Source organism: Nicotiana tabacum, chromosome 10 (genome assembly GCF_000715075.1).
Source record: "Nicotiana tabacum cultivar K326 chromosome 10, ASM71507v2, whole genome shotgun sequence".
Lineage (NCBI taxonomy): Eukaryota > Viridiplantae > Streptophyta > Magnoliopsida > Solanales > Solanaceae > Nicotiana > Nicotiana tabacum.
Genome location: NC_134089.1, coordinates 144213292 through 144285380, shown reverse-complemented (window position 1 = coordinate 144285380; position 72089 = coordinate 144213292). Strand labels below are relative to the sequence as shown.

The window sequence follows — 72089 nt, the reverse complement described above, 5'->3', positions numbered from 1 at the left end:
GTTGGAGAGCGGGTATTGCTCCGAGTGTCGCCTATGAAGGGCGTGATGAGATTGGGAAGAAGGGCAAGCTTATCCCTAGGTTCATCGGTCCGTTTGAGATTCTTGATCGAGTGGGAGAGGTGGCATATAGACTTGAATTGCCGCCGAGCTTATCAGCCATGCATCCAGCATTTCATGTGTCCATGCTCCAGAAATATCACGGCGATCCATCCCACATGTTAGATTTCCACACTGTCCAGTTGGACAAGGACTTGTCTTATGAGGAGGAGCTGGTAGCTATTCTAGATTGGCAGGTTCGTCAGTTGCGGTCGAAGAGTTTTCCTTCTGTTCATGTTTAGTGGAGAGGTCAGCCTCTTGAAGCATCGACCTGGGAGTCCGAGTTCGATATGCGGAGCCGTTATCCCCATCTTTTCCCCGACTCAGGTACTTCATTCTTCTGTTCGTTCGAAAACGAACGATTGTTTTAGAGGTGGAGAATGTGTTGTTTTAAAACAAAACTTTCGTGTTCTAAGGCCTTGAAAACCTCATTTAGAGTCATCTCGATTTGCGTGCATAGTCCGAGCGCGTAGCTGGAAAGCTTAAATATGATAATTTGTGAAAAATGATAAGTTTTGATTATAAAATGAGCTAATTTGACTTTGATCAACATTTTGGGTAAACAGATCCGGACCCGTGATTTGACGGTCCCGGAGGGTCCGTAGGAAAATATGGGACTTGGACGTATGCCCGGAATCGAATTCCGAGGTGCCAAGCCCGACAAATAAATTTTAAAAGGAAATTGTTTTTTGGAATTTGTTTAAAAAGATTTGAAATGAAATTTGATTAGAACGTAATGGTATCGGGCCCGTATTTTGGTTCCGGTGCCCGGTACAGGTCTTATATATGATTTAAGACATTTTTGTAGAATTTGGTGATAAACGGATGTCATATGACGTGATTCGGACTTAAATTGCAAAATTTATGTTTAAAGAAGTTTTGAGGAAATTTCATTGATCTCGAGATTTAATTTGATGTTCATGATGTTATTTTGATGATTTGATTACACGAATAAGTCCGTGGGATGTGTATGTGTTAGTATGCACACTTGGTTTAGAGTTCCGAGGGCTCGGGTGAGTTTCGGGTAGGTTCGGGATGTTTTAGACTTAAAACCAGAAGTTGCAGGTCTCTGAAGCTAGGTTTTGCGGTAAGCGGTGGATGGTTCACGGCTGCGGTGGGGGCTCCGCGAACGCAAAGGGATTTTTGCGGCCCGTAGTGAGCAAGGCCAAGCCTTCGCGGGCACGCTCGATTTCTTGCGGTCCGCGGTGGGCTCCTGTGCGCCCGCAGTTCATTTCGTGCAGTCCGCACTAGGAATTGGACCGCAGTACCTCAGGAAGACCTGTGCTGCCGTAGTCCATTTTGTGCGGTCCGCACAGGGGGTCTGAGAGGGGTATAAATAGATTAGATTTTCAGTTATTTTGCACTTTTCAGAAACCCCAAAAAACATAAGAGACGATTTTTCAAGCAACCTTTCGTCAAATCAATTGTTAGTCATTTTTAACTAGTTTTCTTCAATCATTGACACCTTTTAACATGATTTCAACTTCAAATCAATTATTTTCATGGGGGAAATTGGGTGTTTTGGGTAGAACCTAGGTTTTTAAAAAATTGGTGAGTTGGACCTCGATTTGAGGTCCGATTTTAAAACAAATTACATATTTGAGCCCGTGGGGGAATGGGTAATCCGGTTTTGCTTCGAACCTCGGGTTTTGAGCACGTGGACCCGGGGGAGATTTTGACTTTTTGGGTAAAACTTTGGAAAACTAATTTTCATGCATTCAAAATTGGTTCATTTAACATTTATTGATGTAATTAAGTAAATTGTGACTAGATATGAGCGAATTGGCGGTGGAATCAAAGGGTAAAGCTATAATTGAACCTTGAGTTGTGTTCGTGGCATCGAGGTAAGTGTTTGGTATAACATTAGCTTGAGGGATTAGGAGTTCTGTCCTATTTCCTATTTGCTTCTTGTCGAGTACGACGTATAGGCATGGTGACGAGTATCTATACGTTGGTATGAAGCATGACCGTGAGTCTTATATTGTGATTTTCATGATTTTGTTGTATTATTCATGCCTTGGTAAAGATTTCTAATTATTGTATAAAGTTTGTGGAAAGAATTGTGACCTATGAACATTGAGGAGCATTGGCTCAAGTTGTGGAGAAATTGTGAAAGTATAAGTGGCAATTGAACTTTTAGAGCATTGGCTCGAGTTGTGAAATGAATTGTGAAAGTATAAGTGATAACAGAACCTTTAGAGCATTGGCTCGAGTTATGAAGTGAATTGTGAAGTAAAATTAAGAAAGGGAAGAGATTATTATGTTGTCACCCTTGCCGAGCTATTGTTGATTTATTTGTTGTTCCCTTGCCGAGATTTAATTGTTTAATTGTTGTTCCCTTGACGGGATTTAATTGTTTAATTGTTGTTCCCTTGTCGGGATCTCTATTACTATTTTGTTTATTCCCTTGTCCCTTTACTTGTGATTGGTTTTTGGGTGAGGAAGAGTGTTAAAGCACGAAGGGTGATGTCGTGCCGCACGACGTACCATTCCATGCCGAATCTATTGATTTTATGGTGACGAAAGAGAGTCAAAGCACGAAGGGTGATGCCGCGCACATTTTGATTATATGATTGTTTTGGTGAATGGCGAGAGTAAAAGCATGAAGGGTGATGCCGTATACATTTTTATTATATAACTGTTTTGGTGAGGCTGAGAGTAAGAGCACGAAGGGTTATGCCGTGCAATTATTGATTTCTGCTTCCTTGTTGATATTCTAGTTATGTTGTTTCTTTCCTTACTTGATGTCTTGCTATTCGGAACTATTATCTACCCCACAACATGTTTCCCCCTCCCACATTGACTGGTTCTTTCTGTATTTCTCTTCTGCTGTATATATATACGAACTGCACAGGTTTATTTGGTAGTATGGTCCTAGCCTTATCACTACTTCATCAAGGTTAGACTAGACACTTACCAGCACATGGGGTCGGTTATGCTGATACTACACTTGCACTGTGAGTAGATCCAGGAGCAGCTTTCAGACAGTAGTTGGAGTGCTTCCTTCAGTTCACCCGGAGACCCAAGGTAGACCTGCAGGCGTCCGCAAGCCTTGACGTCTCTCTCTATCTCTATTTCCTGTTTCAGTTTCCTTACATCAGAAACAATATACTGTTATTTCTTCAGACCATGTATGTAGTAATCTTAGATAGTCTGTGACACTGTGACACCAGATTTTGGGTATTTGAGGTTTTAAAAGTTGTAATAGACGTAGACTTAAGATATTTAATTGTTGACTTCCGCTAATTATTTAAAGTTCTGTTGTTATCATGTTACCGCCATGTGTTTGTTAAACAGAAGCAATATGGAAGCATAACAAGTAGTTGAGGTTTGGCTTGCCTATCTCTCATTAGTAGGCGCCATCACGACCCCCGAGGTTGGAATATCCGGGTCGTGACAAAAAGAGTCAAATCGTATCCAACGAATCCTTCATAGTCTCAAACTTTGACTTTTTTGTTATAAAAATGAGTTATTATTTTGCTTCCCGGCTAATTTTTAGATCCAATGATACCCGTGAGAATGATATCAAAAAATAAAAATAGAATTATATCTAGGAAATTTGAGAAATGGTTAATCATTTTGATGTAGTGTTTCTTAATTAATATCCAATGATTATCTATATTTAATAGAGAAAGTTTAAGTTTTAAGATTATTTACATATAATCCAAATAACTCAAATATATTACATGGTTAGTGTCCGCGCATTCGCACGGGTGATAATACTTAGTTTGGTAAAATGACCAAAATGCCCCTCGGTCCCACGTCTCGGAATCTGGTAAAATTTAGATTTCCAGAATTCTCACACTATCATGAGTTCAGTCATACCAAAAGTACCAAAATCGGACCTCAATTGGCCCCTCAAATCATCACTCAAAGGCTTCTACTTAGTCAAGCCCTAACCCACAAATTACCACTGATTTTCCTTAATTTTTTTCATGTTTAAACTGATAAAAATTATTCCAACAGCGAGTTTAGGGACCAGAGACCTTACCCCAATGAACTCCTTTGCAAATCCCTCTTGAAAAGTGCTTCCCAAACTTCTTCCCATTTGAACTATGGTGAAAAATAGCTAAATTTCTTGAAGGCAAGCATTTTTATGTTTCTGCCCCGCGATTTCCGCATCTGCGGCTGCGGTCCCGCTTTTGTGGACCAATGGTCGCATCTGCGACAATCACTTAAAGCCAACTTCCGCACCTGCGGTTACCCTTCCGCAGATGCGGGGCCGCTTTTGCGGTGAAGCTCCCTCTTCTACGGTCCCTGCTAGCTTCTCCCTTTTCCACTTCGGTGACCCTTTCGCCGCTTCTGCGGCTCTGCACCTGCGGTCCCACTCTCGCAGGTGCGGTTATGATAGAAAACCAGCTGAAGCTGCAACTCCAAAACTCCAAAATCCTTCCGTCAACCATCCGAAATCATCCTGAGGCCTCCAGGACCTCAACCAAAGGCACCAACAAGTCTAATACCACTGTCCAAACTTATACCAATCCTTAAAAAACCTAAAACAACATCGAAACGACGAATTAACCACGGATTCAAGCCTTAAAAATTCCAAAACTCTAAAAATACGCTTTCGATCAAAAGTCTATCAAACCTCGTCCGAATGACCTGAAATTTTGCACACTCATCACATTCAACACTACAGAGCTACTCCAACTTTTGGAAATCCATTCCCAGCTTCAGATCAAAATCTCACTATCGATCCGGAAACTTCAAAAATTCAACTTTCGGCATTTTAAGCCTAAATTAGCTACGGACCTCTAAAATATAATCCGAACACGCTCCTAACCCCGAAATCACCCTACGGAGCCAACGAAACCAACAGAATTCCATTCTAAGGCCGTCTTTACACTGTTCCGACTACAGTAAACTTTCCAACACTTAAGCTCTCAATTAGTGACTAAGTGTCCCAAAACTCTCCGAAACTCAAAATCGAACATCCCAACAAATCAAAATAGCAGAACTAACCACGGGGGAAATAGTTAATAGGGTATCGAGGCGTAAATTCTCAAGACGACCGGTCGGGTCATCACATCATCCTACACTTAAACATTTATTCGTCCTCAAACGAGCATAGAGACATACCTGAAGTAGTAAAAGATAAGGGTAATGACTGCGCATATCCTGCTCGGTCTCCCAGGTCGCCTCCTCGACCTGTTGACCTCCCACTAAACCTTTACTTATGCAATGTTGTTTGACCTCAGCTTTCTAACCTACCTGTCCAATATTGCCAATGGATCCTCAACATAGGATAGATCCTTGTCCAACTGGACTGAACTGAAATCTAACACATGCGACGGATTGCCGTGATTCCTCCGGAGCATCGAAACATGAAATACCGGATGAACTCCTACCAAGCTGGGTGGTAAGGCCAGATCGTAAGCAACCTCCCCAACACAATATCTCATGATGTCTCGGACTAATAAACCTCGGACTAAACTTCCCCTTCTTCCCAAATCTCATGATGCCCTTCATAGGCGAAACCCGAAACAGAACCCGCTCTCCAACCATATAAGAAACATCACGAACCTTCCGATCCGCGTAGCTCTTCTATCTTGACTGGGATGTACGGAGTCTATCCTGAATTACCCTAACCTTCTCCAAAGCATCCTGAACTAAGTCTGTGCCCAATAATCTGGTCTCACCAAGCTCAAACCAATCCACTAGGGATCTACACCACCTACCATATAAAGCCTCGTACGGTGCCATCTAAATGTTGGACTGATAGCTATTGTTGTAGGAAAACTCTGCCAATGGCAAGAACTGATCCCAAGACCCACCAAACTCAATCACACACACACGGTGCATATCCTCAAAAATTTGAATAGTGCGCTCGGACTATCCCTCCGTCTGAGGGTGAAATGTTATACTCAACTTCACCCGGGTACCTAACTCATGCTGAACGGCCTTCCAGAATTGTGATGTGAACTGAGTACCTCTATCTGAAATGATAGAAACTGGAATACCATGCAGACGAACAATCTCCCAAATATAGATCTCTGCCAACTGCTCCGAAGAATAAGTAGTACACATAGGAATAAAGTGAGCGGACTTGGTTAGCCGATCCAGAATCACCGAAATAGCATCAAACTTCCTCAACGTCCGTGGGAGCCCAACTACAAAGTCCATGGTGATCCGCTCCCACTTCCACTCCGGAATCTCTATCTGCTGAAGCGACCCACCCGGTCTCTGGTGCTCATACTTCATCTGCTGACAGTTAAGGTACCGAGCTACAAATCCAACTATATCTTTCTTCATCCGTCTCCACCAGTAGTGCTGCCTCAAATCCTGATACATCTTCGCGGCACCTAGATGAATGAAATACCGCGATTTATGGTCCTCCTCCAGAATCAACTCCCGAAACCCATCAACATTGGGTACACAAATATGACCCTACATCCTCAATACACCATCATCACCAATAGTCACATCTCTAGCATCACGACGCTGGACCTTGTCCTTGAGGACAAGCAAATGAGGGTCATCATACTGACGCTCACTGATACGATCAAATAAGGAAGACCAAGAAACCACGCAAGCTAGAACCCGACTGGGCTCCGAAAGATCCAATCTCACAAACTGGCTGGCTAAGGCCTGAATATCCATCGCCATATGCCTCTCCAATGCTGGTAAATAAGCCAAACTCCCCAAACTCTCTGCCCGACGACTCAGAGCATCATCCACCACATTGGCCTTGCCCGGGTGATACAAAATAGTGATATCATAGTCCTTCAGCCACTCTAACCACCTCCTATGGCGCAAATTTAGATCATTTTTCTTGAACATGTGCTGCAAGCTCCGATGATCAGTATAAATCTTACAGGTAATACCATACAAATAATGATGCCAGATCTTCAGGGCGTGAACAATGGCATCTAACTCAAGGTCGTGGACCAGATAATTCTTCTCATGTACCTTCAACTGTTTGGACGCGTAGGCAATCACCCTACCGTCCTGCATTTACACCACTCCGAGTCCAATCCTCGAAGCATCACAATAAACCGTATAAGACCCCGAACCTGTAGGCAGTGTCAAAATTGGGGTTGTAGTCAAAGCAGTCTTGAGCTTCTGAAAGTTCACCTCACACTCCTTCGTCCACTGGAACGGAGCACCCTTCTTGTTCAATCTAGTCATAGGGGCTGCAATCGATGAAAACCCCTCCACAAAACGATGGTAGTAACCCACCAAGCCAAGGAAACTACGGATCTCTATAGCTGAGGATGGTCTAGGCTAACTCTGCACTGCCTTAATTTTCTTTGGATCAACCTAAATACCCTCACTCGATATCACATGGCCTAGGAATGCCATGGAATCCAACCAAAACTCACGTTTCGAGAACTTAGCATATTATTTCTTCACTCTCAGTGTCTGAAGCACAGTCCTCAGGTGCTGCTCATGATCTTCCCGACTCCGAGATTACACCAGAATATCATCGATAAAGACGATGTCGAACAAGTCAAGATACGATCGGAACACACTATGCATCAGATGCATAAAGGTTGCTGGGGCATTGGTTAGCCCAAATGACATAATAAGGAACTCGTAATGAATATAGCGAGTCCTGAAAGCAGTCTTCAGGATATCTAGCTCCCGAATCTTCAACTGATGGTAACCTGAGCGCAAGTCAATCTTAGAGAACACCCATGCACCCTGAAGCTGGTTAAACAGATCATCAATACGAGGCAAAGGATAACGGTTCTTCACTGTAACCTTGTTCAACTAGAGATAATCAATACACATATGCATAGAACCATCCTTTTTCTTCACAAACAAGACAGGAGCACCCCAAGGTGATATACTGGGCCGAATAAAACTCTTATCAAGCAATTATTGTAACTGATCCTTCAACTCCTTCAACTAGGAGGAGCCATACGATATGGAGGAATAGAAATGGGCTGAGTGCCTAGCAACAGATCAATGCCAAAATCACTATCTCTATCAGGCAGCATGCCTGGAAGATCAGTTGGAAACACATCGGGAAAATCCCGTACTACTGGAACTGACATCTCTTACATAGGCTAAATACGCGTCACACCCCTTTACAACCATACGCTAAGCTTTAAGAAAAGAAATAACTCTTCTGGGAGTGTGATCTAAAGTAGCCCTCCACTCAACCCACGACACACCTGGCATAGTTAGCGTCACGATTTTGGCGTGACAATCAAGAATATCATAATGGGGCGACAACCAGTCCATGCCCAAGATAATATCAAAATCTACCATGCTGAGCAACAATAAATCAGCTTTGGTCTCAAAACCACTAAGAGTAACCAAACACGACTGATAAATATGGCTATAACAAGAGAATCTCCCACAGAAGTAGAAAATAAATAGGAAAACTCAAAGAATCCCGAGGTACACCCAAATGCAGATCAAAATAAGAAGACACATAAGAGTAAGTGGAGCCTGGATCGAATAGAACCGATGTATCTCTGTGACAAACCAGTATAATACTTGTGATGACAGAATCAAAGGCAAAAACCTCGGTACAAGCAGGAAGGGCATAGTATCTGGCCTGGCCTCCCCCTCTTGGGCAACCTATACCTCCCCGACCTCTACCTGTAGTTGGATGAGTAGGTGGGGTAGTAACTGGAACTATAACCATAGACTGAGAACTTTGCGATGCACACTGTTGCTGAGAAGTCTATGGAGGTGCACCCCTCCCACGTTGGGGAAATCCCTCACTATATGGCATGTGTCACCATACTCAAAACAAGCTCTGGGAGGGCGCGACGGCTGGGACTGGCTTGGGCCAGGTCTGCTGGGCTGACCTCTGAAAGCACCCCGCACAAAGGGTGCGCTAGAAGCCATAGGTGCATAATAAAGCTCCTGAGGCTTAGGAGGAGCTAGAATACCACTGGTTGTTGGAAGAGCTGAATGAATAGGGCGACTCATATAAGCCCTACCATGACGACATGCAGCTGGGGAACGGGCACCAGAATAATAGCCCGACTCTCAAGACCTCTTGGCCTCCTTCTCCTATCTCTCCTTAACATGCATACCCTCAATCCTCCTAGAAATGCTCACCACCTGATGATAAGAAATATCCATCTCACGAGCCATGCTAGACCTGATGTTGGAAATAAGGCCCTCAATAAACCGGCGAACCCTCTCGCGAACTGTAGAAACAAAGGCTGGTGCATGCCTAGCCAAACTAGTGTTACAGACTGCATACTCTGAGACAGTCATAGTACCCTGGTGCAAATGCTCAAATTCTATGTGCCACACGTCCCTAAGGCTCTGAGGAATATACTCTCTCAGGAACAGATCTGAAAACTAAGTCCAGAGGTTCCACGAAAATATATCATAATCTCAAGGAAATTTATTGGTGGAATAACATGAAGAAAGATGTGGCGGACTTTGTGTCAAAATGTCTGAATTGTCAGCAAGTAAAGGCCGAACACCAAAGGCCTAGTGTATTGGCTCAAAGCATAGAAATTCCAATGTGGAAATGGGAGATGATCAACATAGATTTTGTGGTAGGGTTACCACGCACTCCGTGCAAGTTCGAGTCAATTTGGGTGATCATGGATCAACTCAAGAAATCAGTGCACTTCCTTCTTGTCAAATCTACCAACACAGCAGAACGGTATGCTCAATTGTATATCAAAGAAATAGTCAAGTTACATGGCACTCAAGTCTCAATCATTTCAGATCGAGGGGCTCAGTTCACAGCCAACTTTTGGAAGAAGTTTCATCAAGGTTTGGGTACGCAGGTAAATCTTAGCACAACTTTTCATCCACAAACCAATGGTCAAGCATAGCGGACTATTTAGATGCTTGAAGACATGTTGCACGTTGTACTCTTGATTTCAAGGGTAGTTGGGATGACCATTTGCCACTCATAGAATTTGCTTACAACAACAGCTTCCATGCTAGTATCCAGATGGCACCATTCGAAGCCCTGTATGGTAGGAGATGTAGGTCTCCTATTGGGTGGTTCGAGGTTAGAGAAGCGAAATTGATCGGGCCGGACCACGTGCATTAGGCCATGGAGAAAGTCAAGATTATTAAGGAGAGATTGAAAACTTCTCAGAGTCACCAAATATCCTATTCGGATGTGCGTCGCAGAGATTTAGAGTTCAAAGAAGATGATTGGGTGTTTCTAAAGGTTTCCCTATGAAGGGCATCATGTAGTTCGGAAAGAAGGGAAAATTGAGTCTGAGGTATGTCGGACCGTACAGAATTATTCAGAGGATTGGTCAGGTGGCATACAAGCTCGAGCTGCCACCCGAGATGTCAATGGTACACCCGGTCTTTCATGTGTCCATGTTGAGAAAGGTAGTGGGAGATCCGTCCTCTATTGTGCCAGTTGAGACTATTGAGGTTAATGTAGAGCTTTCATATGAAGAAGTTCCAGTTACCATTCTTGATAGGCAATTCGGAAATTGAGGAATAAGGAAATTGCATCCGTGAAAGTATTATGGAAAAACCAGCAAGTTGAGGAAGCCAATTGGGAAGCCGAGGATGAGATGAAAACGAAGTACCCACATTTGTTCGAATAGTCATACAATAGCTTTTATGCACTTAGCTACTATGAACTCTTATCTTCTGATTTGATCTATGTAAAACTGTCGTGTTTTGTTTATATATATACATGTTTCCAATGCGGCCATGGTTAGTATTGTACGAGTTATGTCATGTCTTATGTCCATGGAATGTGTACTCGCTGTTAGGATATGTTTCTGGGGCTCTTTGACAGGTGGATATGCCTAAATACAAAGGAGACTTTGGCGATATATTCGGAAATATAGGGAGTTAGCTAAATTTGGGGATTGGCAACATGTTTCAGGTTATAAAGAACGAAGATTGCACTAAGACTGTTAATAAGTGAACCTTGATCTTCATTCGAGGACGAATGATCTTAAGTGGGGGAGGATGTAAGGCCCCATGAATTTCCTACTTAGAACCCTGAATCTCGTGGTGCCAAGTTAGTAGCATGTGTTAGGATTCATTGAACAGTGCATTAAAAAGTCAAGAAATAATATTTTCCAGAGAAGTGCGATTTTGCGGTTGAGAATGCGATCACATATCAGGTATGCAGACCGCATAGGGAGCATAATCACCGCAAAGTGAGTCAGTGTGTTAGTCAAATTTGAGGTTAAATATGCGGTCCATTATGTGATCGCATAACCAATATGCGGACTGCATAGTCGTCACGTAATTTCCTTGGAATTTTATAAGGAGCAGTTCTGCAGTGCATTATGCGACCGCAGAACGGGTATGCGGACCGCATTTCTGCCGCATACCCAGACAGAATGTTCAGATTTTGGGAGCACTTTTGCGGTCCATTCTGCGGGTCGCATTTCCACTTTGCGATCGCAGACCTGACTCGGGGCTCCAATTTTCTAAATTTTAAACCCGACCCCTTATCGATATATTCGGTGTTATAGCTCATTCTAAGCATATTTCCTGATGCTTTTAGAGAGAGAGAGAGAGGGGGTTTTAGAGAGGGAAGTGCTTCCCATCAAATTACTTCATGAAACCTTGCAAAATCTTTGAAGATAATCAAGTGAGGGCACCTAAATCTTCATCCCAAGAGGTAAGACTTCATTACCCCAGCTCTTATTCCTATGCTTAGCATTAAGGGATCACTAGTAAAGTAATTCATAGGTATAAGAATGAATTTCTTGCATGCATACCACATCGTAGAATATTGGGAGGTAGTGAACTAAAAAGAAAGCAATTGGGGTATAAAATGACAGAAATTTCTCTCAAAAGGGCCTACGATCACAATGCACCTTTAGTGTTTGATAGTATGCTCAAAACAAGCTAGAATCTCAATCTCGTCTCTAATTCTAGGTTTAATTTGTAATTCTTACACAATAGATCGAAGTGCTAAAAGTTCAGGAATTTTGTAAGGAATAAGGAAAGCTTTATTGAGGTATGTATGGCTAAAACCCCATCTTTTAGAAATTGAGCTTCATCGTTGGTTGTGTGAGTACGGTAAGATTAAATTGAATTGTTGTATTGATTGCTATTTCACTTGACTTGGTGTTGCAACCTTATATGCGTGAAAACTGTGTCTCAAAATGATCAACGTGGTATTCTTGATAATTTGAAAAGGTGCAAGGACTATGAATCATGTGTCAAAATGCTTAGACCTTAGATTAAAATTGAAGTGCGTTGTTGTGCCATTTACATGAAGTCTTATCTACGCCTACAACCTTATTTGATCTTGGCCCCAAGTGAAATGCAAAATGGTGGAATGTGAAAATTGTGGCCCCAAGTGCCGGTAAACTAATACATGTGTAACCAAAGATTGGAGTGAGATGAATAATGCAAAATGGTAACGCCTCGGCAAGGCGGCCTAGCCGATCGGGCCATGATCGGACTCCATGACATATACACATGGCGGTTATGCATTGATGAATGAAACTGGAAAGTGTGAATAGAATATTGGTAACGTCTCTGGGAGACGGCCTAGCCGGTCGGGTCGAGATCGGACTCCGCTCAAGATAGCGATGGTAATGTGAACAATGTGGAACAGTATGAAATGCCTAACTAAAGGATATGGAAACATGATGTGAAGGTTGTGTAATTCTTTCATGTTGATAATGTTGTGATCGTTTAAAGTTTTGGAGTGATACCTGTGATTTCCTTATTTGTGTATGAAAGTTCTTTCTAATTTGATGGTGTTTAGTTATACATACTAGTACTATTCCATGGTACTAACGTCCCTTTTGCCAAGGGCGCTACATTTTTTTAAATGAATGTAGGTGGCTCCATAGCGGATAGTGCCGGTCGTGTGTAGCGAAGCATCCCTCTTCTCAAGAACTTGGTGAGCCCTTATCTCCTTCAAGGGGCTATATTGTATATCTTTGTATTGTGGACTTTAACTTTTGAGGTATAGCCGGGGCCTTGTTGCCGGCATTTTCAAACTCATCTTTTGTATCCTAGAGGCTCTGTAGACATATGTGTGGGTTATGTACGGGGGTTGGATGGGTCTACGAACTATGTTGTAATTCTAAACTTAAGTTGCCTATAAATTGTAACTCTAAACTTATGTTGCCTATAAATTGTAACTCTATAGGGAACTTGGAAAATAACTCATCTACGGTTTAATGTGGTGTTTAAAATGAACTATCAATGTAGAATGTGCTGTCTTTCCCCGTCTAAATGGATAAACAAAAGTATAGTTTCTTTATTCATATCGAGGTGGGTAGGAAGTGTATGGTAAGGCTGGCTCAGTCGGGTTCACTCGATTGAGCGCCGGTCGCGCCTCCCGAGGTTGGGGCGTGACATATACCCATGGTACAGAGAATGCGGTAACACTCATCTAGAAATCCCAGAGCATCATCCGATGCTAGACCACTAAATACAGGAGACTTGTACTTCTTGAACCTCTCAAGCCTCAGTTGCTCAACCTCGGAAGCTGCTGCCCTGTCCTCAGGCTGATCTCAGACTGTAGGCTGTACGGGAATAATCTCAAGGATCTGCTCAACATGCACTCGCTGCTCAGGAGTGCGGGCGATGGGAGTCTGTTCTCCTTCGTCGGCCTGAGACGTAGCAACAACAAGGGAAAGCAACCCTACCTTAGCCAAAGTGGTGTACATGCTTATGAACTGTACTAGAGTCTCCTAAAAAGTTGGAGTAGTAGTAGCAGTAGGCATATTAGGTGCCTGGACTCCGGGTAGAGCTGATGGTAGTACCTCGGCGGCAGCTCATAGAAGTGCTCTGGCTGCACCATGTGCGCATCCTCGGCCTCTACCCGGCCCTGGCCTCTAACGACTGTAGTAGGGGGTAAGGGTGCCTGATCATCTCGGGTAGCACGTGTCCTCACTATCTGTGAAAGAATAGAGGGTAGAAGTTCAAAATTGTATTGTCAAAATCTCTCACGACAAGGAAATCAAAGGAAATGGAATTTTCCTAACAGTTACATAGCCTCTCGTAGATAAGTACAGACATTTCCGTACCGATCAGTGAGACTCTAAAAAACCGGCTTGTGATCCATGACTGCTATGAACCTAAAGCTTTGATACTAACTTGTCACGATCCTAATTCACCCTCCGTGAACTGTCGTGATGTCACCTAGTCTCTACAACTAGGTAAGCCTAACAAATGCAGAAAATAACAAAAATTTGCGGAAGAAATAATTAAAGCCAAAATAACCGAATAAAATAGTATTTAAAATGCCTCTCGTCATATACAATACAACTTCTCAAAAACTAATACACTTTCCCAAAACTCGGAATCTCATAAAACCACAAGCCTTTGAATATCTAACAGTGTCTAACTCCAAAATATCTACCAAGGAAAAGAAATACAGAAGGGTTAATACTTAAAAGCGAGAATACAAAGGGACTCCTCGGCCTGCGGACGCGGCAAATATACCTCGAAGTCTCTGGGGCAATCGCCTCGCCTCAAGGGAGATAGGACTGGGTCGAAATACCTGGATCTACAGATGAAATACATGCGCAGAAAGGGCATGAGTACACCACAGCGATACTCAGTAAGTGTCAAGCCTAACCTAGGTCGGGTAGTGACAAGGAAGGTCAGGGCCCTACTGAGATTAAATAATATAGAAATTTCGACAGTGTAGAACAGAGCAGTATAAATAAGTACAACAGTAAAAGTAATACAGGATATAAAGGACAACAACAACTATATAAAGGCAAAGTAAGCACAGAAGGAAATACAGCTCAACACCAAATCATAACTATCAGGGATCTCCCAGGATACCGTCCTATAGCCCCAAATATACATATCCAATAGGTATCCTAGGATACCATCCCGTAGTCTAACTCATAGTGTGCAGGGATCTACCAGAATCCCGTTTCGTAGTCCCAAATATAAATACCTAGTACTGGGGGAATCTACCGGGTGCAATCCTGTAGTTCCATATAACTGTGCAGGGGGATCTACAAGAATCCCACATCCGTAGTCCCAAATGTAAATAGACAAGGGGGAGCTACCAGAATCCCACATCCGTAGTCCTAATGTAAATACACAGCAGCAACAAGAAAATACTCAAAAATGTCAAATTCCATATTAAGGCAAACAAGTAAGTCTAGCCTAGCATGCTGCACAAAATTTAGGTAAGCAGTTTAAGCAAATAAAGCAAATAAATCACTTAGACATGCTTTCCTAAGCTAACAACAGGCTTAATAGTACAAGTAATAAAAACAGGAAAGAAAACATACTAGTAATTACTTAATGAAAAACTAGATTTTCAACAATTAGCACAAGTACGCACTCGTTACCTCACGTACAAGGCATTTCAATTAGCAATAATACCAAATCCTAAGAGGAAGGTCCCCCACACAAGGTTAGACAAGCCACTTACCTCAAAGCAGCTCAAATCAATCCGAAACCACGCTTTTGCCACGAGTACTCGACTCCAAATGGCCCAAATCTATTCAATTCAATTTCATAATATAAATAACACTTCAAGTAACTTATTCTTCAATTAAATTCTAAGCTAATACGCGAAATTAGATAAAATGACCAAAACATCCCTCGGCCCACGTCTCGGAATCCGGTAACATTTACATTTCCAAAATCCGCACACTCTCACGAGTTCATTCATACCAAAAGTACCAAAATCTGACCTCAATTGGCCCCTCAAATCATCACTCAAAGGCCTCTACTTAGTCAAGCCCTAACCCACAAATTACCGCTGATTTTTCAATAACGAGTTTATGGACCAAAGATCTTACCCTAATGAACTGCTCTGCAAATCCCTCTTGAAAAGTGCTTCTCAAGCTTCTTCCCGTTTGAAATACGGTGAAAAATAGCTAAATTTCGTGAAGGCAAGTATTTATATGTTTATGCCCAGTGATTTCCGCATCTTCGGCCATGCGGTCCCGCTTTTGCGGTCTAATGGTCGCATCTGCGACAATCACTTAAAGCCCAGCTTCCGCACCTGCGGTTACCCCTTCGCAGATGCAGGGCTGCTTCTGCGGTGAAGCTCCCGCTTCTGCTGTCCCTGCTGGCTTCTCCCTTTTCTGCTTCAGCGATCCTTCCGCCGCTCCTGCGGAACCCAAACCGCAGGTGCGGTTATGACAGATACCAGCTAAAACTGCAACCTCTTAACTTCAAAAATCCTTTCGTCAACTATCCAAAATCATCCCGAGGCCCCCGGGACCTCAACCAAAGGCACCAACAAGTCTAATACCACTATCCAAACTTATACCAATTTTTAAAACACCTAAAAAAATATCGAAACGATGAATCAACCACGGATTCAAGCCTTAAAAATTCCAAAACTCTAAAAATACGCTTTCGATCAAAGGTCTATCAAACCTCGTCCGAATGACCTGAAATTTTGTACACACATCTTATTCAACACTACGGAGCTACTTCAACTTCCGAAATTCCATTCCGACCCTCGGATAAAAATTTCACTATCGAACCGGAAACTTCAAAAATTCAACTTTCGGCATTTTAAGCCTAAATTAGCTACGGACCTCCCAAACACAATCCGAACACGCTCCTAACACCGAAATCACCCCACGGAGGCAACAGAACGATCAGAATTTCATTCCGAGGCTGTCTTCATACTATTCTGACTACGGTCAATTTTCCAACACTTAAGCTCTCAATTAGGGACTAAGTATCCCAAAACTCTCCGAAACTCAAAACTGAACATTCCAGCAAATCAAAATAGCAGAAATAAACATGGGGGAAGCAGTTAATAGGGGATCAGAGCTTAAATTCTCAAGACGACTGGCCGGGCGTCACAAAGGTTTTGTCCTCTCCTTTTAATAATATATAGATTTAAAATCGACAACTTGAAACTACTCCCACCAAATTTGAATGGGTAGTTATTTTTTATATAGTTATATTTTCGTTTTTATTATAGTTAATTATAAGATATCTATATTTATTCATTCAAATAAAGTAACCAATATATATATATATATGCTGTTTTTTATTTTTTCACTATTTTTGTTTTCTATATATATTTAAATTCAAAAATAATAACCAATAATTAATTATTAACTAACTAACTAATTAGTAACTAATTATGCCATGTGACTTTTTTAGACTGCCACTTGGCTTAAGGAAAAGGTTTTGTCCTCTCCTTTTAATAGTATATAGATTTGTTTATAAATTGTTAACTTCGTTGAGAAATGTTTGATTATTCAAGCATGTGAACTTTTGAGTTCATGGTAATTTAGACTTACACAATGTTCTAATTTATTCTGAACAAGAATTGAATATAGTTGTTTCCTCTTGATCTTAATTGTTATGATCTTATAAATTGGTATAATTATACAGAATATTTTCATTTCTATAAACTATTTGAAACCACATTATACTATGTTTTAAATTTACCCCACCTAAACACGGTATAGCTACAAAATATATTGTAACGACCTGGCCTGTCGTTTCATGAGTTACCGCTCCGTTTTTCCTATTTTTGCTTATTTATGTCTTGTTCAGTCATATTGAATGGCATCGAGTTGGTTGGTTTGAGTTCGGAATGGCTTTGGTGAGGTTTGAGACACTTAGTCTCTTAAGTTGGTCCTTTAGTTAGAAAAGTTAACCGATAGTTGATTTCTGAGAAAACAATCTTGGAATTTGGTTTTTATGATTCTGATAGCTTCGGGAGGTGATTTGGGACTTAGGAGCATGACCAGAATGTGTTTTGGATGTCCGGAGTAGATTTAGGCTAGAATTGGCGAAAATGGATTTTTGGCATTTTCTGGTTGATAGCGGAGATTTTGATATAAGGGTCGGAATGGAATTCCGAAAGTGGGAGTAGGTCCGTTGAGTCATTTGTGACGTGTGTGCAAAATTTAAGGTCATTCAGATGAGGTTTAATAGTCTTTTTGATCGAAAGCGGAATTCGAATATTTATGGAGTTATTAGGCTTAAATCCGTGGTTGATTTGTTGTTTTGATGTTGTTTTTGGTGTTTCCAAGATTGGTATAAGTTTGGATGGTGGTATATGGCTTGTTCGTAGTTTTGGTTGAGGTCCCGGGGGCCTTGGGGTGATTTCGGATGGTTGGCGGGAGTTTTGGAGTTGGAAATTTGCAGCTGAAGTGCTGAAGCTCCTGTCATTACCGCACCTGCTGCTTGGGGACCGCAGGTGCAGGCCCGCAGAAGTGCAATGAGGTTTAGGGATGCAGAAATGGGCAAGAGTAGCTTGAACCGCAGATGCGGGTGTTTGAGTGCACCTGCGGTAGTGTAGGTGCGGGATCTTGATCGCAGTTGCGGTCGTGGGAGATTAAGTGAATCCCACAAATACGCACCTGGGACCGTAAGTGCAGGTTCTTAGGTGCAAAATTTTGGACCGCAGAAGCGGTTTAGCTAGGCAGAACATATAAATTTGACCCTTTGCGATTTTTGAGTGGTTTTTCTCCATTTTCATGCGGGTTTGACCTTGAGAGAGCAATTTGAAGAGAGAACTCAAGAGGGTTTCATGGAGGTAAGATTTTTGGACCCTAAATTTGTTTCTATGATGTTTTTTGACTGATTAAGCTTGAAATCTATGGAAAATTGGTAGCAAAATTGGGGGTTTAGGACTTGGAAATTGGAGACATTAGTCTAGGGATTTGAGGGGTCATTTGTGGTCGGATTTTGGTATTTTTGGTATGTATGAACTCGTGGGAGTATAAGGAGTTTATCGATGTAATTTTTATTAGATTCCGAGATATGGGCCTAGGAGTCGGGTTTGGCCAATTTCAGGATTTCTGTGGAAATTTGATTATTTTCGCATGGGTTTCATTTCCTTAGCATATTTTAACGTCATGATTCTGATTTTGGATAGATTTGACGCTAGTTGAGGCCGAGTCTAGAGGCAAGGGCATCGCGGAGTAGTATTTCATCCGGTTTGAGGTAAGTAACCATTGTAAATCTGGAACTGAGGGTATGAAACCCTAGTATTTCGTATTATTTTGATAAATGAGGTGACGCACATGCTAGGTGACGAGCGTTTGGGCGTGCAACGTTAGGGATTGTGACTTGGTCCGTCCCGTAACGACTATTAAGCCACGTATTTTGATTTAAAATCTTATGATATTCCGTGTTTTAGAGATTAATACTATGTGTTGGGTTGTACGCCGTGTTTGGGCCCTTGTGCCGACCTTCTTAGACCCTTAGGGGTATTTTTACTACTTTCCTCACTCTGTTTGATTTGAAAGCATATCCTCAGTCATGTTTTACCTATTATTTATTTAAAACCGGTTTCATCTCTCTATTTCTTATATATGAAAACTATTTGGGCTAAGTTCCCTGATTTTTACTAATATGCCCGAGTGGCCGTGAGGTTAATGACTAGGAGAGGTTTAGGACCTAATGGTGAGGATTATATATCTATTATGAAACGGGCTGCACGCCGCAACGATATATATATATGGATCATGCTGCACGCCACAACGATATACATATGGATCGAGCTGCACGCCGTAGCAATATGACGCTTAGGCAGTAGGAGTCCCTCCGGAGTTTGCACACCCTCAGTGAGCGTAGTTGACTATAAACTATGGATCGGGCTGCACACCCCAACAATTATTATGATTATTATTGTTATGAGATATTATTGAGCTGGAGTGCTGAGTGTGAGTACTGTTTGACAAGAGCTGAGTCATGAGTGACTGAGAGGCTTGCTTGAGAGGCTATATTTGTGAGTGATACCTTGCTTGAGGTGCTTGTTTATGACTTTTGTTGCTTTCACTCTTATTTTATACTGAGCCTCTATTGAAAAATGTTTTCAAATGATTTGTAATCGAAACTGAAGTTTTACGAGATGACAGTCTTTTAAATTGTAGAATTTGACTTGATATTTCTGTTGAGACTTATTATGTGATTTTAACTGCTCTTCACTGCACCCAGACCTTATTTACTTCAGTTATTTACTGAGTTGGTGTACTCACATTACTCCCTGCACCTTGTGTGCAGATCCAGGTGCCCGAGCATCAGATTTAGAGCTTCCATCCCTCTTAGAGCTTTACTGGAGACTGCAAGGTAGTTGCACGACATTCGCAGCCCTGCTTTCCTCCTTGATATCTTAGTGTTATGTTATTTTAGACTTATGATATATTATTCAGTCAGTTTTAGTTGTATCTAGAGGCTCTTGACTAGTGACACCGGATTTGTTGGGTTGTGTTGGTATTTTGTACTGGCTCTGCGCATATTCTATTTTATTCATCTATTTCACATGACGAATTTGAGACTTATTCGATATTAGAAAATGATTTTTATAAAAGATTTCGTTGTGGTAAATGTTTGGTTGGCTTGCCTATTACTATGGTAGGCGCCATCACGACCAATGTATTTGGGGTCGTGACAAATTGGTATCATAGCCTAGGTTACATAGCTCTCGTGAGTCATGAGCCGATTTAGTAGAGTCTCACGGATTGGTATTGAGACATCTGTACTTATCATCGGGTGGGTGCAGAACCTTTAGGAAAAGCTTCACATTCTTGAAATTCATGTCGTGCAAATCTGTTGATTCTATTACTAAACTTTTGTTATTCTATTCTCTCACTGATGGTGAGGACACGTGCTACCGGTCAGGACGGACCACCACCAGTACCACAAGTTGGGGCCACTAAAGGTTAAGGTCGAGGTCGTGGTAGGGGTGTAGCCCATACAACAGCTAATGCAGCACCTGCAGATCCACCAACCACCCCAGTTCAGGATCAGGTCTCAGTTGTGGATGCTCCAGCAGCACCAACTCAGGCACCAGCTGTGCCCATTGTAATTCCGGGTCTTCAGGAGGCCTTGGCTCAGATTCTATCAGTTTGTACTTTGGTTTGGCTCAGGCAGTCTTAGTTACTATGGTCGTAGCTACTTCTCAGTACGGGGGAGGCACTTAGACTCCCATTGCTCGCACACCTGAGTAGGTTGTTCAGGGACTTTGGATATCGGGGGTACCTCAAACCCAGCCAGTTGCACCAACACAGGATTATGTGGTGCCAGTTATGCCTGACAACAAGCAGCATCGATTGGAGAGGTTTGGTACACTTCAGCCTCCGACTTTTAGTGGTACAGAGGGCAAGGATGCCCAGGGTTTCTTAGACAAGTGATAGAGCATTCTTTGCTTAGCGGGTATTCTGGAGACCGGTGGGTCGCATTTATTACTTTTTAGATTTCTGGAGCTGCCTTTACTTGGTGGGAGGCTTATGAGAGGTGTAGGCCTGTGGATGCAGCGCCCCTTACCTGGCAGTAGTTCTCTATTTTCTTTTTGGAGAAGTATGTGTCACAGTCTCGCAAAGAGGAGCTACGCAGGCAGTTCGAGCAGTTGCGTCAGAGAGATATGACTGTGATGCAGTATGAGATGAGGTTCTCAGAGTTATCTCATCATGTTGTTTGGTTGGTTCCTACGGAAAGAGAGAGGATCAGGAGGTTCGTTGGTGGCCTCACATATCAACTTCGGATTCGTATGACTAGGGAGAGGGTGTCAGGTGCTACCTTTGAGGAGGTTGTTGATATCACTCGCGAGATTGAGTCAGTTCATCGCCAGGAGCGAGAAGAGAGAGAGGCCAAGAGACCTCGGGGATCTAGTAGTTTTGGTGTTGCTCCTTCGAGAGGTCAGTTTTAGCACGGCATAGGCCATCCATTCAGGCATGCTCAGTCAGCTCACCTAGTTCATCATGGGCATCGCTAGGCCATGGTTCTCACAGCTCACATTAGGGCCATTCATCAATCAATGCCCTACCAGCCCAAAGTTCGTCTCGTGCTCCATCGGTTCAGGGGTTCTTCCATGCCAATTCCTTCTACTGGTCATTCCGGTGCCAGGGGTTACCTTCAGTCCCTGTTCCCCGCACCAGCGAGTTTTTATGAGTGTGGAGAGTTTGGGCATAAGAGGAGGCAGTGTCCTCGTCTTCTTGAGGGTCCATCTCAATAAAGGGGTCAGCCCTCGACTTCAGCTCCAATTACTTCACCACCCGCTTAGGAAGCTAGGGGTGGGGGTCAGACAGCGAGGGGTCGCCCTAGTGAGGGAGGTTGATCAGGTGGCAATCAGGCCCATTTCTATGCACTCCTAGCCAGACCAGATGTTGTTGCTTCAGATACTATGATTACAGGTATTGTCTTAGTCTGTCATAGAGATGCCTCTGTATTATTTGATCCTGGTTCCACTATTTCATATGTGTCATCATATTTCACTCGTTATCTGGATATGCCTTGTGAGTCTCTTATTTCATCTATTCGTGTATCTACTTCGGTGGGTGATACTATAGTTGTGGAGCGTATATACCAGTTGTGTGTGGTGACTATTGGGGGTCTAGAGACCCGAGTGGATCTATTGTTGCTTTGTATGGTGGACTTTGATGTGATATTGGGCATGGATTGGTTATCTACGTGTTGGGCTATATTGGACTATCATGCTAAGACAGTGATGTTGGCTATGCTTGGTGTGCCCCGGATTGAGTGGCAAGGTTCGACTGATTTTGTCCCCAGTAGGGTGATTTCATTTCTGAAGGCCCAGCTGATGGTTGGGAAGGGTTGTATTTCATACTTAGCCTTTGTGAGGGATGTCAGTGCAAAGACTCCTAGTATTGATTCTATTCCTATTGTGAGGGATTTTCCCAATGTGTTTCCTGCAGACCTGTCGAGCATGCCATCAGACAGGGATATTTATTTTGATATTGATTTGGTGCTGGGCACTCAGCCCATTTCCATTCCACTGTATCGTATGGCACCAAAGGAGTTGAAAGAATTGAAGGAGCAGCTTCAGGAACTCCTTGATAAGGGGTTTATTCGGCCTAGTGTGTTGCCGTGGGGTGCGGCTTTTCTATTTGTGAAGAAAACGGATGGCACAATAAGGATGTACATTGATTACAGGCAGTTGAACAAGTTTACAATTAAGAACAAGTATTCGTTGCCTCACATTCATGATTTATTCGACCAGCTTCAGGGAGCGAGAGTGTTCTCCAAGATTGATCTCCATTCAAGGTATCACCAGTCGAAGATCAGGTACTCGGATATTCTTAAGACAGCTTTCAGGACTAGTTATGGTCATTATGAGTTCCTTGTGATGTCTATTGGGCTGACCAATGCCCCAGCAGTGTTCATGCATTTGATGAACATCGTGTTCCGACCGTATCTCGATTCGTTTGTCATAGTTTTCATTGATGATATTCTGGTGTCTTCGCGTAGTCAAGAGGAGCACGCGGTGCATCTGAGAGTTGTGTTATAGAGATTGAGGGAGGAGAAGCTTTATGTAAAGTTCTACAAGTGTGAGTTTTACCTCAGTTCAATGGCTTTCTTGGGGAACGTTGTGTCCAGTGAGGGTATTTAGGTTGATCCGAAGAAGATAAAGACGGTTCAGAGTTGGCCTAGACCATCTTCAGCCAGAAAGATTCATAGTTTTCTTGGTTTGGCGGTTTATTACCGTTGATTCATTTAGGGATTTTAATCTATTGCATCGCCATTGACCAAATTGACTCAGAAGGGTGCTTTATTCAGGTGTTCGGATGAGTGTGAGGTGAGCTTTCAGAAGCTCAAGACTGCCTTGACCACAACACCAGTATTGGTTTTGCGATCAGCTTTAGGTTTATATACAATGTATTATGATCGTTCGAGAGTGGGCATTGGGTGTGTGTTAATGTAGGAAGGTAGAGTTATGGCTTATGCTTCTCGTCAGTTGAAGCCCCATGAAAAGAACTAACCCATTAATGATCTAGAGTTGGCTGCCATTGTTCACGCGTCGAAGATTTGGAGGCATTATTTGTATGGTGTGTCTTGTGAGGTGTTTACTGATCATCGTAGACTCCAGTGCTTGTTTAATCATAAACAGAAGGATCTCAATTTGAGGCATCAGAGATGGTTGGAGATGCTAAATGATTATGATATTACTATGTTGTACCATCCGGGGAAGGCCAATGTAGTGGCCAATGCTTTAATTAGGAGGGCAGTGAGTATGGGAAGTTTGGCATATATTTCTGTTGGGGAGAGACCTCTTGCAATTGATGTTCAGGCCTTGGCCAATCGGTTCGTGAGGTTGGATATTTCAGAGCCTAGTCGAGTATTGGCTTGTGTGATTTCTCAATCTTATTTATTTGATCGCATCAGAGAGCATCAGTATGATGATCCTCATTTGCTTGTCCTTAAGGACAGAGTTCAACACGACGATGCCAGAGATGTGACTATTGAAGATGATGGAGTGTTGAAGATGCAGGGCCGGATTTGTGTGCCCAATGTAGATGTGCTTCAGGAGTTTATCTTAGAGGAGGCCCATAGATCACGGTATTCCATTCATCCGGGTGCCATAAAGATGTGTTAGGATATGAGACAACATTATTGGCGGAGAAGGATGAAGAAGGATATTGTAGGATTTGTAGCTCGGTGTCTCAATTTTTAGCAGATGAAATATGAGCATCAGAGGTCGGGTGGCTTACTTTAGTAGATGGTTATTCCAGAGTGGAAGTCGGAGCGGATCACCATGGACTTTGTAGTTGGGCTCCCACGGACTTTGAAGAGGTTCGATGTTAGTTGGGTGATTGTGGATCGGCTGACCAAGTCCACGCACTTCATTCCTATTTATACTACCTATTTCTCATAACGGTTAGCTGAGATTTATATCCGAGAGGTTGTTCGCCTGCATGGGGTTCTAGTTTCTATCATTTTAGATAGAGGTACTTAGTTTACTTCATAGTTTTGGAGGCCGTGCAGCGAGAGTTGGGTACTCAGGTTGAGTTGAGCACACCTTTTTACCCTCAGATGAACGGGCAGTCCGAGCATACCATTCAGTTATTGGAGGACATGTTGCGCGCTTGTGTGATTGACTTCGGTGGTTCGTGGGATCCGTTTCTACCGCCCGCAGAGTTTGCATATAATAATAGTTATCAGTCGAATGTTCAGATGGCTCTATACGAGGCTTTATATGGGAGGCGGTGTAGATCTCCAGTTGGTTTGTTTGAGCACGGCGAGGCTAGACTTTTGGGTACAAACTTAGTATAGGATGCTTTGGACAAGGTGAAGGTGATTCAGGAGAGGCTTCGTACAGCGCAGTCGAGACAAAAGAGTTATGCTGACAGGAAGGTTCGTGATGTATCTTATATGTTTGTGAGAAGGTGCTACTAAAGGTTTCACCCATGAAGGGTGTTATGAGATTCTAAAAGAAGGGGAAGTTGAGTCCTCAGTTCATTGGGCCCTTTGATGTGCTTGGGAGGATTGGGAAGGTGGCTTATGAGCTTGCTTTGCCACCTAGTTTGTCGAGTGTGCATCTGGTATTTCATGTTTCTATTCTCCGAAAGTATATTGGAGATCCGTCTCATGTTCTAGATTTCAGCACGATTGAGTTAGAGGGTGATTTGACCTATGATGTGGAGAACAACCATTTTGGAGTGTCAGGTTAAAAAGTTGAGATCAAAAGATATAGCTTCAGTGAAGGTGCAGTGGAGAGGCCGGCCCGTGGAGGAGGCTACCTAGGAGACCGAGTGGGAGATCCAGAGCAAATATCCTCACCTATTTGAGGCTTCAGTTATGTTTCTTGACTCATTCGAGGACGAACGCTTGTTTAAGAGGGGGAGGATGTAACGACCCAACCGATCGTTTCATGAGTTACCGCTCCATTTTCCCTATTTCTGCTTTTTTATGCCTTGTTCAGTCGTATTGAATGGTATCAAGTTGGTTGGTTCGAGTTAGGAATGGCTTTGGTGAGGTTTGAGACACTTAGTCTCTTAAGTTGGTCCTTTAGTTGGAAAAGTCAACCGGAGTTGACTTGTGAGCAAACGATCTCAGAATTTGGTTTTTATGATCCGGATAGCTTCGGGGGGTGATTTGGGACTTAGGAGCGTGACCAGAATGTATTTAGGAGGTCCGGAGTAGATTTAAGCTTCAATTGGCGAAAATGGATTTTTGGCATTTTTTGGTTGATAGCGGAGATTTTGATATAGGAGTCAGAATGGAATTTTGGAAGAGGGAGTAGGTCCGTTGAGTCATTTGTGACGTGTGTACAAAATATTAGGTCATTCGAGCAAGGTTTGATAGATGTTTTGATCAAAAGCGGAATTCGAGGGCCTTGGGGTGATTTCGGATGGTTGGCGGGAGTTTTGGAGTTAGAAAGCTGCAGCTGAAGTGCTGAAGCTCCTGTCATAACCGCAGCTACGGCTTGAGGACCATAGGTGTGGGCCCGCAGAAGCACATTAAGGGTCGTAAATGTGGATATGGGCAAGAGGAGTTGGAATCGCAGATGCGGGTGTTTGAGCACACCTGCGATAGCGCAGGTGCGGAATCTTGATCGCAGGTGCGGTCGTGGGCGGTTAAGTGAATCCCGCAGATGCGCACTTGGGACCGCAGGTGCGAGAATTTGGACCGCAAAGTTGGGGCGGAACATATAAATTTGACCCTTCACGATTTTTAGTGGTTTTTCACCATTTTCATGAGGGTTTGAGCTTGAGAGAGCAATTTGATGAGAGAATTCAAGACGGTTTCGTGGAGGTAAGATTTTTGGACCCTAAACTTGTTTCTATGATGGTTTTCGACTGATTAAGCTTGAAATCTATGGAAAATTAGTAGCAAAATTAGGGGTTGAGGGCTTGAAAATTGGAGACCTTAATCTAGGGATTTGAGGGGTCATTTGTGGTCGGATTTAGTATGTATGAACTCGTGGGAGGATAAGAAGTTTATTGATGTAATTTTTATTGGATTCCAAGATGTGGGCCCGAGGGTCGGGTTTGTGTGGTAATTTAATTATTTTCGCATGGGCTTCGTTCCCTTAGCATATTTTGACGTCATGACTCTGATTTTGGATAGATTCGACGCGAGTTGAGGCCAAGCCGAGAGGCAAGGGCATCGCAGAGTAGTATTTCATCCAGTTTGAGGTAAGTAACCATTGTAAATCTGGACCTGAGGGTATGAAACCCCGGTATTTCGTATTGTTTTGATAAATGAGGTGACGCACATGCTAGGTGACGAGCGTGTGGACGTGCACCGATAGGGATTATTACTTGATCCGTCCCACAATGTAACGACCCGACCGGTCATTTTGAGAATTTTCACGTAGCTCGCAAAATCTCGGGCATGACTAGCCCCGTGTGATGTATTATGATTGATGTAAATAGTCGGTTTTGGTTTTCAGGATAATCGGAATGGATTTTGAAGAACAGTTCTCAGCTTAAAGCTTTAAATTTGAAAGGTTTGACTGTCATGACCCAGATTTCCAACCCTCGGGAGTCGTGATGGCGCCTACTCATAGAAGCTAGGCAAGCCATGAACTTAGAAATCATTAACTCTTTTATTTTAAAACTTCTTACCAATTAGATTAACAAGGAAATAAACAGTTAAATAACAACAAAATATGAGATTTAAGCAGAAGTCTTAAATAAATATAAAACCAGAATGTTTCGAAAGTCAATACCTGCCTCTACCCAGAACCTGGTGTCACAACATCCACGGACTACTAAGAGTACTAAATACAACCATTTGAAAGAAATATAACACTGTTTGTCTTGAATACTTGATATAACAGAATATATAATAAGATAGAGGAGACGCCGGACCTACGGACGCCTGCAAGGCTACCTCGGTGTCTCGGTGGACTGAAGGCTAGCTCCCGAGCTACTGCTACTGATCAAGTGTCGCTCCGATATCTGCACAAAGTGCAGAGTGTAATATCAGCACAACTGACCCCATGTGCTGGTAAATGTCTGGCCAAACCCCGACGAGGTAGTGACGAGGCTAGGACCAGACTCCAGATAAACCTGTGCAGTTATATAATATACAACAGAAACATAAACAGGAAATAACAGTTTTAAAGGGAGGGGGAAACATGCTTCGGGGAAACATATCAATTATATCAGAAACTTAATAAAGTATGGAGAAACACTCGATGTCTACAATCAATGCCATTACAATACTGTTGTGGCGCGCAACCCGATCCCTTATCATTAAACACTATTGCGGCGTGCAACCCGATCCACGTATATAACTGTTGCGGTGTTGCGGCGTGCAACCCAATCCACGTATATAACTGTTGCGGCGTTCAACCCGATCCAATATAATATTTGTTGTGGCGTGCAACCCGATCCACGTATAAAACTGTTTTGGCGTGCAACCCGATCCAATATAATATATGTTGTGGCGTGCAACCCGATCCATATATATAACTATTGCGGTGTGCAACCCGATCCAATATAAATTCTGTTGTGGCGTGCAACCCGATCTACATATATAACTGTTGCGGCGTGCAACCCGATCCAATATACAGTCAACAATAATCATAATTAACCGTCCTGACAAGGGATCAACAATAAACTACAATATCCCGGCAAGGGAACTCCACAGTACAAGTATATACGTCCCGACAAGGGAGAAACAGCTATAACCAAACTTGTTTCAACACCTAACTATCTCAACTATAACTGAACTAGTTTCAACATAACTACCTCAGCTATAACTAAACTTGTTACAATACCTAACACGAAGAATCATCAACCTAAACGCCCGTAGTATCAATTAAGAACACATGCAAGGAAACCTTAACTCTACAATAGCCCTGCAAGGGGTAACATAATGATCTCTTCTCTTTCTTACTTTTACTTCACAATTCACTTCACAACTCGAGCCAATGCTCTAGAGTTTCGATTATCACTTACACTTTCACATTTCGTTATACAATTGGAGCCAATGCTCCTCAATGTTCATAGGTCACAACTCTTTCCACAACTTTATACAACAAATAAAAGTCTTCTCCAAGGCATGAATAACGCAACGAGATCATGAAAATCACAAGATAAGACTCACGGTCATGCTTGACACCAATACATAGATACTCGTCACCATGCCTATACGTCGTACTCAATAAGAAACAAATAGCAAATAAGACAGAACGCCTAATCCCTCAAGCTAAGGTTAGACCAAACACTTACCTCGATTCTTCGAACACTACTCAAGGTTCAATTATAGCTTTACCCCTTGATTCCACCGCCAATTCGCTCGTATCTAGTCACAAATTACTTAATTACATCAATAAACAATAAATGAGTCAACCCCAATGCATGAAAATGAGTTTTCCAAAGTTTTAACCAAAATGTCAAAAATCGCCCCCGGGCCCACATGGTCAAAACCTGAGGTTCGAACCAAAAACCTATTACCCATTCCCCCACGAACCCAAATATATGATTTGTTTTGAAATCAGACCTCAAATCGAGGTCCAAATACCCAATTTTTGAAAAACCTAGGTTCTACTCAAAACACCCAATTTCTCCAATGAAAATCATTGATTTGAAGTTGAAATCATGTTAAAAGATCTTAATGATTGAAGAAACCTTGTTAAAAACGACTTACAATTGATTTAGAAAAGAAAGGTTATTTGAAAAATCACCTCTTATGTTTTTGGGGTTTTGAAAAATGAAAAATGACTGAAAATCCCATCTATTTATACCCCTCTCAGACCCCCCTATGCGAACTGCACAAAATGAACTGCAGCCGCACAAGCCTTCCTGAAGTGTTGCGGTCCAGTACCTTATGCGGACCGCATGAAATGGACCGCGGCTGCACAGGTCTCCACCGCGCTTCGCACGCAACCGACCGCAGACCGCACTGCAGTGCCTTGTACGGACCGCACAAAGCTAACCGCGGTCGTACAGCCTTCACCGTGCACCGCACAAGGTCGACCGTGGATCGCACTGGTGGGGTTCAGAGACTTGCAATTTTTTTTTGGTTTTAAACCTAAAACATCCTGAAACTCACCCGAGCCCTCGGAACCCCAAACCAAGCACACGTACTAACTCAACATCATCATACGAACTTATCCGTGCGATCAAATCGCAGAATAACCTCGATAACAATGGATCAAACCTCAAATTCAAGAACTATTTCTCAAACTTCATCAAGTATCAAATTTCGCAATTTAGGTCCAAATCACGTCAAACGATGACCGTTTTCAACCAAACTTTACAGAAATGACTTAAACCATGTATAAGACATGTACCGGGCGATGTAACCAAAATACGTGCCCGATACTATCATGTTCTAATCAAATTTCATTTTAAATTTCTTTAAACAATTTCAGAAAACAATTTTCTTTGAAAATTCATTTCTCGGGCTCGGGACATCGGAATTCGATTTCCGGGACCGTCAGATCACGGGTCTGGGTATGTTTACCCAAAATGTTGACCGAAGCCAACTTAGCTCATTCTATAATCAAAACTTATCATTTTTCACAGATTATCATATTTAAGCTTTCCGGCTATGCGCCCGGACTGCGAATGCAACTCGAGGTGACTCTAAATGAGGTTTTCAAGGCCTCAGAACACGGAGGTTTCGTTTTAAAACAAGTAAAGGTCATCACATTCTCCACCTCTAAAACAACCGTTTGTCCTCGAACGGACAGAAGAAGGAAGTACCTGAGTTGAGGAAAGGATGGGGATAACGGCTCCGCATATCGGACTCGGACTCCCAGGTTAATGCTTCAGGAGGCTGACCTCTCCATTGAACACGAACAGAAGGAAAATTCTTCGACCTCAACTGATGAACCTGCTGGTCTAGAATAGCTACCGGCTCCTCCTCATAAGACAAGTCCTTGTCCAACTGGACAGTGCTGAAATCTAACACGTGAGATGGATCGCCGTGATATTTTCGAAGCATAGACACATGAAACACGGGATGCACGACTGATAAGCTCGGCGACAATGCGAGTCTATAAGCCACCTCTCACACTCGATCAAGAATCTCAAACGGGCCAATGAACTTAGGGCTAAGCTTGACCTTCTTCCCAAATCTCATCACGCCCTTCATAGGCGACACTCAAAGCAATACCCGCTCACCTGAATGCCAAATCTCGAACCTTGCGGTCGGTACAACTCTTTTTCCTGGACTGAGCTGTACGAAGCCTATCCTGAATAATCCTGACCTTGTCCAAGGCATCCTGAACCAGATCCGTAAACAACAATCGAGCCTCTCCTGGCTCAAACCATCCAACCGCAGATCGACACCGCCTACCATATAATGCCTTATAAGGAGCCATATGGATACTCGACTGGTAACTGTTGTTGTAGGCAAACTCTGCTAAAGGCAAAAACTAATCCCACGAGCCTCCAAAGTCAATGACACAAGCTCGGAGCATATCCTCCAACATCTGAATATTTCGCTCGGACTGCCCATCCATCTCAGGATGAAATGCTGTACTCAACTCAACCTAGGTGCCCAACTCTCGCTGAACTACCCTCCAGAAACGCGAGGTAAAATACGTACCTCGGTCCGAAATGATAGATACTGGCACACCATGAAGACGAACAATCTCCCGGATATAGATCTTAGCTAATCTCTTGGATGAATATGAGACTGCCACAGGAATGAAATGCGCTGACTTGGTCGGCCTATCAACAATGACCCATACTGCGTCGAACTTCTTCCGAGTATGCGGGAGTCCAGTAATGAAGTCCATAGTGATCCGCTCCCACTTCCACTCGAGAAGCTCAATCCTTTAAAATAAACCACCAGGCCTCTAATGCTCGTACTTGACCTACTGACAATTCAAACAACAAGCCACATATGCTACGATATCCTTCCTCATTCTACGCCACCAATAATGCTGCCGCAAATCCTGATACATCTTTGCGGTGCCCGGATGAATAGAGTATCGGGAGCTATGGGCCTCCTCTAAAATCAACTCCCGAAGTCCATCCACATTTGGCACACACACTCGACCTTGCAATCTCAAAACTCCGTCATCATCTAGGGTAACCTGCTTGGAACCTCCGCACTGCACCGTGTCTCTAAGGATGCACAAATGGGGTTCATCATACTACCGATCACGGATACGCTCCAATAAAGAAGAACAAGCGATTGTGCAAGCTAATACCCGACTAGGCTTAGAAATATCTAACCTCATGAACCAGTTGGCCAAGGCCTGAACATCCAAAGCAAGCGGCCTCTCACTGATCGGAATATAAGCAAAGCTGCCCATACTGGCTGACTTCCTACTCAAGGCATCGACCACCACATTGGGCTTTCCCGGGTGATATAAGATAGCAATATCATAAGTCTTTCAACAACTCCAACCACCTCTTCTACCTCAAATTCAACTCCTTTTGCTTGAATAAATACTGAAGACTCTTGTGATCCGTGAACACCTCACATGCCACACCATACAGATAATGCCTCCAAATCTTCAATGCGTGAACTATGGCTGCCAACTCTAAATCATGAACTGGATAGATCTTCTCATGAATCTTCAACTACCGCGAAGCATAGGCAATGACCTTGCCATCCTGCATCAATACTGCACCAAGCCCAATATGGGAAGCATCAAAAATTGTATAAGTCCCTGATCCTGTGGGCAATACCAACACCAGTACTGTAGTCAGAGCTGTCTTGAGCTTCTGAAAGATCGACTTACACTCGTCCGACCATCTGAACTGGGCACCCTTATGGGTCGACCTAGTCATCGGAGTTGCAATAGATGAAAACCCCTCCACGAACCGACGATAGTAGCCTACCAATCCCAAGAAACTCCAAATCTCTGTAGCTGACGCTGGTCTAGGCCAGTTCTTGACTACCTCAATTTTCTTCGGATCAACCTGAATACCCTCTGCGGACACAACATGACCCAGGAATGCAACTAAACTCAACCAGAAGTCACACTTCGAGAATTTAGCATATAACTGACTATCCCTCAAGGTCTGAAGAACCACTCTAAGATGTTGCTCGTGCTCCTCCTGGCTGCGGGAATATACCAAAATATCATTAATGAATACTATCACGAACAAGTTCAAATAAGGCCTGAACACTCGGTTCATCAAATCCATAAAATATGCGGGAGCATTTGTCAACCCGAATGACATGACCAAGAACTCATAATGCTCGTACCGAGTGCGGAAAGCTATCTTAGGGATATCAGATGCTCTAATCCTCAACTGATGGTAGCTAGATCTCAAGTCAATCTTCGAAAATACCATGGCACCCTAAAGCTGATCAAACAAATCATCAATCTTCCACAATGGATACTTATTCTTGATTGTAACACTGCCGGTAATCAATACACATTCTCATCGACCCATCCTTCTTCTTAACAAACAACACTGGCGCACCCCAAGGCGAAACACTGGGCCTAATGAAACCCTTCTCAAGCAAGTCTTGCAACTGTTCCTTCATCTTTTTCAACTCAGGCGGGGCCATACAATACAGCGGGATAGAAATGGGCCGAGTTCCCAGAGCCAAATCAATGCAAAAATCAATATCCTTATCGGGTGGCATACCCGGCAAGTCTGAAGGGAATACCTCAGGAAACTCACAAACAACTGACATAGAATCAATAGAGGGAACCTCAGTACTAGATTCATGAACATCCGCCAAATAGGCCAAACACCCCTTCTCGACCATGCGCCGAGCCTTCACATAAGAGATAACACTAAGGGTAGAATGACCAGGAGTCCCTCTGCACTCTAAACGAGGCATACCCGGTAAAGCTAAGGCCACAGTCTTGGCATGACAGTCCAAGATAGTGTGGTAAGGTGATAACCAGTCCATTCCCAATATAACATCAAAATTGACCATATCTAGAAACAACAAATCCACACGAGTCTCAAGACCCCCAATTACCACAATACAAGAACGATGGACTCGATCTACTACAATAGAATCACCCACCGGTGTAGACACATAAATAGGAGCACTCACTCAATCACTAGGCATAATCAGATACAATGCAAAATAAGATGACACATACGAGTATGTAGACCCTAGATCAAATAACACTGAAGAATCTCTATTACAAACCAGAATAGTACATGTGATAACCACATCTGAAGCCTCAACCTCGGGCCTGGATGGAAGACCATAACATCGGGGCTGGGCCCCACCACCCTGGGCTCCATCTCTAGGACGGTCTACAGCTGGCTGGCCTCCACCTCTAGTGGCCTGAGCTCCACCTCTAAATCCTCTACCTCCACCTCTAGCACCTCTACCCCCACCTCTAGCTGGCTGGATGGTCTGTGGAACACCTGGTGCCTGGACCATAGTACGGGAACCTTGTTACTGCGACTGAGTACCCACCAACCTCGAACAAGTCCTCCTGATATGACCATACTCACCACACTCAAAACATCTACCTAAGTGCTATGGCTGAGGAAACTGAGACTAACCTGGCAACCCGAATGACCACCCCGAACACTCTGGAGCGGCGGTGCACTAATAGGAGCTGGTGGTGCACTGTAGGACTATTCATCGGGATACTGCATTTGTAGACCACGACTACCTGAAGCGCTGTGAGAGACCTGAAGAGCTGACTAAAAGGGCCTAGAAGGATGGCCTCTACCATGTGAATCCCTGCCTCAAGACAAGACACCACTGAATCTACCTGAATGACGGGGCCTCGTATCCGACCCATGACCACCTTCCTATGACAGGACCATCTCCACTTTACGGGCCACATTGGCCGCCTCCTGAAAGGTGATCTCACTCCTAGCCTCCCTAACCATCTGAAGGCGAATTGGCTGAATAATACCATCAATAAACCTCCTCACCCTCTATCTCCATAGGAAGTATGACAAGAGCATGGAGAGCTACGTCGATGAACCTAGTCTCAAACTAGGTAACCGTCATGAAACCCTGCTGAAGGTGCTCAAGCTGCCTCCGATAAGCCTCTCGCTGAGTAATAGGGAGAAACTTCACCAGAAATAGCTGTGTGAACTGCTCCCAAGTCAAGGCTGGTGATCCGACTGGTCTAGCTAAGCAATAATTCCTCCACCAAGTCTTGGCAGATCCAAACAAGCAAAATGTAGCAAATCGACCCCATTGGTCTCAATACTACCCATATTCCTGAGAACCTCGTGGCAGTTGTCTAGATAATCCTGGGGATCCTCAGTAGATGCACCGCTGAAAGTGGAAGTGAAGAGCTTGGTGAACCTATCCGGCCTCCACAAAGCATCGGCAGACATAGTCGCTCCATCATCGGTCTAGGCTACCATACCCGACTGAACTGCTCCAATTGGCTGAACCACTGGAGTCTGAATCTGAGGAGCTACCTGCTCCGGAGTGCGAGTAGCAGGAGTCTAGGCCCCTCCTCCATCCTGAGAGACGGCTGGTGCTACAGGAAGTAAGCCCGCTCGGGTGACACTCTCCATGAGGTCCACTAATTGGAAGAGAGCATCCTGAAGGTCTGGGGTAGCAATAAACCCATCTAGGACCTGAGCTGGGCCCACCGGAGCTGCTGGAGCCGGAACCTCATCGTCAAAGACAACCTGAGGCTCCGCTACTGGGGCTGCTGCTCGGGGTTGAGCTCTACCCCTACCTCTCCTCTGGCGCGGCCTTGGCCTCGCCCTTTGCCCTTCGTGGGAGCTACTGCTAGGGGCTCGGGCTGCTGAGCGGTAGATGAGGAAGTGTGTGTTCTCGCCATCTATGAAAGAATAGAGTAGAAGTTCAATTAGCATTGAGAAACAAAACCGCACAACAAGAAAGAACAAATGTGAGATTTTCCTAACTCTGTATCCTCTGGGGGATAAATACAGACGTCTCCATACCGATCCCACAAACTCTACTGAGCTTGTCCATAAATTGTGAGAACTATGTAACCTAGAGCTCTGATACCAACTTGTCACGACCCAGATTTCCCACCCTCGGGAGTCGTGATGGCGCCTACTCGTAGAAGCTAGGCAAGCCATGAACTTAGAAATCATTAACTCCTTTATTTTAAAACTTCTTACCAATTAGATTAACAAGGAAATAAACAGTTAAATAACAGCGGAATATGAGATTTAAGAGGAAATCTTAAATAAATATAAAACTAGAATGTTTCAAAAGTCAATACCTGTCACTACCCAGAACCTGGTGTCACAACATCCACGGACTACTAAGAGTACTAAATACAACTGTTTGAAAGAAATATAACATTGTTTGTCTTGAATACTTGAGATAACAAAATATATAATAAGATAGAGGAGACGTCGGGCCTGCGGATGCCTGCAAGGCTACCTCGGTATCTTGGTGGACTGAAGGCTGGCTCTCGAGCTACTGCTGCTTATCAAGTGCCGCTCCGATATTTACACAGAGTGTATAGTGTAGTATCAGCACAACCGACCCATGTGCTGGTAAGTGTCTGGCCTAACCCCGGCGAGGTAGTGACGAGGCTAGGACCAAACTCCAGATAAACCTGTGCAGTTATATAATATACAGCAGAAATATAAACAGGAAATAACAGTTTTAAAGGAATGGAGAAACATGCTTCGGGGAAGCATATCAATTCTATCAGAAACTTAATAAAGTATGGAGAAACACTCAATGTCTACAATCAAAACCATAACAATACTGTTGCGACGTGCAACCCGATCCCTTATCATTTAACACTGTTGCGGCATGCAACCTGATCCACGTATATAACTATTGCGGCGTGCAACCCGTCTAATATAATATCTGTTGCGGCGTGCAACCAGATCCACATATATAACTGTTGCGGCGTGCAACCCGATCCAATATAATATCAGTTGCAGCGTGTAACCCGATCCATATGTATAACTGTTGCGGCGTGCAACTCGATCCAATATAATATCTGTTGCGGCGTGCAACCCGATCCACATATATAAATGTTGCGGCATACAACCCTATCCAATATACAGTCAACAATATTCATAATTAACCATCTCGGCAAGACATCAACAATATACTATACTATCCCAGCAAGGGAACTCCATAGTACAAGTATATATGTCCCGGCAAGGGAGAAACAACCATAAGAAATCTTGTTCCAACACCTAACTATCTCAACTATAACTCAACTAGTTTCAACATCTAACTACCTCAGCTATAACTAAACTTGTTACAACACCTACCATGAAGAATCATCAACCTAAACATCCGTAGTATCAATTAAGAACACAATGCAAGGAAACCTCAACTCTACAATAGCCCGGAAAAGGATAACATAATGATCTCTTCTCTTTATCACTTTTACTTCACAATTCACTTCATAACTCGAGCCAATGCTTTAGAGTTTCGATTATCACTTGCACTTTCACAATTCGTTATACAATTTGCGCCAACGCTCCTCAATGTTCATAGGTCACAACTCTTTCCACAACAAATAGAGGTCTTCACTAAGGCATGAATAACACAACGAGATCATGAAAATCACAAGATAAGACTCACGGTCATGCTTGACACCAACGCATAGATACTCGTCACCATGTCTATACATCATACTCAACAAGAAACAAATAGCAAATAAGACACAACTCCTAATCCCTCAAGTTAAGGTTGGACCAAACACTTACCTCGATGCATCGAACACAACTCAAGCTTCAATTATAGCTTTACCCCTTGATTCCACCGCCAATTCGCTCGTATCTTGTCACAACTTACTTAATTACATCAATAAATGCTAAATGAATCAACCCCAATGCATGAAAATGAGTTTTCCAAAGTTTTACCCAAAAAGTCAAAAATCGCCCCAGGGCCCACATGGTCAAAACTTGAGGTTCGAACCAAAACCCGATTACTCATTCCCCCACGAACCCAAATATATGATATTTTTTTAAATCCGACCTCAAATCGAGGTCCAAATCCCCAATTTTTGAAAAACCTAGGTTCTACCCAAAACACCCAATTTTCCCCATGAAAATCATTGCTTTGAAGTTGAAATCATGTTAAAAGATATTAATGATTGAAGAAAACTAGTTAAAAATGACTTACAATTGATTTGGAGAAGAAAGGTTGTTTGAAAAATGTCATGCCCCAAAACCGAGGAGCGCGACCGACGCTCAACCGAGTAAACCCGACTTAGCTACCCTGTTAGGTTTCATTCTACCCAAACTAATTTATGAATAAGGAGGATATGGACTCCATTAATCATACTTTATAAATATTTCATTAACAACTTCCATTTTGTTTTCATTAGCCATTTCAACCGTAGTATCCAAAATGTTAAATGTTTTTTAGATATGAAGGAAAACATATTTGCCAAATACCAATATTTCTAATTTAATTCCCAATACCAAACACCACCCACAACTGTCTACGGAGCCTCTAAATACAACTGAAGAACAATATGTAAATGCCTGAAACAAGGCTCCGGCTATAGCTCTAAATATAAAGTACATGATAAACAACGGTACAAGACCCCGAAATGTATTGGGGCTCACCAAATCAGCTAAAAGGAAGATGCGTCACTAGCCGCGACCAACACTGCCTGCTATGGAACCACCTACATCTATTTAAAGATATAGCGCCCCCGGAAAAAGGGACGTTAGCGCCGTAGAATAGCACTAGTATGTATAACTAAACACATCTAGTTAGAAAGAAATTTCATACAAGAATAAAGAGGAAATCACTACAAGAAAACTGGCCTTTAGAGACGAGAAAAATGGTCCTAAAAAGTTCAATTCTGGTCTCAAAAGATTAGTAAGGACCAGTAAAATCTGGTCACCACCGGTCGCTATAGACTCCGTCGCTAAAAGGCAATAAAGACGACTGTAGTGGCTGGCCGTTAATGAGTTTTTCCGACTAGCACTATTAAGGTCATTAAAACACGTTTAGGGACCATATTTCTGGTCCTTAGACAAAGACTCATCTGGCGCCTAAATATATTTAGTGACCAAAAATTATGGTCCTTAAAGATCTTTAAGGACTAAAAGTCTATTTGCTAATTCTCTAATATCCAATTTATATTTGAAACAAAAATAATTAGTTTAATACAGACAAAATTATCAGTAACATCAAGTTTTCATATATGCATATTAAGAATAATCATACAGACCTAAAGATTTTATTAACATGTCAAATACAAGGAGGGGGACATATACCTTACCTCCTACATATTTCTGAATTTAGACTATATATAGTATAACCATCTAAATATTCTCGCTATACCAGTATGTCTAATACACTCCAAAGTGAGTAATTCAACTAATATAAGTTGAAAAAATCAGTTTGAAGGCAAAAATTAGATCAATCGACAACTAACTGTAAATGAATAACTCAGTTCTGTAGCAATAAGGAAAAAGAATTGGACAAATTGTGTATTAGCTTTTGTCTGCAAGAAAAATATCTGGTATAAGAGGCCGGTTCTGTTGTTGTGGTTTGATCCCCTTCAGCCAAGTCTTTTTTTTTTCTACCATGAAACTGTCTTGATTTTATATTCAACAAATCTTTATTTTTGCATCCATTATGCCCTGAAAACTTCACTTGGTATCAATCTCAACTTTTGTTAAAACTGAGTACGTCAAGCCGTTGAACTAAATGGAGATTGAATCTCTAAGCAATGTCTAAAACTGTGCACAGCTGAAACAAGCTAAAGTTAAACACTATCAAGCTGCTAGACTTCAATTGCATTAATATTCAAACTCTACCCTAATATTTTAGCTTAGTACCTCTGGGCGCAGTTGTTAAACTCTGTACAACCTCTAATGGAGCAATTTCTGCTAGTGTAGCATCTTCATATGGACTCTATTAGTCGAAAAAAATTATTGTTGATGGTATTCTTCGTATCTTCATTAAGGTTAAAATATTTTGCACTTTGTGTTCAACTTCTTGCTATTTGAATATACTTGGTCCTTCACCTTGTACCTGCAGATATTAACACCATATTAGAATAACATATAAGTACCTGCAATGTCCAAATTATCCATTTCTCCAGCAAGAACACATTTAACTTACCAAGAATTAGCCACATATTTACTATCTTTTAAAGCAGCATGTTCATATCATTCAAGGAAGTAATTTCCTTACATAGAGAATCATATAAATGAAATCAAGATATTCTGAACAATGACATAGCAGCTCAAACAGAGAAAAGGATTTCTTTTCTACTACTGCTCAAATACTACACTACCTAACTACTAATTTAGTAATTTATGATAAATGAGGTATATAACTTATTCACAAACTTTAATATCACTCAAGTCATGACAAATAACAGTATTCTACACTTTAATGATATTATTTTGGGGGGAAAAGGTACAGTTGCTCAGCCTAATTTAACTACATACTCATATGTTCGCTCCTAATATTCCCCAAGAAGTCAAAAGAGTCAAACAAGATGAAGGATAACAATAGCTAATCCTGAAATGTAGCAATTGATATCGAAAAATATATTAGCAACCAAGATCATGATTTCATTAGCAGCTAAGAAATATAACTAGAGATACACCAAATACATACTTACATGATCCAAGGAAAAAATAGTGAAACTAAGAATTTCTACATAACTTAGCACCAACGAGATTTCCTTCACAAGAATATTATACATTTCTATCGATAGAAGATGATAATAATCCCGAGATAACGCAAATGTTAAATCTAAGATGAGAAAATAGGTACAAGTTAACTCAAAGGGAATATCGTGGTCAAACACAAAGAATATTTTAACCAACTGATCAAACATAACCCTCACAATTAGAACAAAATATAATATAGTATATTATTTTTACGAAGAAAAATCAAAAGAAATCATAACTCAATAAGGGACCCTCTAATTCTGCTGTCTACTCAACTACTTAGAGATATAAACAATTAATTGTACATGATCAATTTTATATACTGTGCTACATCTTTTTATAGCCCCTGGAAAATAATCTCATTCTTGGTACAAGTTTTGAAGTTCAAAATTACTAATTTAATTACTAACACCCTTATTTCACTACATAAATTATATAATATTCTTTTATCTTGTCGCTTTACTAGTACCCATCACATTTAACACCGTAAAAAGTAAACAAATATCCGCTTGAGACCCTTTCAAAATTATTATATCATAAATTGATATTGACATTTAAAATTCAAATTCATGAAACAGTATCCTTATCATTACATTTGGATTCACTAAGACGTTAGGTTTGATAATATGTAACAACTCATATGGAATTTATACATTGACAGTAAAGAGCGAAAAAGAATAAAACAAGGAAATAACCAAAAAAATTAAAATTTAACAAACAAAAAATAAAACTTTGTAATCACACTATAACGTCATAAAAAATATCTGGGAATGAAATCACTATCTCGTTGTCAATAATGAGAAAAAATTTACTTCACTGGACAAAGTTTATTGAGGAATCCCAAAATATTTCTGGAGTTCAAGCCCTAGCTAGACCTGTTGTAACTTTTGGAGAAGAATCGAACCAAACATTAAAAAATAACCAGATAAATCATTATAATTCGTATATAAAAGAATAATTTTTGACATACCCAAAATCAGCCCACAAGCTTGTGCCAGATTTAGGAACAACGCAATATTCGGCAACAGCTATGCAGTAGGAAGAACATCCATACTCAGTCCAACGGCTACCCATGTCTCTTCAACAATAGAAGAAGAAATCGGTAGAAGGAAATCTTAAGAGATGATGATTTTGGTGACTCCACGATACATTCTTCTAATAAACTCTTGGGCAATCTCCCTCAGATTCAATGGTGGTATCATTCACTCTTTACTGCTTCAAAAATCATGAATTTCTCATATTGAGATTAAGACATAGAATGGAAATTAACTCCCTATCTTGAGCTCTACTACACGATCTAGAGTATTAAAGAAGGGTGAAATTCCTAAATGTCCGAATAGCCTCCAACTTATAGATGTGGTCGACTCCACACCGATAAGAAGGACTCTACTAGACACGGCTCCGTGACATCCTAGGATACTTTAAAACCTTAGGCTCTGATACCAACTTTGTCACGCCCCAAAACCGAGGAGCACCTGACCGACGCTCAACCGAGTAAACCCGACTGTGCAAGCCTGTTAGGTTTCATTCTACCCAAACTAATTTATGAATAAGAAGGAGATGGACTCCATTAATCATACTTTATAAATATTCCATTAACGACTTTCATTTTGTTTTCATTAGCCATTTCAACCATAGTATCCAAAATGTTAAATTTTTTATAGATATGAAGGAAAACATATTTGCCAAATACCAATATTTCTAATTTAATTCCCAATACCAAATACCACCCACAACTGGCTATGGAGCCTCTAAATACAACTGAAGAATAATATATAAATGCCGGAAACAAGGCTCCGGCTATAGCTCTAAATACAAAGTACATGATAAACAACGGTACAGGACCCCTAAATGAAGTGGGTCTCACCAAATCAGCTGAAAGGAAGATGCGTCACTAGCGGCGACCAACACTGCCTGCTATGGAACCACCTACATCTATTTAAAGATATAGCGCCCCCGGCAAAAGGGACGTTAGTGCCGTCGAATAGCACTAGTATGTATAACTAAACACCATCTAGTTAGGAAGAACTTTCATACAAGAATAAAGAGGAGATCACTACAAGAAAACTGGCCTTTAGAGATGAGAAAAATGGTCCTAAAAATACCAATTCTGGTCTCAAAAGATCAGTAGGGACCAGTAAAATCTGGTCACCACCGGTCGTTATAGACTCCGTCGCTAAAAGGCAATAAGGACGACTTAGTGACTGGTCGTTAATTAGTTTTACCGACTAGCACTATTCTGGTCTCTAAAACACGTTTAGGGACCATATTTCTGGCCTTAGACAAAGACTCATCTGGCGTCTAAATATATTTATTGACCAAAAATTATTGCCCTTAAATATCTTAAAGGACTAAAAGTCTATTTGCTAATTCTCTAATATCCAATTTATTACCAGAATATTATACAATTTGAAACAAAAATAATTAGTTTAATACAGACAAAATTATCAATAACATCAAGCTTTCATATATGCATATTAAGATTAATCATACAGACATATAGATTTTATTAACATGTCAAATACAAGGAAGGGGACATATACCTTACCTCCTACATATTTCTGAATTTAGACTTTACATAGTATAACCATCTAAATATTCACGCTATACCAGTCTATCTAATACACTCCAAAGTGAGTAATTCAACTAATATAAGTTGAAAAAATCAGTTTGAAGGCAAAAATTAGATCAACCGACAACTAACTGTAAATGAATAACTCAATTTTGTAGCAATAAGGAAAAAGAATTGGACAAATTGTGTATTAGCTTTTGTCTGCAGGAAAAATATCTGGTATAAGAGGCTGGTTCTGTTGTTGTGGTTTGATCTCCTTCAGCCAAGTCTTTTTTTTTCTACCATGAAACTGTCTTGATTTTATATTCAACAAATCTTTATTTTTGCATCCACTATGCCTTGAAAACTTCACTTGGTATCAATTTAAACTTATGTTAAAACTGAGTACGTCAAGCCGTTGAACTAAATGGAGATTGAATCTCTACAACAATGTCTAAAACTGTGCACAGCTGAAACAAGCTAAAGTTAAACACTACCAAGCTGCTAGCCTTTAATTGCATTAATTTTCAAACTCTACCCTAATATTTCAGCTTAGTACCTCTGGACGCAGTTGTTAAACTCTGTACAACCTCTGAGGGAGCAATTTCTGCTAGTGTAGCATCTTCATATGGACTCTATTAGTCGAAAAAAATTATTGTTGATGGTATTCTTCGTATCTACATTAAGGTTAAAATTTTTTGCACTTTGTGTTCAACTTCTTGCTATTTGAATATACTTGGTCCTTCACCTTGTACCTGCAGATATTAACACCACATCAGAATAACATATAAGTACCTGCAATGTCCTAATTATCCATTTCTCCAGCAAGAACACATTTAACTTACCAAGAATTAGCCACATATTTACTATCTTTTAAAGCAGCATATTCATATCCTTCAAGGAAGTAATTTCCTTACATAGAGAATTATATAAATGAAATCAAGATATTCTGAACAATGACATAGAAGCTCAAACAGAGAAAAGGATTTCTTTTCTACCACTGCTCAAATACTACACTACCTAACTACTAATTTAGTAATTTATGATAAATGAGGTATATAACTTATTCACAAATTTTGATATCACTCAAGTCATGACAAATAACAGTATTCTACACTTTAATGATATTATTTTAGGGGAAAAAGGTACAGTTGCTCAGCCTAATTTAACTACATACTCATATGTTTGCTCCTAATATTCCCCAAGAAGTTAAAAGAGTCAAACAAGATGAAGGATAACAATAGATAATCCTGAAATGTAGCAATTGATATCGAAAAATATATTAGCAACCAAGATCATGATTTCATTAGCAGCTAAGAAATATAACTAGAGATACACCAAATACATACATACATGATCGAAGGAAAAAATGGTGAAACTAAGAATTTCTACATAACTTAGCACCAACGAGATTTCCTTCACATGAATATTATACATTTCTATGGATAGAAGATTATAAAAATCCCGGGATAATGCAAATGTTAAATCTAAGATGAGAAAATAGGTACAAGTTAACTCAAAGTGAATATCGTGGCCAAACACAAAGAATATTTTAATCAACTGATCAAACATAACCCTCACAATTAAAACAAAATATAATATAGTATATTATTTTTACGAAGAAAAATCAAAAGAAATCATAACTCAATAAGGGACCCTCTAATTCTGTTGTCTACTTAACTACTTAGAGATATAAACAATTAAATGAACAGGATCAATTTTAGATATTGTGCTACATGTTTTTATAGCCCCTGGAAAATAATCTCATTCTTGGTACAAGTTTTGAAGTTCAAAATTACTAATTTAATTACTAACACCCTTATTTCACTACATAAATTATATAATATTCTTTTATCTTGTCGCTTTACTAGTACCCATTACATTTAACACCGTAAAAAGTAAACAAATATCCGCTTGAAACCCTATCAAAATTATTATGTCATAATGTGATATTGACATTTAAAATTCAAATTCATGAAACAGTATCCTTATCATTACATTTGGATTTATTAAGACGTTAGGTATGATAATATGTAACAACTCATATGGAATTTATACATTGACAGTAAAGAGCGAAAAAGAATAAAACAAGCAAATAAACAAAAAATTTAAAATTTAACAATCAAAAAATAAAACTTTGTAATCACAATATAACGTCATAAAAAATATCTTGGAATGAAATCACTACCTCGTTGTCAATAATGAGAAAAAATTTACTTCACTGGACAAAGTTTATTGAGGAATCCCTAAATATTTCTGGAGTTCAAGCCCTAGCTAGACCTGTTGTAACTTTTGGAGAAGAATCGAACCAAACATTAAAAATAACCAGATAAATCATTATAGAATGTATATAAAAGAATAATTTTTGGCATACCCAAAATCAGCCCACGAGCTTGTACCAGATTTAGGAACAACGCAATATTCGGCAACAGCTACGCAGTAGAAAGAACATCCATACTCAGTCCAACGGCTACCCATGTCTCTCCAACAATAAAAGAAGAAATCGGTAGAAGGAAATCTTAAGAGATGATGATTTTGGTGACTCCACGATACATTCTTCTAATAAACTCTTGGGCAATCTCCCTCAGATTCAATGGTGGTATCATTCACTCCTTACTGCTTCAAAAATCATGAATTTCTCATCTTGAGATTAAGATATAGAATGGAAATTAGCTCCCTATCTTGAGCTCTACTGCACGATCTGGAGTATTAAAGAAGGGTGAAATTCCTAAATGTCCGAATAGCCTCCAACTTATAGATGTGGTCGACTCCACACTGATAAGAAGGACTATACTAGACACGGCTCAGAGACATCGTAGGACACTTTAAAACCATAGGCTCTGATACCAACTTTGTCATGCCACAAAACCGAGGAGCACTCGACCGGTGCTCAACCGAGTAAACCCGACTAAGCAAGCCTGTTAGGTTTCATTCTACCCAAACTAATTTATGAATAAGAAGGAGATGGACTCCATTAATCATACTTTATAAATATTTCATTAACAATTTCCATTTTGTTTTCATTAGCCATTTCAACCATAATATCAAAAATGTTAAATTTTTTATAGATATGAAGGAAAACATATTTGCCAAATACCAATATTTCTAATTTAATTCCCAATACCAAACACCACCCACAACTGTCTACGGAGCTTCTAAATACAACTGAAGAAAAATATATAAATGCCGGAAACAAGGCTCCGGCTATAGCTCTAAATACAAAGTACATGATAAACAACGGTACAGGAGCCCGAAATGAAATGCGGCTCACCAAATCAGCTGAAAGGAAGATGCGTCACTAGCTGCGACCAACACTACCTGCTATGGAACCACCTACATCTATTTAAAGATATAGCGCCCCCGGCAAAAGGGACGTTAGTGTCGTCGAATAGCACTAGTATGTATAACTAAACACCATCTAGGTAGAAAGAACTTTCATACAAGAATAAAGAGGAAATCACTACAAGAAAACAAAGTTTCCAATAAGCACCATGTCAACAATATAAGGAGGATCACATAATTTTCACATAGTTTCTGAAATTTTGGATTGGAGCATCCCACACTGTGCATCATTATCCACTTAGCCACCGCTTCTTTGAGCGGAGTCCGATCACGGCCCGATCAACTAAGCCGTCTCCCAGAGACGTTACCATTATTTCATTCACACTTTCTAGTTTCAATCATCAATACATTACCACCATGTGTATATATCATGGCGTCCGATCACGGCCTGATCGGCTAAACCATCTTACCAAGACGTTACCTCAATCATAATTTTATTTTCACTTTCCGATTTCAATATCAGTACAATACCACCATGTGTGTAGCATGGCGTCCGATCATGGCCCAATCGGCTAAGCCGTTTTACCAAGACGTTACCCTTTTCAATTAATCATCTCACTTCAATTTTTGTTTCACATATATTAGTTCATCAGCACTTGGAGCCATAATTATCATATCATGCTTGGCACTAGGCCACATTTCATAATTCGATCTATTTTTCCCCACATTTCACATCAATATCAATTTCAACAACAAGTCATTTACTCCAAGATGTCAAGTACACGTAGGAGGAATCATGAATTATGGGCATATACAATATTTCAGAAATCATACACCTCAAGTTCGTTAGTAATGGAACTTTAAACACAAAGGGGTTCTTCCAAAAAGGAGGAGACACACCAAACCACAATAGAAACACACATCAAAGGCGTAAACAAGAAATTACACCAATTATTCTTGAATTACTCTTTTCCAATCACGACAATATACAATTTCAACATCGAAGTATGTAACAACCTGGATCACATTGGATGTACTTATAAGACAAAAACATTATCTCGAACAGCCACTTAGGGGCATAAATTGTGTACAAAGCCTTTAGGGCATTTTATTATTGAAGTCATTTACGGAAAGTAGAGTCAAGGCTCATTTCATAATCTGTTTCATATTTCCTCATATCATAGGCATCACTAGGCACAATTATAATTCAAGTTCTCGGCACGTTGGCCATACTCTATTTCCCAAATTCATTTGATTTATTTCAAACACCTCTACCCATAGAGGATTTTACATAGTTTGGTATAACAATCTCAATTTAAACTTAACATGAAATCTAGGCAATTTAGCATATACTTCACATTCTTCACAATCCCCAATTTACCAAGAATAGCATATTGAACACATTGAGGTACATCTTTTACATATATTCTTGCAACAACAAATCCTTTGAAATAATGAATACTACATAAATCAAATTCCGGGCTTACAACATATGGGGGGACACCATGGGAGCTCAATTTCTAAGAAGAGGGGTTTTATCCATACATACCTTTTTTAAGCTTTCCATAAGTTACTATGACGTTCCGAAAATTCTAGCAATCCCAATCTCTTAGATGAAGATCTTGAGCGATTTCTTGTTGGATTTCAAGGACTTGACAAGGTTTTTGATGAACAAGGCCCTTGAGCTTCTTCTTCTCTCTAGAATTTCTCTTCCCTCTCTCTAAAAGCACTCGAATATCCAAAAAAACAAACCCCAAACGAGTGAAATGGAGTTCGGGTCTTAAAAACCCATTTTTGTACAGCCGCGACGCGTGGGGCGCCACAGGGTGCGGGGCGTCTGTTCAAAATATGTCTGGAATTGAAATTTCGGACCATTCTGGAATTCCTACAGGCACGGCGCGCCGGGCGCCGCATGGGGCGCCGCGATAGTGTAAAATTCTGCGTTGCTTTGGTAATATGGTCATAACGTCTGGTAGGAGTGTCCGAATAACGAACGGTTTGAAGCGTTGGAAACTAGACTCAAAGACCTTTCACTTAATAGGTTATTAATCACATAATACCTTATATATATCTAGATATGCTCGTTCAAAGTCTAGACTAGTGCAAGCTCATTTGGAATCTTAGCCTATTACGAAGCTTTCCAATTTGACTTAGACGTAGGCCCTTCCTTGGACCCCAAATTACTTACCATAAGACTTGTACACTTAGTTACCAAATCCAATTGATGTCCACCATGTTAATATCACATAATGTATTATAATTAGTCTACCTGGCACCCCAAAATCCTATATTGTTTCGAAATTTTTTACGGGACCTTACATTATCCCCCGCTTAGAATCATTCTTCCTAGAATGAGAGATAGAGCCTTACCCAAATACCTAACATAACATATCTCTTTTCTATCCTACCTCAAGTCGCTAAATTTTGACTAACTCCCAAAAATTTTAGAAATTTCGGCAGGATCTCCTTTGTAACTAGGCCTATCCACCTGTCAGAGAATCACCCAAAACCATCCTAAAAACTCATCTATAACTCGACAAAGCACCACAATGTATATACCCATATCACTAATTCTCAGCATCACAAGAACTACATTATCATAATGACACATGAACATGGACTGCACATTTTTAGATCATAACACCTATAAGGTATCTTTCGAGTCAAAGCTTATTGATATACAATCAAGAAAAAATACCTTATTTCCATAACACTCTCGCCCTTCAATGTGGCCTCTTATACCTACAGACTTCGCTAGAACACATTTACGGAAGCAACCTCCACCCCCAAACTTACCTAACAAGGATGAAAGCTAGATACCTCACATACGCTAACCATTCATTAACTTCACCTTCAATAATTTCCTCCGAAATGATACATAAAGGATATCCAACTGCCTTCTTAGACGTAGGCACGTGAAAACACAAAATATATGGGGAACAACTATGGGGAAACTTCATACTCTTAGTGTGGCCTAATGTGAAATACACTTATACAACCTTCATTATCAACTTACATAACATCTTTAGGGGAAAATATTGAAAATAACCTGTTCACCCTCCTAAATTCTAAATCTCTATACGAACACCCACGCTAACCTTTGATGACCTTCAACAATTACTCTAAGATGTGCTATCATAAACTGACCATAAAATTACCTATCGAATATATGTGATCGCATGGGGATGCTTCCTCTTTAACATGTTTAAACCTTCAATACCCAATGGATTTAATACAATGAGGAGCAACGGAGTTTACGATCGGGTTGGAATTATTCAGCAATCCATTAAGGTGCTGAGTATAGTACTTCCTGAGGTTATATGCTAAGGGACATGAAATTACAACTAACAATGCTGACAAAGTTAATCATTGTGACGACATTAATTAATAAACAAATGAGGCATATGGGTAACTAGTACTTTGGCAATAGGAATCATTAAGGAGGAATATTCAAGTACGTGACGCAGTCGTCTCCTAGAGTGTAAGGAAAATCCAGTTATCAAGAATGAGAATATTCTGGTACCTTTAATGCGATATGGGTTTCAAAAAAAACATGAAGTTGAATTACACTCCTATCGTTAACTGACACAAGGAATTTATGCCACAAGCCCATGAGGATGAAAAGAAGTTGAGCACTTATGAGATTATCATATTTCAAACAGCTTAGCCCTTCCTGATAATTGATCCTATAAGAGAGAAGTAAAGATACAATAACTTGTCTTCTAAATAAATATGCTCAGGATATGTGCAAAAATCTGAAGGCATTTAATCTCAACCTTTCACGGGTGAAACCACATAGCTAGGACATCTTCATATTGGGATGAAATCATGTATTGGTTAGAGGGTTTCTAATGGTTAACATGATGCTCCGGGGAGAAAGACAATTAACACTCCTACCCAGCCAAGAAGGTGGAATGCCAAGGGTAGCAAAACTCCCCGCATATGACAATGACATAGTCAATGATTATAGAAGTCGAGTGTGTAAAGACAACCAAACTCAATGAGAGAGTGCAAAATAATCATGGAAGGTTTGCAGATGTTCATGATGAATTCTCCATGGATTTTGACTTGAGAGAGGAAGTGTCATAGTGACACATAGAAGGTCTTGTTCTTTCGTGGTTATTGAACAAGTGTTGGGAAACTAGAACAATGAATTCACTAATTAAGGAATACAATTAACATGTTGTGGAGGTATAAAGAGAAAATAATCATTTTTTATGAGATGGACGTGCTTCTGCTGTACTAACTTCCAAACTGCAATACGAGACTACATCATGGGCGACCACAATACTAGGAACCAAGTGAGCTACTTGCTACGGGATGTCCCAAGTGGACACGAAAGTTATACCACGATGGCGACACATGATCTTCCTATGATGGATATGTGAGGATCTCAATTTTCAGAGAGACTTTATGCACACGGTGACCATTTCGATTGACATGCACTCATATGATAGGTGATGATGCATTCTCTCATGTTACTTGACAGTGAGAAGGTTTCGTGATGATACTCGAAAGAGAGTAGAGTGACTGTTCAGACCATAGAAGCCATATACACAAGTGATTAAAAGAGTGACTCGAGAAGGATCCCCACATTGGGATGCTTTACATAGAATTCGACACCACATAAGTAAACTTGTTACAACCCATATCCACATGTGTTAGTTCATGCCATATATTAGTTAACATAAATCCAAGAAGGAATTATCTTTGAGATGATAAGAAGTCAATCCTATTGGTCTTAAGTGATACAAGAGTGTATAAGGGTGATTAACCAGTATTAGAAGTTAAACGAATCAAGGATGTTGTAACTCGTATTTTCAGGTAATCTAGCGGTGCTTAATACACTCAAGAGGTCATTTATTAAGGTATTTTAATCATATAATATCCGTATCATAAGTCTTGAAGTCAAACGAGTTATGAAACAAAAGTCGACAAAAGTTGTCGCAACTTAGGTTCATAATTTTACTTAAACATTAGGTTAAATGTTTCTAATCTTTTCTCATAATTTATAAGGAATTACGATGTGATCTACCAACCAAATTAAATATCTATGAGTCTAGTTTCCAACTCATTAAACCGTTCATCGATACGATCTCAGAGTAGAGAGATATTCGCATTTTCGCGAGACTGCGCCAAGCACCTCTCTATGGGGCCCACTAAGTCGGTTTAAGATATTTGGACCTATATAGGATGCCTCCAACCCGTTTTAAGTCATTTATTTTCACTATTTTCAGACCTTAGAACCTAGGAACATCCTATCAAGGTTCTCTCAAGATTCAAGACCCAAAAAAGGGCAAACAACACAAATCAAGTGTCTGGAATTCCGTGGCGCTAGTAAGTCTCTTGTTCTTCTTGTTGTTGCTCATTTTTTTGTCGTTTCAGCTCGTGTGGGAGGTTGTTTTAAAGGGTTTATGTTCTGTAAATACTCCCTCATGTTCTTAATATCAATCCTAGGTGATTTCAAGCCTTCTAAAGTGATTCTAGTGCCGAAAAACACTAATTGATCGCTAGTTTCTTATTTTTGTTGTTGTGGCAGCATTGGAGGGATATTTCATGGAAATTTAAGGTCAAATTGGAGTTGTTCTTTCTTTATAAAGGTAAGGAACCTCTTACTCTATATGTATTTAAGATTATCCAAGTTGCGGCTAAGCCATTGAAGCTAGAACTTGTGAGATATATATCGAAAGGCTTGGTAGTAATGTTATTGTTTTGTGGATTGTTTTGCGTTGTTGTTGGGCTGCGTATTTTACTACTATCTTATGGAGTTTTGGAGGAGGAAGGGTGTGGAGAAACACCATATATATGTAGGGTTATGGGCTGATAGTTATTCGTAACATTTCCAGGTTGTTTGACACGACTACGGTGGTCGTCGTATGTATGGAGTGATTAGGCTATGTGTGGACTATTTTGGGAGGCTCAATATGTTTATTATTGATGTTGTTTGGGCTATTTGGTGACTGTTTTGAATGGTGTGAGGTCATATATATAGGGGAGGTGCTGTCCGTTTCATCGTAAAATAGGTTGTGGTCGATACATAATAGTTATAACTCTTAAACTATAACGATAGTATCGTTTCTCTTATTGTAGACTAAGGAGTTTTGACAATTGCATAGCTTGAGATTGGGGCAGTATATACAAGGTATGTGAGGCTATCCCTTTCCTTCTTTTGCACGACTCCGATTGTACATAATGTAATGAACGAGCTTCCAAGATACTCTACTCTTAGAAGCTAGCAGTACTTACATTGTTTTCCCTCTTATGGAACGATTGATGTTAATGTTACTTCTCTTATTCTTATGTTATCAATGTTGTTCGTACTTCCTAAATCTTATAAGGTTCATAGTGAAGAGTTAGTCCTAATAACGTGTATAGAGGATACCGACCTTACGTCACTCCGAAAGGTTTAGAATGTGATTCCATGAGTCGAGCATGCATTATATATATGTATCTATTTTACTCTACCGAGCCACGCTATAGTTGGCCGGGTACGGCACCTATTGTGCAACCACTGATCAGTTGGGTTTTACCGAGCTCCACGTGGCCGGGTACGATTCTACCGAGCCTATTATGGCCGGGTACGATATGATGATGATGATGCCCACAGAGGCGAATGCTTTAAAGGTTTATGTATTTATACATATGTATCATGCATTTCATGTAAGTAGCCCTCAGAGGTACTAAGATGTTACAGGTTGTATATTCTCTATCTTTGCTTACATTACTAATCGTATTTATGGTTCCTTGCCTTACATACTCAGTACTTTATTCGTACTGACTTTCTTTTATTTGTGGACGCTGCATGTCGTGCTGCAGGTCCTGATAGACAGGCAGGTGCAGCTCCCCCACCACAGTAGACTGTCCAGTTCAGCGGTGATTGGCGAGATCCCTTCTCCGGACTTGCCTTGGTCTTGGTATGCAATTTTTGTTATAGACATTATGGGTATGTCGGGGCCCTGTTCCGGCTATGTTGCAATACTTATGTTCTTTTAGAGGCTCATAGACAGGTGTCGGCTCATGTATAGTTTGGTATGCCTTGTCGGCTAGTTTTTGTTGTATAGTCTTTCATAGTAGCGTGGTAGCTCATACCTTATACGTAGTTTCTTGATTGTTTGGTCATCCCCTGCTATATATGTTCATGCCGTCATATTTTATTGTTGGTTGTCCATGATCTAGGTCTACCATTTATATTGATCTCGTCATCCTTAAAAGATAATAATTAAGGTTAGATGAAATGTACGTTGGTGCTCGGCAAGTGTGGTCAGGTGCTAGTCATGGCCCTTCAGTTTGGGTCGTGACAAAACTTTACGACAGTGCATGCATAGGCACAAGTGGGCAGATGTTGTCCATTTAAATAAAATATTCTGTAAGAAATTCATCATGTATAGTCCCTTGTTAAGAATTTAGGAAAAGCAAGTGGGAAGTATTTATCCTAGAGTCATAACTCCATTCAAGGACACAATTATAGAACTTAATTCTACAAGAATGTAAATAAGAGGATTTGTAATAGAGTGGATTCACGAATAATGCGTCTCATTCAAAGAGTCGATACATTAAATGTTTTGTTATTCAACACCTTGTTAAGACCATGTTTATAAGAATTCTTCAATGTGGATGTACATATACTACGAGTAGAAATTTTAATTTGACTCACTTAATGACTTTAGGTTGATAGGGCAATAGCTTAATCGATACCCCTAGACTCCGCATCCCTAACGTACGTAAGTAACATACTAATATACTACATGATCTGGTGGTGCAGAGACATTAATAGGAACAAGGGTACTCACCTTAGCAACAAGTTCTACCAATCCCTCCACGACTAGATACATTCTTCTAACAAACTCTTGGGCAATCTCCCTCAGATTCAATGGTGGTATCATTCCCTCCTTACTTCTTCCAAAATCATGAATTTCTCATCTTGAGATTAAGACATAGAATGGAAATTAACTCCCTATCTTGAGCACTACTGCACGATCTGGAGTATTAAAGAAGGGTGAAATTCCTAATTGTCAAAAAAGCCTCCAACTTATAGATGTGGTCGACTGCACACCGATAAGAAGGACTCTACTAGACATGACTCCGAGTCATCCTATGACACTTTAAAACCTTAGGCTCTGATACCAAGTTTGTCACGCCCCAAAACGGAGGAGCGCGACCGTCGCTCAACCGAATAAACCCGACTGAGCAAGCCTGTTAGGTTTCATTATACCCAAACTAATTTATGAATAAGAAGGAGATGGACTCCATTAATCATACTTTATAAATATTTCATTAACAACTTCCATTTTGTTTTCATTAGCCATTTCAACCATAGTATCCAAAATGTGAAATTTTGTATAGATATGAAGGAAAACATATTTTCCAAATACCAATATTTCTAATTTAATTTCCAATACCAAACACCACCCACAACTATCTACAGAGCCTCTAAATACAAATGAAGAATAATATGAAAATGCCGGAAACAAAGCTCCGGCTATATCTCTAAATACAAAGTACATGATAAACAACGGTACAGGACCCCGAAGTGAAGTGGGGCTCACCAAATCAGCTGAAAGGAAGATGCATCACTAGCTGCGACCAACACTGCCTGCTATGGAACTACCTACATCCATTTAAAGATATAACGCCCCCGGCAAAAGGGACGTTAGTGCCGCCAAATAGCACTAGTATGTATTACTAAACACCATCTAGTTAGAAAGAACTTTCATACAAGAATAAAGAGGAAATCATAAAGAAAACAAAGTTTCAAATAAGCACCATGTCAACGATATAAGGAGGTTCACATGATTTTCACATAGTTTCTGAAATTTTAGATTGGAGCATCCTACACTGTGCATCATTATCCACTTTGTCACTGCTTCTTTGAGCGGAGTCCGATCAAGGCCCGATCGTCTAAGCCGTCTCCTAGAGACATTACCATTATTTCATTCACACTTTCGAGTTTCAATCATCAATACATTACCACCATGTGTATATATCATGGCGTCCAATCACGGCCCGATCGGCTAAGCCATCTTACCAAGACGTTACCTCAATCATAATTTTATTTTCACTTTCCGATTTCAATATTTGTGCAATACCACCATGTGTGTAGCATGGCGTCCGATCACGGCCCGATCGGCTAAGCCGTCTTACCAAGACGTTACCCTTTTCCCTTAATCATCTCACTTCAATTTTTGTTTCACATATATTAGTTCATCGGCACTTGGAGCCACAATTATCACATCATGCTTGGCACAAGGCCACATTTCATAATTCGAGATATTTTCCCCCACATTTCACATCAATATCAATTTCAACAAGAAGCCATTCACTCCAAGATGTCAATTACACATAAGAGAAATCATGAATCATGGGCATATACAATATTTCAGAAATCATACACCTCAAGTTCGTTAGCAATGGAACTTTAAACACAAAGGGATTCTTCCAAAAAGGAGGAGACACACCAAACCACAATAGAAACACACATCAAAGGCATAAACAAGAAATTACTCCAATTATTCTTGAATTACTCTCTTCTAATCACGACAATATACAATTTCAACATCAAAGTATGTAACAACCTGGATCACATTGGATATCCTTTCAGACAAAAACATTATCTCGAACAACCACTTAGGAGCATAAATTGTGTACAAAGCCTTTAGGGCATTTTATTATTGAAGTCATTTAGGGAAAGTAGAGTCAAGGCTCATTTCATAATCTGTTTCATATTTCCTCATGTCATAGGCATCACTAGGCACAATTATAATTCAAGTTCTCGGCACATTGGCCATACTCTATTTCCCAAATTCATTTGATTTATTTCAAACATCTCTACCCATAGAGGGTTTCACATAGTTTGGTATAACAATCTCAATTTAAACTTGACTTGAAATCTAGGCAATTTAGCATATACTTCACATTCTTCACATATCCCCAATTTACCAAAAATAGCATAGTGAACACATTGAGGTACATCTTTCACATATATTCTTGCAACAACAAATCCTTTGAAATAATGAATACTACATAAATAAAATTCCGGACTTACAACATATGCGGGGACACCGTGGGAGCTCAATTTCTAAGAAGAGGGGTTTTATCCATACATACCTTGTTTAAGTTTTCCTTAAGTTACTATGATGATCCGGAAATTCTAGCAATCCCAATCTCTTAGATGAAGATCTTGAGGGATTTCTTGTTGGATTTCAAGGATTCGACAAGATTTTTGATGAACAAGACACTTGAGTTTCTTCCTCTCTCTAGAATTTCTCTTCCCTCTCTCTAAAAGCACCCGAATATCCCAAAAAAACAAACCCCAAACGATTTAAATGAAATGGAGTTCGGGTCTTAAAAACCCATTTTTGTACAGCCGCGACGCGTGGAGCGCCGCGGGGTGCGGTGCGTCTATTCAAAATATGTCTGGAATTGAAATTTCGGACCATTCTGGAAATCCTACAGGCACGGCGCGCCGGGCGCCGCATGGGGCGCCGCGGCAGTGTAAAGTTCTGCGCTGCTTTGGTAATTTGGTCATAACTTCTGGTAGGAGTGTCCGAATGACAAACGGTTTGAAACGTTGGAAACTAGACTCAAAGACCTTTCATTTAATAGGTTATTAATCACATAATACCTTATATATATCTAGATATGCTCGTTCAAAGTCTAAACTAGTGCAAGCTCATTTGGAATCTTAGCCTATTACGAAGTTTTCCAATTTGACTTAGACGTAGGCCCTTCTTTAGACCCCAAATTACTTACCATAAGACTTGTACACTTATTTACCAAATCCAATTGATGTCCACCATGTTAATATCACATATTGTATTATAATTAGTCTACTTGGCACCCCGAAATCCTATATTGTTTCAAAAAAAATTCCGGGGCCTTACATAAAATCGCCTCTTATGTTTTTGGGGTTTTAAAAAATGAAAAATGACTGAAAATCCCGTCTATTTATACCCCTCATAGACTTCTCTGTGCGGACCGCACAAAATGGACCGCGGCCGCACAGGCCTTCCTGATGTGCTGTGGTCCAATATCTTGTGCGGACCGCACAAACTGGACTGCGGCCGCATATGTCTCCACCGCGCTCCGCACGCAACAGACCGCGGACCGCACTGCAGTGCCCTGTGCGGACCGTACAAAGCCAACCGCTACCGCATAGCCTTCACCGCGCACCGCACAAGGTTGACTGCGAACCGCACTGGTGGCGTTCAGAGACCTGCAATTTTTTTTGGTTTTAAGCCTAAAACATCCCGAAACTCACCCCGAGCCCTCGGAACCCCAAACCAAGCACACATACTAACTCAACAACATCATACGAACTTATTCGTGCGATCAAATCGCCGAAATAACCTCAATAACAATGGATCAAACCTCAAAATCAAGAACTTTTTCTCAAACTTCATCAAGTATCAAATTTAGCAATTTAGGTCCGAATCACGTCAAACGACGTGCGTTTTCAACCAAACTTTATAGAAATGACTTAAACCATGTATAAGACCTGTACCGGCACTAGAACCAAAATATGGGCCCGATACTATCATGTTCTAATCAAATTTCATTTCAAATTTCTCTAAACAATTTCAGAAAATAATTTTCTTTGAAAATTTATTTCTCGGGTTCGGGACCTCAGAATTTGATTACGGGCATACGCCCAAGTCCCATATTTTACTACGTCCGGGACCATCAGATCATGGGTCCGGGTCCGTTTACACAAAATATTGACCGAAGTCAAATTAGCTCATTCTATAATCAAAACTTATCCTTTTTCACAGATTATCATATTTAAGCTTTCCGGCTACATGCTCGAACTGCGCATGCAAGTCGAGGTGACTCTAAATGAGGTTTTCAAGGCCTTAGAACACAGAGGTTTCGTTTTAAAACAAGTGATGACCTTTTGGGTCATCACATTGACCAAGTTTTGACTTTTTAGTATTCGATCTCGGATTTGGATTTATATAGTTTTATTAGCTCCGTTAGGTGATTTTGAACTTGGGAGAGCGTCCGTAAATGTATTTTGGAGGTCCGTGGTAGATTTAGGCTTGAATTGGCAAAATTGGAAATTTTGTATTTTTCGGTCGGCAGTTGAAATTTTGATATCGGGGTAGGAATGGAATTTCGGAAAATTGAGTATGTCCGTTGTGTCATTTTTGACGCGTGTGCAAAATTTTAGGTCATTCAGGCGAGGTTTGATAGAAGTTTTGATCGAAATCGGAATTCGGAAGTTTTTGGAGTTTCTAGGCTTGAATCCGTGGATGCTTTGATGTTTTGATGTTGCTTTAAGCGTCCCGAAGGTTGGAACAAGTTTGAATGATGTTATGGGATATGTTGGCATGTTTGGTTGAGGTCCCGAGGGCCTCGGGTGAGTTTCGGATGCTCAACGGGTCATTTTTGGACTTAAGGAGTTGTTGGTTTGTTGGTGTTCTGAAACTAGTATGTTCTTTATCGCGATCGCGGGAGGAGGTTCGCGATCACGTAAGGCAAATGGGAGTCCAGTTGGGTTAACTCTTCGCGTTAGTACAGAAAGGGACGTGATCGCGTAGGTCAGTCAAGTTGTGCAATGCGAACGCGAACGCGTGGGCCAGGCCGCGTTTGCGTAGAAGAAATAAGGCGGCAGAGGAATCTGGTGTTACCCTTCACGTTCCCGTAGGGTCAATTGCGATCGCGTAGCTCAAGGGAACCACTGCATCGCGTTCGTGTGTGGGGTAACGCGATCGCGCAGAGTAAAATATTGAGGCAGCAAAAATTGTTCTTCGCGATCGTGAGGATGTTTCCGCGATCGTAATTAAGGAAAATTGCCTGGGCAGCATGTTTAAAAGCGATTTTCGCTATTTTCGGTCTATTTCCTCCATTGTTGAGCGATTTTGGAGCATTTTGAGAAGGATTGAAAAGGGAATCGAAGGGAAACACTTGGGGGTAAGATTTTGGAACTCAACACTAGATCTTATGTTGATTCTTACTTGTTTAAATTTGAAATTAGTGGGATTTAAAGCCTAAAATTGGGGAATTAGGGCTTGAAATTGGAGAGTATAATTGGGGATTTGAGGGGTCATTTGAGGTCCGATTTTGATGTTCTTGGTATGTATGAACTCGTGGGAGAATAAGGATTCTATTGATGTGATTTTTATTGGATTCTGAGACATGGACCCGGGGTCGGGTTTGACCAATTTCAGGATTCTTGGTGTAAATTGGTTATTTTCGAGTGGGCTTTGTTCCATTAGCATATTTTGATGGTATGAATCTGTTTTTGGTTAGATTTGGAGCATTCAGAGGCCGAGTCGAGAGACAAAGGCATCGCTGGGCTAGAGTTTGGACCGGATTGAAGTAAGTAATGATTGTAAATGTTGTCCTGAGAGTATGAAACCCCGAATTTCACATCGTTGTGCTACTTTGAGGTGTCGCGCACGCTAGATGACAAGTGTAAGGCCGTACACCGTTGGGGAATGTGACTTGGTCCGTTTCGTATGACTGTTAAGTCGTGTATTTCATTAAAACTTGTTTGATATCATTGTGTTTTGGAAATCATTACCATGTTTTGGGCTGAACGCCATATTTGGGCCTCATGCCAACTGTTTTGGACCTTTATGGACTTTGTACTACTATTCCTCTCTGTTTTGACTTCATATTTGTACTCAGTCATGTTGTATTCTACTGTTTTTATAACAAAGCCATATTTACTCCATTTTGATATTTTAAATGATATTTTGGGCTGAGCATCATGTTTTATTGCTGCCCGAGTGGCTTGAGAGATTTCTGACTGAGTGAGCATACTATGGGATTGGGCTGCGCGCCGCAGCATGTTGTTACTGATTCATGATTATGAGGCTGGGGGCCTGATTTGTTATGCCACGAGGTGGCTTGTTATGAGGCCGAGGGCCTGTTTGATTATGCCACGAGATGGCTTGTTATGAGGCCGAGGGCCTGTTTGATTATGCCACGAGATGACTTGTTATAGCGCTTGGGCTATAGGAGCCCCTCCGGAGTCTGCACACCCCTAGTGAGCGCGGGTGTTACTTCCCGTACCTTAGCATTAGGATGTGTTGTAGTAAATCCACATGAGTACGAAAGGATTATGTCTATTAGGAGGTTATAGAGGGTTTACAACCTTGTTATTGTAAGACCCTGTAAATTTAATAATATTGATACCGTTATATACGTTTGATGTGGTATTTTGAGTGGAATGTTTTTATAAAAAAGTTTAAAAAGTATGATTTTATATAATTATTAATATTACTACTTTCGAATATGTTTTAAATTAAATTACGACCAAGATAAATACATGGCTGATCCAGGGCCCTATCTGTCAAGCTCAGATACAGACGTTTATTGACATTATACCCAACCTAAAGAAAAATCCCTAGCTTGAAAGACAATATACATATCAACTGCATTTCCTATCGGTTAAACCAGTTTAGTTACATCACGATTGTTATTTTTTAATCCAGATATCCTCTCTTTGAATAATTGAATAGCACATATATCATGGGGCAGTTAGATGGCTCGCTAAACAAATTCAATTAATTAAGTGCATTCAATTGACGATATAACTGCGTTAAGTAAATTGGATTAACTAAAGCCACATACTTAATTGTTAATTGTAGTATCAATTTCCCCCCAATTATAATAATTTTCACAAGTGGGATTTGACAGCTTTCAGTTAAGAAACTGTGAACACACCGCCCTTCAATATTCAAAGTTTCTAATCCTATATCCATTTATATAGTATCATTTAACATCCGTAATTATCGTTAAATCCATTTATAATATTCATGTAAACTTCTTTAATGATTGAGATAATACAAGTAAAACCTTAAAAGAAAAAAAAAACCAAAATATATAGTCAAAATTTCAAGACTAATAAAAAGTAAAATCTAATAAATCAAAATGTGACGAAGAAGTTTAAAGGAAAGACATAATAAAGGAAAGTACGGAAACACAGATTTCACTTCTTATAAGATTGTATTAAATTGTTTCTTTTATTCTTGAAAGGAAACTTGTGATATTTCAATTTTTTTTTACCTCCACATATGAGATTAGAAAAAATTATAAGTTGAGAAAATATATATTTGTATATGGATGTTTTAATGAAATAATAATGTATGTATTTATTTTGTATGATACCACATGATCGCGATAGTAAGATGTATAAAGTGTATTAAAAATAAGTAGAATTTTAAAAAATTTGAAATAATTTTTAATTATGCAGTAATTGATTAATTATCGGGTATCAAGACATTACCTAACCACATAATAAGTGGATAAAGATTTAAATTTCGCACCCCACCTTACGTGGCAGCCCTCCCATGCAAGAGTGTGACTCATAACTTGGACTTAGGCCAAAGATTTTGATTCATGGAATGTCTGATGATGAATTGGTTTGGAGGGCTTCATTAGAGCCTTATAAGAAAGAGTTTCCATTTAAGAGAGTGCCTAAAATGGATCTTATGTTATTGACTAGAGGTAATTTACCGTTGATACCATTGTGGGAGAGGTTCTTTGAAGGGCAGGATTTGAATAAGTACTCTATACATGTGCATGCCTTACCAGGATATGTGCTAAGTATTTCAAATACCTCAGATTTCTACAAGCGGCAAATCCCAAGTCAGATGCAGGCTAGTTCTCTTTGATTTTGGGAAGAGTGCTGAAATACATCCTGTCTTTAAAAAGTTAAATTTTCAATAGTAAAAAGTTCATGTTAAGTGAGAAGTAAATAAGAACTTTCAGCATGTTGACTTGTCCGTGGATGGTTTGGGAGGTTGTAAAATGCTTTCGTGAGCAGCTTAAAAGTTGAAATTTCTAGCAAGAGTGTCGTCAGTTCCTTTGGCGCAAATATTGAATCATTGATTTGTCTTGTCAAGTATAATAAGACTATCCTTTCTTTCTTTTAGCATTCATACGATACAAATGAAACGTGCAAATACATAATTTTCATACAGGACTCTATTCATAGAAATATTAGAGAGGCTTATATTCTTGATTCTCATGTGTCATATTATTCTATTATCGGTTTATGGGTCTCAGAAAATACATAAATTAAAAAAGTTTACTTTGTGATATTAATCAAAGGTATAATGGTCTTATGACATTCCGAGAGATTTTATTAACGTACTTCTCATGCATTATATTCATTTACATGTACAGTCGGCGTTATATACGCGTATTTATGTATATATATGTATATGGGATATGGGAAAGGGTTACGGCGTTATATACGCACCACCACTTGATCAGCTGGTATACGTTGATGATTTTGCTCACAGTGGCTGAGATGATATGATGGGATGCCCTTTAGAGGCTTGATGATGTTATGAACACATGCACCTATGCACGACATGACATTCATACGCATATGCATGACACTACAAGTATTTCATGATTTGCAAGCTATCCAGACTTACAAGTTGAGTCCTTTACTCCATGTGTCTTCCGTGTCTTTAATTATTGTTGACTTATTGTTATGTTTCAGTTCTGCCTTACATACTCAGTATATTATTTGTACTGACGTCCTGTTGTTGGGACACTGTATTCATGCCTGTAGGTATAGATAATCAGTTTGATGAGCCCTCATAGTTGATGAGATTGGCATTCAGCGAAGGATCTGTAAGACTCCACCTCATTCGGAGTGCAGCCGAGTCTAAGAGTCAACGTGTCAAAGTTTTGCTATAGACTTATGGGTAGGCCGGTACCCTGTCCCATTTGATGTCAAATAATCTTATAGGCTTTGTAGACAGAGGTTCATTTTGTGCAGTATGTCAGGGAGGCCTTGACGGCCCATATGTATTCATGTTTTAAGAAAGATAGTTTATTAATACAGTGTTGCCCACTTAAAGTTGTACATTACGAGTTGTGGCCTTGTTGGTTCATGGTAGTTACATAAGGAATGAATGAGTTACAGTGTGGTTCACTCGGGCCAGCATGACACCGAGCGCCAGCCACGCCTCCCAAGTTTGGGCGTGACAGCGTGTATCCAGTGTGAGATGTGATATTGCCCGATGGGTTGTTGTTGTTTCATGTTGTTGCCCGAGAGGCTGTCCTTGATCTATGTTTTGCCTGAGCGGCGGTTCTTGATTCATGTTATGCCTAAGGGGCTGATTACGAGTGATTGTGAGCTAGCCCGAGGGGCTGGTTCTGTTGATATTTTGCCCGAGGAGCGGTGTATGATACATGTTTTACCCGAGGGACCAACTATGTTTTTTTTACCATTTTTACTCACTGTTTATCACTCGTTTGAAACTATTGAAAGTTGTTTTAAAAGGTTTTACTAAAACTGAGCTTTATTTATGAAGTAAATGATTTCTGTACTGTTTTGGAAATGTATTGCATTTGCTGTAGCGTTATGACGTGGTTTACGTATTTTGTTACTGCTCAACTTTCATTTACTTTTATTAAGTACTAAGTTGGCGTACTCACATTAATCCCTGCACTTTGTGTGCAGATTCAGGTATTTCTTAACCCGGTAACGGGTGTTGATTGCTCAGTGGCAGAGTCATCGAAGCTAATAAGGTAGCTTCTCAACGTTCGCAACCCTGCCCTTCTCCCTCTTGTCTTCCTTAGATTGTTTTTAGTATATTTTCAGACTCTTTGTTGTATTCAGACCTTAGTAGATGCTCGTGACTTGTGACATCCCGATGTCGGGCTTGTGTATTTATTCCGCACTGTTCATTTAGACTTACATTATGAGATATTGGTAAATTAAAGGCTTAAAAATGACTTTTATTGAATAATGGTTAATTCAGGAATTGTGTCGGCTGACCTAGTTTCACGATAGGCGTCATCACGACCGAGTCCATTTTAGGGTCGTAACAAGTTGGTATTAGAGCCTAGATTATATAGGTCTCACGAGTCATGAACAGGCTTAGTAAAGTCTCGCGGATCGGTACGGATACGTCTGTACTTATCCTCGAGAGGTTGCATAACCTTTAGAAAAAACTTCATATTCTTGAATTCTTATCGTAAGTCCTTGATTCAGCTTTAAATGTAACTCTCTGAATTCCTTCCACACGTTCATATGCATGCATGAGCACTCGGTATTAGTTGTGCATCGACGACTTGTGATTCCCTGATCGAGGGGCGAGATGTGATTTCTGTGTGTTGATATTGGGCCAGTCTGGAGGACTTGAGGTCGGGTTTTGCCTATAGGTTGAGCACTAAGGCGTTGATTGTGTGAGCATATGCTTTTGGATTTGCATGTCCAATAGTGTCCCTATTAGAGGAGTGATGGCTTGATAGTTACGTGATGAGTGTGATGTGACTGCGAGATGTGTTCATATGAATTGAATGAGACGTGAAGGGTCTTCTTGGGGGTATCAAGAACTATTTGGTTCTTGATTTCCATCGTGATTTGATGTATAGCCTCGAGTTTTGGGTGTGTCGAATGATCTTTTCATGTTGCCAAGTTGGGAAGTGAAATAGATTTCACGTTTTGATATGAGTTCAGACTAAGGAAGATTAAGTGACTGCGTAATGTTTGTGACTGTGGAAGGGTATAAAGAGATGTTAGCTTGAGGCGAAACAGGTGGGTTATCCCCTGCGGAGTGTTCTGAAGTTTGTGTGATCCTTGTTTACCGTGAAAATAGTAAAAACAATTAAATTTGTAAATGGGATTCTAAAAATACGTGATCTATTCCCGAGCTAGTTGTTAGAGAAGTTGATGCTAATAATGTGAAGTTTAAAGATTAAATGCGAGTTGAAACAAGGTAGTAATCGAACCGAAGGGCCTTCTGTCCGGATCTAGGCCGAGTCGATGGGGGACCTTGGGGTCGAGGTCGAGCTATCGGGGATAGTCGGGGATGGGATAACAGTTGAGGATATAATTAAATCAGGCTCCTTACGGCAAATACTAAGCTATATGATGGAGAACAAGTAAGAGAGCGATAGATATTAGGATGGCCTCGGGCCAGTGAGAACGAACAAGTTTAGAAAGAAAAGAGAGAGAGAGAGAGAGAGAGAGAGAGAGAGAGAGAGAGAGAGAGATTATTGCGCTTGTGGAGAAATGAAGCAGCACCAGCCCATTACAAGGTAGCGTGAGTCCTCTTTATATAGGAGGAAAACTTGGCTACAAGCACATGGGCATTAATTACAAAGTACAGATATAGGATGGCTTGACACGATACCTCAGCATAGGCTCTAGATAGGCCGGCCCTGTCAGACTTAGCCGTGTGCCTTGGGAGCTTCCCCCTCTGTCCTGGCTTCGATCTCCGTTTTTTCTGAGTCGGGCGTCGACGAGCCCCGAGGTCGGGAACTCGGTCGTAGCCTCCCATCCTCGGGGTCTCGAGGTGTTCTTCCGAAATTGCTTGACAGCAAGAAATCAAGTCCTCTGATTTTGCTATGTACAGATAGTCTCCTCGTTTCCCATAACGAAATGATCGGAAATGATTCTGACACTTGACTCCTCGAGATTCTTACGACGACGTCATACCGATGAGGCGACTCCTGGCGTGAGTTTTATGATAATCGGGCATCCGCGAGCTCGTGTATTTTCGACTTCATTCAATGCACTCCCGATTCCCACTCTCCAAGGTGAAGGTACCGCCGTTGATTCGGTTTTCCAAGGAAGCATTAATTGCGTCTGTTATTCAATCTTCCAAAGTCTCGACGACCGTGTCGTAATCCCTTATAAATGGGGGTGTTTTGGCGTTGTTTTTCCTATCCCAGTGCCTTCGTTGGCTTGCTTGCCTATTCCTTCTTATCATCTTTTTCTATCCTTGAACATCATGTTTGGGGCTCATGGCCTCAAGGCCGTTTGGAGGAGCTCCCTCAGATCGTATTGTGGCCCTTTGCCGGGACTTCCCTTTGTCGAGCATAATCGTGCTTTCCCGCTATTGTTATTGTCATCGATATGTTGGCTTTTGCTACTACTGTTGGCCCGAGGTGATGATGGACGGGGAGTCAGTTTCCTTCTCATGTAGACAGTCATTCGGATTATGCACCGCTGCTCAAAAGGGGGCTCAAATTATACATTGCTACTCACCTTCATTCCCCGGCTCGACGTGGTACTCCGCTCCAAGTTGGGGGCTTGCACGGCTAGACATTCCAAGAAGTGGATCCTAAGTAGCCGTGCAAGCGGGTCCGAGGGCTTTTTGGTTCGCTGTCTCTTTGAGGTTCCCCTGGCTAAAGAGGGTCCTCGAGCTTCGGAAAGCTATGGCATTTTTTCATCCCTCCCTGTCACTCACCTTGTTCCTTGGGGATATCAGTGTGGAAGGTTGGGATGAAACATTCGAGGAAGTGCGTCTGGAGGCACCTGTCGCGGACATTCTAAGGCGGACCGGTCTTTGTGCTTTTACTTTGTGTATATGTGCCTTTGTCTCTTCTTTTATGCGTATAGATCCTCTGTAGGCTTTTGTAATTGTATGTAATAACCCCTCTAGGTCTATGACACGTGGATCTTCATGAATATGAATATACTCCATTGACTTCTACTTTCGACCTTTACTTTGTTATTGCATGCTTCGGTGCCCTTCGAGGCTTTTTGAATCTCTTCTTTTATTATTGACCCCTAACATTTAACTTGGGCGTGAGCGTTCTTTCTGATCCTCTGCCGATCGACATGGCTCTCTTTCGAACCTATCGTTGTGCCTTGGACCAATCCTGGATTGATTTGATAGGCCCGGGCTGCCGGGGACCTTCGCTGCCGGAGATAATACGCTGAATTTCGGGGCATTCGAGGATGTTATCCCGAATGAAGGTTAACTATGGGTACCTAGGGATCCCTTTTGATCTTGATGTAGATAGACCCTTTTAGAACGTCTAGGATAGACTTCTGCTGAGGAGTTGCCCGTACTCAGGCGCTGCCTCAGACCTTCGTGGAGCTTTCGTGATCGGAGCTTCTTATGTTTAATCCTCTTTATTAGAAAGGGAATCATGAGATCGGGTACTGCCCCGCGTCGAATGATGGCGACGAAGGCTTCTCGAAGTGTTGGTGCACGCCCTTGCTCTGATCTGTTAGTTTTACCATAGTTATGGCAACCACTTCGGGGCCGACCTGGCAGGGAGTGGGGAGTGTTGTTCCCGGTGCTCAAGAACCGCGGGAGTTCGCTCTAAAGACGATGTCTTTGATAAGAGGGGAACATCTGAAGATGGTAAGAAAATACTTTGGATGGAGCGAGGGGATTGCGCTGCAGGTGCTTCCCCCGAATGAGAGTATCATGGACTCTACTGATGGATTCTTGAGCATATACCTATATTCTTTCGTGTTTGGCCCCCTTGATAGGGTTGTGCTTGATTTTTGCTTGAAGTATTGGGTTACTTTGACGCAAATACATCCATCGTTTTGGCAAAGGGTGCTAATGATGAGGTTCTTTGTGGAGAAGGCCGGGATTGAATTCACGCTTAACCATCTCGTCAGGCTATACCGGCCCTTTCATCACCAGGGCCTGCTAACCCTGAGGTGTCGTTCGTCCATGCTTTTTGTAGTTGACGATGAAGAGGACGGGGATCGAGAGTGGATCGGTTGGTTTATCTAAGTTTGGACGGTCGACATTATCCCCGTGGAGCTTTTTCCATTTCCCGAAGGGTGGAATTATACACGTGAGTGGAGCGTCTGGTGCTTTTTCAGATTTTGCCCATAGGGGAAATTAGTTGAATAATAGTGTCTTTTTCCCTTGTTGCAGCAACTTCATGGACGCCGGGCGAAGTCTTTCACCTGCCCGGCTGGGTCCAGAGGCTGGTGACTCATTCGACATGCGATGAGCATCGGTGGCAAGATGTGCTTCGTATCAGATGGGGAGCAAAATACCAAGGTATGTGCGCATGCTTCCTTTGCCTTGGCCTTCATGTATTTGAGGTAACATTTTCCCCTTTCATTTGTACCGGATTTGTCACTTGCAGATATTGAGCGGTTCCTTGGGATGAGATAGTGCTCTTCCGAAGAGGGGAAGGAGTCGTCAGTTTCCGAGCCGAGGGACGATGGCGATAAGAGGGATCGTTACCCGCGATGTGATGGAGCTTTTAGTGGTGCTTAACTGGCCCGTGTTTTCGAGGAGATGGCATAGTCTGAGTCTGCTGTTCCCGGAGTATCTGATTTCCAGGCAGTGGTTCCTCCGAGTGAATATGCTTTGCCCGAGGTCGATTATTCTAGGGCTTAAGAGGCAAGATCAACAAGAGTATATTCTGACTTCGAGGAAGTCTGTCGGCTTCACTTCGTGGTGAGTTGAGGAGCAGTTTTCTTGTATTTCGCGTCTTTCTCCCCTATTGAGCTTTCCTTGTGTAGGCCTGCGATAGGCTTATGCTTGAGTTGCTCTGTCAAGGGGCCATGCTTCAGAAAATTCAGGGCAAGGGCGAGTCCCTTAGGCTCCTTAGAGAGGAGAAGGAGGTCGAGTTGCTGCATTGGCAATATGAGGCGTACTAGAGCTCGAATTACCAGAGCTATTTGATGGAGCAGGTAACCTTTTGCAGCTCATGATTTGCTCTCTTTGTCCCTCAAGGTTAACCCCCTTTTTGTAATATTAGCTGCGCAAAAAGACGGAGGCTTTGGAGTACCTCAAGGGCGACATCGACCGCGTCAGAACTGCATGTGGTGAACTAAGGGCTCAGGTGCAAGCTCAAGCTTTAAAGGAGACAGGCAGCTCGGCCAAGATCTCTTTCTTCGAAGTCCAACTCCGCTTGGCTCGTGATAATGCCAAAGTTCAAGCAGATATGATTGGGAAACTCGAATCTGACCTCTCGAAGATCAGGGCTAAGATAATTGATTCCTTGGCTGAAGCGGCACTAAGCCGAACCAAGGCTGATCAGGAGATGGTGATTCGAGGAATATGTTCGTTGTAGATCCCTAAGAGAAGTACTCGAGGAGAGCGGTGCGAGGGGCTTTGTTCTCTCAGAGGAATTTGCTCGAGCAAGGGCGGACGAGCATGACGCGCAGTCACTTCTTGCTGACGAGGCGAAGAGCGAACCTGGCAAGCTGTAGCTCTTTGGAGCGGAGTGTAGATTTCAACATTTTGTTGTTTTGTATTTGAGAGATGTAGAGCATGCCTGTAGATGGAGAGTGCGCCCTTCTTTATTTCTTCCGCATAAGAGGAAACTTGAAGCTTTATTTCTTTCGTATCATTTTTTTGTTATTGCTTTTGACTAGGCAGGCTAGTTTCAGTGTTTAGCGGGATCCTTGTAGGTCCAGAACTGATCGAACAGGCCCGGGAGATCTTAAGTGTGATCCTTGATGCGCGCGGGTATTGGGGCATCCATGATTTGCCCTGCTATTGAGGCTTAGTCTCCGAATCAGGCTTTGACTCGAGCTTTCCTGCCCTTAAATCATCTTTGCCCGTGCGGGCAGGTAGTAATTGTTCTCATTTCTTTTCCTTGGACATTTGCCGTTTTGACTATTTTGGGTTCAGTCTCAGAGTTGCGTCGCGATTCGAGGTTCAAATTGACCCTCAAGTTTTATTCGGCCTGCATGGGCAGACGGCGATGTCCTTTTGTGCTTCAGATCGAAGTGCCCTTACGGGTGGGTGGCCCGGAGGCTCACTCGGCTGGCGATAGTGACATTTATGTTGTGCCCTTAGGCATATTGTAGTTTAACCATTTCGGGTCAAGTCTCCGAGTCACGTTGCGACTCGAGGTTCAATTGACCCTCAGGTTCTTTTCCTGCCTACATGGGCAGATAGCGATGGACTTTTTTGCTTCGGGTCAAAGCGACCTTACAGGCACGCAGCCCGGAGGCTCACTCGGCTGGTTGGCAGTGGCATTCATGCCGTTCCCTTAGGCATGTTGCAGTTTAACTATTTCGGGTCCAGTCTCTGAGTCACTTTGCGACTCGAGCTTTAATTGACCCTTAAGTTGTCAATTTTCAAGCTGGCGACAATGGCTCTTACGTTGTTTGGTCGTAAAGCCCTTTTAATATGTGGCCCAGAGGGTTGCTTAGCTGGGGACAATGGCTCTTACGCTATTTTTTCCCGGGGACTTTTTTTGTAGGCTTTGGTTTTCGCTCGTTAAGGTCTTTTGAAATAGTTTTGCCTGACCTATCGTCGGTTCTAGAAGAACCTCAATTTTAAGTCTTTATCGGTGATGTTTCGAACACCTCGGAAGGTTCATAGCTCATAGGCTAAGTAGGTCGAAGCCTTTGGGATTTGGAGCCGACATGGTCGAAGCTCGTTTTTGCCTATTGAGGGAAGCCTATTTTAACCGGTTCTTTCCAAAGTATATTCGAAGTAGTGGACTGTGATTTTGTTTAGCGACAGTCGGGCATCCCCAAGTCACGTTAGTTTGTCTGTATCAGCCGTTTTGACCGTAGTCATATGTGTTTGACCGAAGCCATTTTGATCCCGAGTAATAGTTCAGGCGTCTAAATCGAGGGTATGCCCTTTCGGGACTCTTACAAATGCAATGTATAGCCTGAACTTCGGGGTTTTCATGCCTGTTGAGGTCTTACAGTTTGTCATGCCTGTTGAGGTCTTATAGTTTTTTTTATAATGTAGAATAGATCTGGTTACGCCGAGTCTGCCCGCTAGAGGTCTTACAGTTTTGGGGTTTCCAGCGCATGGCGATTAATGAGAGTCTCCGAGTCATCGAATATGTTTAAGCGTGAAGAATGCTTTTCGTGAGCTAGGTGTTGCCTTGTAGGGGCATTATGAGCCCAGAGTTCCGACCCTGGGGTCGTGCGAGTGCCAAATTATTGACGTTAAGTCTCCGAGTACTTCGGGATGCATTTGGTGGAGGGGCCCCTGTCGGGGGTATACTTGAGATTTCCTTGTTTGGAGAATAAGATGTTGAAAAGATATCCTTTTATTTCTTGGTGTAGACATACATTGTTTCATTGTCGTGAGCTCGGCTCGTGCAGGGGCTTCTCGGACCATTCGATCCGGTAAATAATTCCCTATCGAGACTTAGTTTGCCATTTACCGGTCCTCTTGAGGGGACGGTGCCATTAAAAGAAGATCACCCCTCGTTGTTGGACTCTAGGAGAAGGCCAGCGATCTTATTGGATTCTCTTCTGGGGGTACGCTGCTATGCTAATAATCCTGCTGACTAGGCCCTCTTCGGGGCGAAAGTCCGATTGACGGGAAAAAGCGCGATGGGGCCTTTTTTAGAGCCTAGGGATCTCCATGTAGGGTTAGAACCTTTGAATATCCTAGACAGTTGTCTGCATATAGGTTAGTGAAAAAATAACAAGGGAGTAAAGCAGTTCTTCCTCACCGCGGGATGCATAGGTGACGTTTTGAGGTATGTTCCTACTTTTTCGAGGAATGATTCTTGATACAGCCCCCCGCTGTGTCTTGTCAGGTTTGGTTAAAGATGTGGTTTGCTTACCCTTTAATCCCTCCGAGGGTGGGGGCATTGATATCGGTGACGCACCAGATGGAAAAGAATTTCCTCTTGTCTCATATTGCTTTCTGTCGACTTATTTTAGTCATGCCCTTTGTGATGGGTTTCGTGTTTTTGGCTCCGGGTGGTATGCCAGTGGTCGTCTAAATAAGACACCCATGCTTTGCGCCTCTTCCGATGGTGTAGAGCTCGATGTCCCGGCCCGAACTTAGACGGGCTATATCAAGAGAATGGTCTTTGTGGCGATTTGTCATTTGGAATTCGCTGGGGATTCGGGATGTGGGGGAGATTTGGTCTGTTAGTTCGGACTGCCCCACTGACTTTGGTCCGACATCGTTGTTTCATGTGAGCGAACCACCTGAATTCATGAACACATGTTTTATTCAAAATATATCAAATGAGGGAGAGGGTTACCAATGCGCCAGTGTGATGCCGGGGTGGAGTCTCGGTGCCCTTTTCCCTTGGTGTAAGGGCATCCTCCGAAATATTTCCCTAGACCCATTTTTTCCTGACGGCGAACATTTTTACTTCCCATTTTATAAGTCCCCGGAGGGTGTCGTCGCTCCTTCGCTGTCGTGGTAATACGTCGTGGTTTGTTCGCTTCATCCTCCTCGGTTTCCCTCCTCCCTTGGGGATGGACTTGAGCCTGACCGTTCGATGGTACTCGACGGTGATTTTTATTGAGTAGCACGACTGTAGTCGCTCCGAGCTGGTGGCCATTTTTGACACCGTGGCCGCGCGCGCCCTGCGGTCCCTGTTCCGGGTTGTGGTTCCTTTTAAAGGGTCTTGGATGAATAGGCCTGAGCCGTTCAACATCCCTGGTTTCGCTTATGGTGATCATGATATATGGTATAGTAATGTTGAAATCGTACTCC

General features: G+C 41.4%; 1 long non-coding RNA gene across 1 annotated transcript; it reads right to left on the bottom strand.

Annotated features, from left to right (window-relative positions):
* Positions 1–38751: 38751 nt before the first annotated feature.
* LOC142164928 (uncharacterized) lies at positions 38752–41436 on the bottom strand. Its single transcript, XR_012696017.1, has 3 exons — positions 41107–41436; positions 39291–39486; positions 38752–39201 (listed from the first exon to the last, which is right to left on the bottom strand). It is a non-coding gene; the product is annotated as an uncharacterized LOC142164928 (long non-coding RNA).
* Positions 41437–72089: the final 30653 nt, after the last annotated feature.